The sequence below is a fragment of the Oncorhynchus masou genome, chromosome 1 (genome assembly GCF_036934945.1).
Source record: "Oncorhynchus masou masou isolate Uvic2021 chromosome 1, UVic_Omas_1.1, whole genome shotgun sequence".
In the NCBI taxonomy this organism is placed as follows: domain Eukaryota; kingdom Metazoa; phylum Chordata; class Actinopteri; order Salmoniformes; family Salmonidae; genus Oncorhynchus; species Oncorhynchus masou.
The window spans coordinates 23,166,869-23,237,153 of record NC_088212.1 but is presented as its reverse complement, the minus strand read 5'-3'; the positions used below and the strand labels follow the sequence as shown (position 1 = coordinate 23,237,153).

The 70,285-nt window shown below is 43.3% G+C and overlaps 5 protein-coding genes across 9 annotated transcripts; all 5 read right to left on the bottom strand.

Moving 5' to 3' along the window:
- Positions 1 to 10,658: 10,658 nt before the first annotated feature.
- si:dkey-90l8.3 (LIM domain transcription factor LMO4.1) lies at positions 10,659 to 15,831 on the bottom strand. Its single transcript, XM_064965511.1, has 5 exons — positions 15,518 to 15,831; positions 14,361 to 14,597; positions 13,175 to 13,271; positions 12,555 to 12,713; positions 10,659 to 12,459 (listed from the first exon to the last, which is right to left on the bottom strand). The coding sequence occupies exons 2-5, from the start codon at positions 14,576 to 14,578 to the stop codon at positions 12,451 to 12,453; spliced, it is 483 nt and encodes a 160-aa protein (XP_064821583.1). The 5' UTR covers positions 14,579 to 14,597; positions 15,518 to 15,831; the 3' UTR covers positions 10,659 to 12,450.
- A 2,543-nt stretch (positions 15,832 to 18,374) lies between these two features.
- Positions 18,375 to 22,160, bottom strand: LOC135539557 (CCN family member 1-like). Its single transcript, XM_064965497.1, has 5 exons — positions 21,415 to 22,160; positions 20,899 to 21,112; positions 20,315 to 20,680; positions 19,953 to 20,155; positions 18,375 to 19,710 (listed from the first exon to the last, which is right to left on the bottom strand). Exons 1-5 carry the CDS (start codon positions 21,484 to 21,486, stop codon positions 19,408 to 19,410), a joined length of 1,158 nt encoding a protein of 385 aa, XP_064821569.1. The 5' UTR covers positions 21,487 to 22,160; the 3' UTR covers positions 18,375 to 19,407.
- Positions 22,161 to 28,376: 6,216 nt separating this feature from the next.
- On the bottom strand, positions 28,377 to 33,168 carry LOC135539536 (uncharacterized). Of its 3 annotated transcripts, none has more exons than XM_064965477.1 (11): positions 33,039 to 33,168; positions 32,541 to 32,738; positions 32,228 to 32,402; positions 32,016 to 32,088; positions 31,715 to 31,833; positions 31,500 to 31,566; positions 31,002 to 31,367; positions 30,092 to 30,278; positions 29,708 to 29,871; positions 29,493 to 29,598; positions 28,377 to 29,320 (listed from the first exon to the last, which is right to left on the bottom strand). In XM_064965477.1, the coding sequence occupies exons 2-11, from the start codon at positions 32,695 to 32,697 to the stop codon at positions 29,226 to 29,228; spliced, it is 1,509 nt and encodes a 502-aa protein (XP_064821549.1). In that variant the 5' UTR covers positions 32,698 to 32,738; positions 33,039 to 33,168; the 3' UTR covers positions 28,377 to 29,225. The 3 variants fall into 3 exon arrangements, with proteins under 3 accessions (XP_064821549.1, XP_064821542.1, XP_064821558.1); XM_064965470.1 differs by having other exon boundaries at positions 32,541 to 32,700; XM_064965486.1 differs by lacking the exon at positions 31,500 to 31,566 and having other exon boundaries at positions 31,002 to 31,362; positions 32,541 to 32,700.
- A 326-nt stretch (positions 33,169 to 33,494) lies between these two features.
- On the bottom strand, positions 33,495 to 47,151 carry fkbp15b (FKBP prolyl isomerase family member 15b). Of its 3 annotated transcripts, none has more exons than XM_064965451.1 (29): positions 46,911 to 47,151; positions 42,446 to 42,549; positions 42,261 to 42,339; positions 42,068 to 42,137; positions 41,871 to 41,945; positions 41,674 to 41,772; positions 41,439 to 41,588; positions 41,247 to 41,315; positions 40,981 to 41,124; positions 40,723 to 40,874; positions 40,577 to 40,625; positions 40,333 to 40,449; positions 40,149 to 40,233; positions 39,853 to 39,956; positions 39,483 to 39,665; positions 39,294 to 39,392; positions 39,092 to 39,186; positions 38,854 to 38,956; positions 38,545 to 38,577; positions 37,911 to 38,082; positions 37,671 to 37,807; positions 36,419 to 36,574; positions 36,181 to 36,333; positions 35,876 to 35,968; positions 35,639 to 35,752; positions 35,444 to 35,551; positions 34,754 to 35,331; positions 34,445 to 34,556; positions 33,495 to 34,140 (listed from the first exon to the last, which is right to left on the bottom strand). In XM_064965451.1, exons 1-29 carry the CDS (start codon positions 46,958 to 46,960, stop codon positions 34,066 to 34,068), a joined length of 3,558 nt encoding a protein of 1,185 aa, XP_064821523.1. In that variant the 5' UTR covers positions 46,961 to 47,151; the 3' UTR covers positions 33,495 to 34,065. The 3 variants fall into 3 exon arrangements, with proteins under 3 accessions (XP_064821523.1, XP_064821513.1, XP_064821531.1); XM_064965441.1 differs by having other exon boundaries at positions 39,483 to 39,683; positions 46,911 to 47,150; XM_064965459.1 differs by lacking the exon at positions 38,545 to 38,577 and having other exon boundaries at positions 39,483 to 39,683; positions 46,911 to 47,149.
- A 15,330-nt stretch (positions 47,152 to 62,481) lies between these two features.
- Positions 62,482 to 67,583, bottom strand: fgf17 (fibroblast growth factor 17). Its single transcript, XM_064978622.1, has 5 exons — positions 67,552 to 67,583; positions 67,427 to 67,463; positions 66,484 to 66,661; positions 65,655 to 65,761; positions 62,482 to 63,059 (listed from the first exon to the last, which is right to left on the bottom strand). Exons 1-5 carry the CDS (start codon positions 67,581 to 67,583, stop codon positions 62,769 to 62,771), a joined length of 645 nt encoding a protein of 214 aa, XP_064834694.1. The 3' UTR covers positions 62,482 to 62,768.
- Positions 67,584 to 70,285: the final 2,702 nt, after the last annotated feature.

The window sequence follows — 70,285 nt, the reverse complement described above, 5'->3', positions numbered from 1 at the left end:
ATTTTCTTTATGAATCCCTCTCATGGGACATGTCCACAGCCTGAAGGCATAGGACCTAGGACCTAGGTGTGTGGGGCAAGCTGCATCCATCCACACTCTGATCCAGAAGGGGTCCGACAGTTTGATCTGCTCTGAGGTCATAATAGAAAATGTTGATCAGCAAGCTGTGCAAACACACAGAACCCGATTAGGCTTTGGGGATTTTGAGATTGGAGGTCTGTGGATGCTGCCAACAGGTCTGGACCTGTTGGAGTGGAACAAGTCAAATGTGAGTCTAAACTGAGCAAAGGGTAAAGGGTTATTACAATGTTGTGATACGTTAATGTCCCTTTATTTTAGGAGATTATGGAATTGTTGCATGATTGTATTGAATGTTTATCTAATGGAGGGCATTAAGAGGTATTCTGTTGAGTTGTTGATGTTATACTGATCCAGTTTGTGTTTTTGTTATTGCAAACACAGGACATACAAAGACCCGGTAAACATAAGACATAGTCTTTCCACTGCTGCTGTTGCTGACTTTTTTGTGGTGACGGAACTGTGAGCTAGAAGGGGGACGAGGAGGGGGACTGGTCAGAGGGAGACATTATCCTGTTGCCTCACTGAACTCCAAATCAAACCAGATGGACTCATTTATGGCCAATTAGCTCCAGTATTGTGAGTGAAGTCTGACTCACCTAACACAATTAGACCTTTTATCTTTATTCAGAGGAAAGCCAACAGCTGTAAAGCTAGATATGTTTTGGTGGGGATTTAACCACACCCCCCTAAGAGAGTTAGAGTCATGATTGTGAGCATGCTCATGGAGGCAGAAGAAGGGCCTGGAAGACAAATAACTGAAGTTTGAGAACTGGAATAAGCAAGCAGAATATGTGTGGGGTCCGTGGGTGTATGAGCACGGGTAGCCATAGATACAGTGTATTCGGAAGGTATTCAGACCCTTTCCCTTTTACAAATGGTTTGACGTTACAGCCTTATGCTAAAATGGATTCAATTATTATCAATCTACACACAATACCCCATTATTACAACGTGAAAACAGGTCTTTAGAAATGTTTGCTAATTTATAAAAAATAAAAAACAGAAATACCTTATTTACATAAGTATTCTAACCCTGACATTGAGCTCAGATGCATCATGTTTACATTGATCATTCTTGAGATGTTTCCACAACTTTATTGGAGACCACCTGTGGTAAATTCAATTGATTGGATATGATTTGGAAAGGCACACACCTGTCTACCTAAGATCCCACAGTTGACAGTGCGTGTCAGAGAAAAAACCAAGCTATGAGGTCGTAGGAATTTTCCATAGAGTTCCGAGACAGGATTGTGTCGAGGCACAGATCTGGGGAAGGGTACCAAAAAATGTCTGCAGCATTGAAGGTCCCCAAAAACCCAGTGGCCTCCATCATTCTTAAATGGAACAAGTATGGAACCACCATGACTCTTCCTGGAGCTGGCCGCCCGGACAAAATGAGCATTCGGGGGAGAAGGGCCTTGGTCAGGCAGGTGACCAAAAACCTGATAGTCACTCTGACAGAGTTCCAGAGTTCCTCTGTGGAGATGGGAGAAACTTCTAGAAGGATAACCATCTCTGCAGCACTCCACCAATCAGGCCTTTATGGTAGAGTGGCCAGACGGAAGCCACTCCTCAGTAAAAGGCACATGGCAGCCCGCTTGGAGATTGCCAAAAAGCACCTAAAGGACTCTCAGACCATGAGAAGCAAGATCCTCTTGTCTGATGAAACCAAGATTCAAATCTTTGGCCTGAAAGCCAAGCGTCACGTCTGGAGGAAACCTGGCACCATCCCTACGGTGAAGCATGGGGGTGGCAGCGGCATTCTGTGGGGATGTTTTTTTAGCAGCAGTGATTGGGAGACTAGTCAGGCTCGAGGGAAAGATGAACGGAGCAAAGTACAGAGAGATCCTTGATGAAAACATGTGTAACGGATGTGAAACGGCTAGCTAGTCAGCGGTGGTGAGCACTAAATAGCGTTTCAACCGGTGACGTCACTTGCTCTGAGACCTTGAAGTAGTGGTTCCCCTTGCTCTGCAAGGGCCGCGGCTTTTATGGAGTGATGGGTAACGATGCTTCGTGGGTGACTGTTGTTGATGTGTGCAGAGGGTCCCTGGTTCAAGCCCGGGTATGGGCGAGTGGACGGTCTAAAGTTATACTGTTACACATGCTCCAGAGTGCTTAGGACCTCAGACTGGGGTGAATTTTCACCTTCCTACAGGACAACGACCCTAAGCACACAACCAAGACAACACAGGAGTGGCTTCGGGACAAGTCTCTGAATGTCCTTGAGTGGCACAGCCAGAGCCCGGACTTGAACCCATTCGAACATCTCTGGAAAGACCTGAAAATAGATGTGCAGCAATGTTCTCCATCCAAACTGACAGAGCTTATGAGGATCTCCAGAGAAGAATGGGAGAAACTCCCTAAATACAGGTGTGTCAAGCTTGCAGCATGATACAATGATGCAATCGTTGCCAGAAGTTCTTCAACAAAGTACTGAGTAAAGGGTCTGAATACTTACGTAAATGTGATATGTTGAGGGGGGGAAACAATTGAATCAATTTTAGAAAAAAAGCTGTAACTTAACAAAAGTTGTAAAAGGCAATGGGTCTGAATACTTTCCAAACACACTGTAACTGAGCTGATTAACTGTTTGAAATGGGGTTTACAGAGTGTGCAGTTTGAATTCGGGATATTGGGGAAAGGGTCAAATGTATCGATTGGGTTGAATGTACGTATAAATGTGGGATTATAAAAGGAAAGACTTGATATGAAAAACCACAAGGAGCCTGCATTTACAATAGTGAGTGGCCCCACACACTCAAAACAAGGGTTGGTCTGGCGTTGGATATCCCATTGCTAAATGCTTCCACTGTGGAGACAGAGGGATTGGTGGGAGTGTTTTGTTGTTGAGTGCAGTTGATGAGAGCGATTGAGTCCTGCATTGAGTCCTCTTTCATACCGCTCTCTCTCTCTCTCCTCTCATCACTCTCTCTGTCACTTACTCTGCCTTTGCTTGACTCCTTTCGTGATGGTCCACTTCACTTAGCCCATAAACAACGCCCCCATCCCCCTCCACACCTTCACATCTCTCCCCCCAATGAACACAAACCGGGCTCTGCTGCCTTTCCACCTCCAAGTCATACTGGACCGTTTGCCAGCACAATTATAATTAGTTGAGGAGCTGCAGCATAGCAAGACATTTGCCTAATAGGTCTTCATCCGAGCCATGTGTGAGTTCTGTAAGAACGTTATAGAGACTGTTAAAATGATCACTTATTCAAACAAAGTGGGATTTTATCCTGAGTATGATTTCCGCTATGTTCTAGACAGAGTTGTCTAAATTGAGCTATCAGAGTAAAATATCTGGGCAGAATGTGAGACAGAGACAGAGACATATGATATTACCAAGCTAAAACATGCAGTTTGCGGAATGTGCACATGTAGTGGCTGTCTCACAAGCTGAGCATATCAGTACAGACAAATGTTGGTTACTGCAGTATTGGACATTACCTCCTCATGGTGGGGATGTTTGAAAGGAATTTAGGAGGGGACCTTTCAGTCCCATGGGTATCAGCCACCAACCACGGCTGAGCTTCATGTGAGTGCCTCTCAATGAAACTGCCTTTAATTGTCCCTGCATTGTTTATCAACACTGCCAATCCCAAGTAGAGCGGAAAGACAGACCAATTTTCCCATTACTATGGGAGCAGAAAATGGAGGGGAGCCGAGGAGACTGGAGAGTCCTGCCTCTCATGAGAGCACTGCAGATGACTTCATCTCCAAATTCAAAAACACATACAGGAGGTATGGGGTGAGGGGTGCTCACATACAGTGCCTTGCGAAAGTATTCGGCCCCCTTGAACTTTGCGACCTTTTGCGACTGCTGTTCACAAATGCTCTCCATCCAACCTCACTGAGCTCGAGCTGTTTTGCAAGGATGAATGGGAAAAATTTCAGTCTCTCGATGTACAAAACTGATAGAGACATACCCCAAGCGACTTACAGCTGTAATCGCAGCAAAAGGTGGCGCTACAAAGTATTAACTTAAGGGGGCTGAATAATTTTGCACGCCCAATTTTTCAGTTTTTGATTTGTTAAAAAAGTTTGAAATATCCAATAAATGTCGTTCCACTTCATGATTGTGTCCCGCTTGTTGTTGATTCTTAACAAAAAAATAGAGTTTTATATCTTTATGTTTGAAGCCTGAAATGTGGCAAAAGATCGCAAAGTTCAAGGGGGCCGAATACTTTCGCAAGGCACTGTATATACCAGAGGAGGCTAGTAGGAGGATCTATAGAAGGAAGGGCTCATTGTAATGGCTGGAATGGAATCAATGTGTTTGATGTGTTTGGTACCCTTCCATTGATTTCATTCCAGCAATTAAAATGAGCCTGTCCTCCTATAACTCCTCCCACCAGCCTCCTCTGATATACACATATATTCACTCTCTTACACACACATACACCAACAACATGCAATCAAATACCTTTTAACCTCCTTAAAAGCTAATGGGAAGGGGTTGGTTCTCCACTACATTGGGATTGAGATTAATTTCTTTATGTGAAGGAATGTTTATTTAGACTATCAGATGCAATGACAGGGAACTATGGATTAGAATGTGTGTGTGTGTGTGTGTGTGTGTGTGTGTGTGTGTGTGTGTGTGTGTGTGTGTGTGTGTGTGTGTGTGTGTGTGTGTGTGAGAGAGAGAGAGAGAGAGGAGAGACTGCCCTGACTTACGGCTCCATGCGGCTTATCAGAGTTACTCATTGACTTACACAATTATAGAACACACAATCACAAATATCATTAGCCACCGAGAACATTTTGTATTTTGGGGAACAATCGAGTCAACTTAATCGCCTTAATAGCTCGTATTGATGTCAAGCCCAATGAAGTACAGCACAATCCACAAAGCTCAAAGACTCTTGTCTGTAACATACTAATTCCATACACATTGTGCAAACAATTCACACAAATTGGTCTCATTTTCAGATATGCTTATCCCTCTCTCTCTGCAGTCACTGAGGTCATGAACAGTAGAGAATAAGCAAATAGACTGTGAGAATAGAAACCAAGATAGTAGAGTGACTGTTGGAGTGAAGTGACAGATCTCTTATCTTCTGCAACCTCGCTAAACCTTGACTGTGAATAGAAAGTTCAGTTCGACAACACTTTGGTACGGCTCACACAGAAACACTGAGATGACAAACCACAAACTGACTTCATTAGTGGAGTGGAGAAACGTGTGGTTTGACTTGTTTGCCTTGAGCGTGTGACACACACACATCCCATCCCACCCACCCACCCACGCACGCACGCACGCACGCACGCACGCACGCACACACACACACACACACACACACACACACACACACACACACACACACACACACGACACACTACCATGGCCCCCTATTATCTGTGTGAGCGCTGATATGGTGTAGAGGTGCCCCATGGTTCAGTGAGGTGGGTCTCCATGGGTGTTGGCTGGGGAGAACTCTGCCCTTGGCCCTTCGCTGGCATTTCAAATGTGGGAAGGTAACATGGAGCAGGGCACTCAGGCTCTGCTTATCATCCCAGAGACCAAGGCACAGACTCTCAGTAGAGCCATGGGGAGTTGGCTTTCTGCCCTACTGCACTAGCATGAAGCATCACCACCCTGATTCAAGAAGACCTTTCCCCCAGCTGTTTGGCTGGGGCCTCTGCCAGTGTCACACACTCATAGGAAAACCACAGTCCCTTGCACACTATGAGGTGCAGACTGGCCCCTAAATCAGGTCAGCACATCTCTAACCCCCGTCTGAAATGATATCTCTCTCTGAAATGCCAGAGCACCCGACCACACAGTGACATTTCAGCTGCTGCGCCACTTCTGATCGACATCACCCTCTCCTGCTTATGTACAATACGTGACTTCAGCTCAGACAAACCTTCATGCACTGACTAAAGTGGAAGCGTGTAATGGTAGAATGACACTACAGATGTAGAATCTTAATTTGCCCAATGGAATAGTAGAGGTCAAGCCCCATAGACTGGGAAAGCAGGGGTCCAACACCATAGGCCGGGATAGCAGAGGTTCAACACAATAGGCCGGGGTAGCAAGGGTCCAACCCCATATGCAGGGATAAAAGGGGTCCAGCCCCATGGGCCGGGATAGAAGGGGTCCAGCACCATGGGCCGGGATAGAAGGGGTCCAGCCCCATGGGCCGGGATAGAAGGGGTCCAGCCCCATGGGCCGGGATAGAAGGGGTCCAGCCCCATGGGCCGGGATAGAAGGGGTCCAGCCCCATGGGCCGGGATAGAAGGGGTCCAGCCCCATAGGCTGGGATAGAAGGGGTCCAGCCCCATGGGCCGGGATAGAAGGGGTCCAGCCCCATGGGCCGGGATAGAAGGGGTTCAGCCCCATGGGCCGGGATAGAAGGGGTCCAGCCCCATGGGCCGGGATAGATGGGGTCCAGCCCCATGGGCCGGGATAGAAGGGGTCCAGCCCCATAGGCCTGGAAGTCCGGGACCATACTGAGTTCAGTCCCAAAGTGGCAGTGCTCAAACTGTCAGAGCTCCCCTGGAAGGCTGGCTCTCTTATTTTAAGGACTTCAATTAGAAAGCTTGGCTGGGATGGTGTGAGTTAACTTTAATGGACAATTAGGGATAGTGTGCCTTGAAAGCATGCCCTCTTGAGGAGTGGGAGAAGGCCATTCATTACACATGGCTGCAAATCTAGAGCACAGTGTGCTGCTGGTGATGTAGAGAAGAATATCACATCTGTGAGCTATTATCAAAGACTACAGTGATACTGTATGATTGACACTCTAGACAACAATGGAAAAACTCAAACTTTAAGGTGGTGAATGTGAGGCCAAGGGAGTCAACCCAACCACGCCACCAGAACACATTTTAGTGTTCAAAACTCAAACTGAACTATATACACTCAGTTCCTTGGGGATGCACATAGAGTGACGAGGGAGAATGATATACGATCTCAGTCATTCTTCTAAATTGGACAAATGTCCTTTAATGAGGCCCACTCGTCTGAGCTGTGAAAGACCTCCACAATAGGGTTGAATAGAGTTGAGACCAGCATTGTGTGTGTGTGTGTGTGTGTGTGTGTGTGTGTGTGTGTGTGTGTGTGTGTGTGTGTGTGTGTGTGTGTGTGTGTGTGTGTGTGTGTGTGTGTGTGTGTGTGTGTGTGTGTGTGTGTGTGTGTGTGAGAGAGAGAGAGAATGAGGGAGAGAGAGCGAGATTGAGAGGGAGAGAACAAGAGAACAAGGGGGAGAGAGAGAGAGAACGAGGGAGAGAGAATGAGGGGGAAAGAGAGATGACGAGGGGAGAGAGAGAGAACGAGGGGAATGGAACAAGGGAGAGAGAGAGAACGAGGGAGAGAGAATGAGGGGGAAAGAGAGAGAACGAGGGGGAAAGAACAAGGGAGAGAGAGAGAGAGAGAGAGAACGAGGGAGAGAGAATTAGGGAGGAGAGAGAGAGAGAACGAGGGAGAGAGAATGAGGGAGAGAGAAAGAGAGAAAACAAGGGAGAGAGAATGAGGGAGAGAGAGAACGAGGGAGAGAGAGAAAGAGAACAAGGGAGAGAGTGAAAGAGAGAGAGAGAACGAGGGAGAGAGAGTGAGGGAGAGAGAGAACATGTTGCATCTGCTCCTCATTAACAGAGCGCTAATGAATGCACGTGTGTTCCACCTGGCTCCAGTGAGAGGGGGTTGGAACACACACTAACTAAACCTGCCGACGAGGCCTTGGCCTTTCACAACATTTCTTCTGAGCAATAATAGAACTTTGTCTCAAGATGTAGAGACTATAGTGCTCTGGAACAAAGTTTTATGAAGTTGCCAGTAGAAGCTGATCTATGGTCATTTTTGGACTTCTCCTCTCACTGGTTAAAATTTGGATTAAGGGAGAGTAAGAGCCTCTGGTGTCCTAAGAGCCTCTGGAGCCTTCCAGTTGGGGACAGGAAGACTAGGGTGGAACTAACTAAATAAGGTCATCACTATTTGTACTGTATGAGAATAGACTCTTAAATTATCCGCATCCCACACGGAGTTCCATTTACAAACAGGTCACAGCTCATCTCAGAGCAGCATCTGTCCCCCGTCTCTCAGGTGAGAATTACGTTACTCCCCCTGGGGGTCTCCAGTCTGTCTTCTTATGTATCGATACAACACCCTGTGGGTTTACCCTAACATGGACCGCACCTGGGATAATCAGCATTTAACCAGAGCGGCTGGAGCTTCAACCATTAGTCAGTATATAGGATTGGAAATAGTGTGTACAGTGTGTTTTGTGACACTGTATGTCAAATCATTGGTATGTTCTGTGCTCCCCCATCCACCCCTCTGTCTCTGCCAACCATGGTAATGACAGCTGAATATATGCCTGCTCTTCGTATTTTCAAATTGGCAGCATTCCGCTTCGCTCAGAACCTTAAGTGGTTGTTCATTTAATATGCAATCGACCCCTGTCAGTCTAAATGCATTTTATTGAAAAGCCTGTTTCCAAGGAAGGAAGTTGCAGGTTGTGAGAGTGAAGAGGAAAGAGAGACAGGAGAGCAGGGTGAACTCATGATCTAAATGTGACAAGAGAGGTGGGAATACAACATATCATGGGTAGTTTTTCAAAGGGACAAACTAGATATGCCAGGTTGGCCCAGAGGGTAGATAGACTTACCTAGGGACTCACATTTTAACATGTGAACCTTATAGTAGAGAGCATGGTAGTTACTGAGCAGAACATGCAGCTATGTTTACCTTATGCTCTTTGAGTCAATAACCCTTTAGGTATGGGGTATAGGGTATGGGGCCTCTGGGGGGGGGCTGGTGTCACTGAGATAGGGGCTGGTGTCACTGTGTTATCCTGGTGTTCAGGGTAGATTCAATTTAAAAGAGTTCGGGGTTATGAGAGGGAGCAAACACAAACATCATCCTGCACAAACATGATAGCACAACCTGCATCATGAACATATACACAATCTCACACACACACACACACACACACACACACACACACACACACACACACACACACACACACACACACACACACACACACACACACACACACACACACACACACACACACACACACACACACACACACACACACACACATATACTCTATCTACAACCTGTTGTTAATATCAGATTTGGTCAAACCTTTGCTTGCACATCCATTCTGTTGTAGACATGTGTGATGGGAGTAAAGTGAGCGTGTTATTGGGGGGGGTGGATTGCAGGCGGTGTTAAGTCAAGCAGGAACCCTCAATGTTGCTAATTTATTTACAGATTTAATTAGATGGATAGCGCCCTCACAGATATAAGAAATAAAGGAGAGATGTTGCCAGCGTTACAGCACTTTAATTATGGTACCAGGCTCCTGATCCCTGCGCACTGCTGTCTGGGGAAGCAGTTAATTAAAATCCTCATTATTTTAATTTTAATTAGTTCCCCCCTCTTTTGTTTCCTTTCACCATATGGCCGTGTACCGTGGTCAAATTAACCTAATTGAGCTAATTAAGCCGATCAGTTTAATTATTCAAAGCGATCTGATTGGGCCAGGAACTGTTCTCCACTCTCTATCTACCTCTCTCTCTCTCTCATTCTTGTGTGAGGCTCTTATTTGTAAAGTCGTTTTTTCTTTGTTATTAAGCCTGTTCACTATTGTTTTAGCAGACAGGACAGTTTTATGGTCGCAAGAAGGATTTTTAGCATAGTTGCAATTCCTTAGGCAACAGTACATACTGTACATACTTGGCTTTTCAATAGATAGGCCTAATTTAACAAATAAAAAACAGATGGTGTTTTTTTACTGGAAACCTGTTACCATGAATGTTATGCATGTATGTAGGCGAACATCACCTCAGCTTGCATGCCTGTCTATCAACACACACGCCCTTTCAGGAGCCTCTGGCTCTGTTCCTGACGGTGACCACATGCACATACCTCTCTGACATACTGTATTCGCACTGGAACACATTTAACAGCAGCCAGACCGCTTGAGCTGAGAGGATTTAAATGGTGTCTGTGTGTCTGTCTCTTCACTCCAGCACATTGTCAGACTGCTTAAACCCTCTCCTTGGCCTCTCGGGAGATCATGAGACATATATGATCTTCCCGCCAGTCCTGCTGGTACAGAGACAATGGATCATCATCATCATACAGCTGGACACATCTTGGATCTGTATCAGAGGAGTGGCTGGGCAGAAGGACACCACTCAGACCCTCTCTTCCTCTTCATACGCTTGTAATAAATATCCTGTCTCATCTCAGTCTCTTCACACAGTGTGAGGCGTAGAAGCGAAGGCAATTACACTCATCTGCATGTGTTAATATAATTAATGATTAATTAGTGAGTATAAACACTTTCCTATAACAGAAGCTAGGCTAGATGGTGAGCCACACACCTGCAACGTCTCTGATTTAAAAAAAACAACGCCTCATGGCACAGAGATTTCTTTAGGAGACCTGCTAATTGGCATCTGAAAATGCTGGGCTAATTAGTGATATGCAGACGACGCTTGATTGGTTTGAATGCAAAGTGTAACTTGTGGAGTGGTGGGCTTGAGATTTGATTTCCTCACTATCTAGATATGAAGATATTTGTAATTGTGATCATTTCCATAAGTTAATGAATTTGCGTGATGCTTTTCAATCAAACGTGGAATACATAATTGATGCAGTATCAGCACCCACCATGACAAGTGGGACTTCTGAAATAGCTAAGCACATTAAGGTGCAATTCTGATGGCTGCCATGCTCCTAGCAAAGGTGTGAAAGTACAGACCTCATTTGAAGCACAGCAGATGCTGTCATCTGATTCACTCAAACTGTATTACTTAAAGCCTTAACCACTCAGATCTACACACCCATGTCTGACTATACAGGCTACAGATTTGTCATATCCAGTTTTACAGTACATCAAACAGACAAATTCAAGGAAGGTCAAGCAAGTTAGCCAATGCAGATCCTAACAGAAATCAAAGCTCATTCTTTTGAACAACCAAGAGCAGCAGAGGGGGATTAGAAAAGCTCTGGCTTGTGTCTTTTAATTGCAACATGGTTAACCATCCAAGCATCAGATTGTTGTTGTGTTTTTTTTCTTTTTCTTCTACACGCTGGCTGGATGCGTAGGAGCCCCTCCCTTTAATTAGGCCGGCTCCCAGATTAGTCTTTAATAAAGTCAGCCACGGGATATGGCCAAAGTTCAGCCTCCCAGGAGCAGGAACTGTAGCAGGCAGCACAGATACACCACTCAAGTTTAATTGCTTCTGTAAATGGTCAGGACTGTAGCCTTCTAATTCCATTCCTCAGGGTAATCAGGCATGCTTTCACCATACAGGGCTGAGGGGAGCTATGCAGCACAAACAGGGAGGAAATGCCACACCAACTGGGTAGTAGTTTACCATGTAATTCCGTAAGACTCGTGTCATGTGACCAACCAACTGCACATAGGCATCAATTACTTCAGTTCAAGTCTTTTAATAGCATTTTTTGTCTCCATCTGATAATTTCACATATTGAACAGGCATCCATAATTCAATTGAATGAAACATTAATTCAGGAAATAGAACTCCACTGGGAAACACACAATAGCATTATAGAAAAATAATGGACATTTATCTTCTTCCTTGACTTCAGCCCAATTCATATGATGGTTTAAACATCACAGAGTAACAGATGTGAGGCCATTGAGAGGAATTCTGAGTTCATTATCTAAGCTATGGGTTATTCTTGACAATAATGATAACCACAGCAATGCCACTATGACAGTGGACTCCACGGAAAAGCTTATTTTGATTTGCTTTATTCTTCCTGGAGAGGGTCCAGGCCATACCCTTAAAACTCATGGCGAGATTTGTCCACAAGCACCAAAGTTCTGGATGTGCACAGAATTGGGGGTCCCTTACTTACAGTACAACATGTAACCTCAGTCCTGAAGTAGTTAATGTGGTCCATATTGTCTTTGATGGGCAGACCAGCACTGTATCACACACGACTCACCATTACAGTGTATTTGTACACTGTCTCAAGCATGGATATGTACAACACATCTGAAGTTGATCCTGCAAGTAAAAATAACCTCCTGGTCAAAGAGACAAGATGGTGGATGGTGATGAGGATCCCAAGTGGCGCAGATGTCTAAGGCACTGCATCTCAGTGCTAGAGGCGTCACTACAGAACCTGGTTCGATCTCGGGGTGTATCACAATCGGCCATGATCGGGAGTCCCATAGGGCGACGCACAATTGTCCCAGCATCGTCTGGGTTAGGCCGTCCTTGTAAAATAAGAATTTCTTCTTAACTGACTTGACTTGTTTAAGAAAAGGTTAAATTAAAAAGGATCCACAACAACAGTATCAGGAGCAGGGATGGAGAGACCTCTGGAGACAAGGGAAGGATGAAGGCCCCACGCACCACTCTAACCACTCAGCACACCTACAGACAAGAGCAGGGGGGAATAGAATGTTCAGTACTGGACAGTAGTGTGTATGAAAGTGTGAAAGGCCTCATGGTCCTGGTCCCTCTCTCACCTTCTGGTCAGGCAGCACAGGGTTACTCTGGAGTGGGGGCAGGTGGCGGCTGAGCAGTGCAGCCTCTGGCCGGTCGTGCTCACAGAAGATGGTGCCGTTGACATAGTGGAAGCGGTCGCCTGGCACCAGTCTGTTTCTACAGGTGGCACAGGTGAAACACTAGGGATAAAAGAGACACAGGCGTTAGAATCCTCATGCCAAGTCCACACCTTACTCTAGTGGGCTCCCGAGTGGCGCAGTGGTCTAAGGCACTGCATCTTAGTGCTAGAGGCAACACTACAGACCCTAGTTTGATTCCAGGCTGTACCACAACCGGCCGTGATTGGGTGGCGCACATTTGGCCTAGCGTCGTCTGGGTTGTAAATAAGAATTTGCTCTTAACTGACTTGCCTAGTTAAATATATATATATATATATATATATATATATTTTTATATATATATTTTTTTTTTTTTTTTTTTTTTTTTGGGGCGTTAGCCAATGCTAAACTCCAACATACAAGGTAACTTTAGGATAGTGTATAAAGCACCTTGTTTCAAGTATACATCTATTGGTTTCACACAAACAACCTGTTACAAATGCACTAACAACAGTGAAACACTTACTGCCAGAGGGTCTTACCTTGAGATGGTACACATTGCCCTGTGCTCTCATAACCATCTCATTGGCCGGGATCGACTGGCCACAGGTGCTGCATGCTCCACTGTGCCCGAACAACCTGCAGAGCCAGATCAACAGAGCCAGATCAGTCTCAGTGCCCTAGCCTGGGAGCTAAAGTCTAGATTCCCCCCCTCCTGTCCTCTCCCCAGAGTCAGATCAGTCTCAGTGCCCTAGCCTGGGAGCTAAAGTCTAGATCCACCCCCTCCTGTCCTCTCCCCAGAGTCAGATCAGTCTCAGTGCCCTAGCCTGGGAGCTAAAGTCTAGATTCTCCCCCTCCTGTCCTCTCCCCAGAGTCAGATCAGTCTCAGTGCCCTAGCCTGGGAGCTAAAGTCTAGATTCTCCCCATCCTGTCCTCTCCCCAGAGTCAGATCAGTCTCAGTGCCCTAGCCTGGGAGCTAAAGTCTAGATCCTCCCCCTCCTGTCCTCTCCCCAGAGTCAGATCAGTCTCAGTGCCCTAGCCTGGGAGCTAAAGTCTAGCCTGGGAGCTAAAGTCTAGATCCTCCCCTCCTGTCCTCTCCCCAGAGTCAGATCAGTCTCAGTGCCCTAGCCTGGGAGCTAAAGTCTAGATCCACCCCCTCCTGTCCTCTCCCCAGAGTCAGATCAGTCTCAGTGCCCTCCCCCTCCTGTCCTCTCCCCAGCAGATCTCTCAGTGCCCTAGCCTGGGAGCTAAAGTCTAGATCCTCCCCCTCCTGTCCTCTCCCCAGAGTCAGATCAGTCTCAGTGCCCTAGCCTGGGAGCTAAAGTCTAGATCCTCCCCCTCCTGTCCTCTCCCCAGAGTCAGATCAGTCTCAGTGCCCTAGCCTGGGAGCTAAAGTCTAGATTCTCCCCATCCTGTCCTCTCCCCAGAGTCAGATCAGTCTCAGTGCCCTAGCTTAGGAGCTAAAGTCTAGATTCTCCCCCTCCTGTCCTCTCCCCAGAGTCAGATCAGTCTCAGTGCCCTAGCCTGGGAGCTAAAGTCTAGATCCTCCCCCTCCTGTCCTCTCCCCAGAGTCAGATCAGTCTCAGTGCCCTAGCCTAGGAGCTAAAGTCTAGATTCTCCCCCTCCTGTCCTCTCCCCAGTCAGATCAGTCTCAGTGCTCTAGCCTGGGAGCTAAAGTCTAGATCCTCCCCCTCCTGTCCTCTCCCCAGAGCCCCATTAGGACCACACCTGATATAGTCGCTCCTACACAGAATCATGCCTCCTTTACTGTAGCAGGTGTTGCCAATGTCGCCTAGCTGTGCGTGGCAGCAGGAGCACTTGAGGCAGCGTGTGTGCCAGTAGCGCTCCATGGAGAAGAGCAGGAAGCGGTCTGCGATGTTCCCCCCGCATCCTGCACACGACCTGGGGGGTGACGCCACACCACCACCCAGCTGACTGTTCACCATGCTGAGCCCTCAGAAGCTCCTGGAAACAAAGACAATGTTGACACTTAAGCTACATGGCAAAGGTAGCAAGCTGTTACAATGACTTCATGGACAATGTAAGCAGGGAGCCTCCAATTATCTACTACTGGAAGGGGTCAGGATATCCAGAAGTCCTAACAGGTGACCATTAAAGCAAGCATGCATGGGCAACATTAATCCAAGTGTTTTAACTAGTATTTAGTCAACATGCTCATGTTTCACTATATCTTCAGAGAAAGGAATTCCCCACAACTTTACTTTCAGGTAAACTGTAAACTGAGGTTTTAATAAATGATGCCCATATTAGGTGGTTGGGTGAAGGATTTTTTTATTCCAAATACCAAGCAGACAAGGTATATCTAGCAAATGTTCATTTGCCTGCATCACAACTCACCAATAATGTAGAAAGTTCAACAAATAATATGTTCACTGGTTGAACAAAATAAGCTACATTATATTAAAAACTGTAACATAGCATTTATAACACGTTGTATGACTTTTAACACCAGTTTAACCTGCCATTTTACCTGTCATTTACAGGTATCAAAATAAAAAACGACTGATTTATATTCCACAAGATAAGGGAGCTGTGCTATCTATTCATGCGGAACACTTTCCTATGTTGAATAAGGTCCTGGTTAGGAATAGCATTTTTTTTATACAGGAAATCATACAGTGAAACACAGAAGTGTCAGTGATGCACGTGCAAGAAAAACAATTGCAGTCACAAAAAAAAGGAGACTCGGAATGAACTTCGAAACATCACACAACAGCGAATCAAGATTAGGTGAAAATAGCCTGTATATAAATGTATATTTCATGGAATTAAAAATAAGTTGTACATTACGGTAAGTAATTTGGTCATCAAAATAGGCTGCTTATTAAAGTATCATAGGCGCATTTAGAAGATAAGATGCTCACCTTGATGTGCTTTCCAGAGAATTCAGACGTGGAGAAGTTGTTGTAAAAAAAGCAAAAACAAAACAATGGACGACAGCGGATAATGTTTCAACTACAGTTAAATCTGACTGTGACAAACTAGCGCTTCTATAATATACATATGCCACAAATAAAGCGACACATTTTCGAAAGATTTAAACAATGTCAAAAAGGAAAAACCGCACGTTATCAAAGATACAATGTAATAAAATTCGTTTTAAAGAGATTGCATGCAACATATTTTTAAGTCAATTACATTGATCATCCGACTCTCAACTATCACTAGAGTCTTTGACAGCTACACTATTAACTGAATTGCGCAAGCGGGTATTTAATTCGCTTCTTGGTGACGTTTTTAACATGCAGTGTGCGCAGCCACTAGACTCTCAGGGGTGGGGTTACTGTCAAAATGATTTATGTGTTTGGAGAGAGCCATTGTACATTTTCTCATTAGATTAAACCAAACTAAACTGTTTCTAAATATGACAATCCATTCCACAATTCATATGTGCAATTAAAACGCATAAACTGTCAATAACCACTTCCACCTTACAATTCATATATTCAGAATCATACAAATTTGGTTTACTAGACATTACCATTTACTTTTAAGAGAAGTTTGGGTGAGATGTGGCAATACATTTATTTGAATATAGTTTATTTGAATAGTTACTATATTTTTGTGTAAGTTAAATTATGTATTTCCGTATCATATATTTTATAGTAAATAAAGAGCTGGGGATCAACAATTAGAAAATAAAACATTTTCAAATAAGACTAAATCCTAGTATTATTATTAGAGTAGGCCAAATACACAGTGGTTAAATTGACCTTGGGTCAAAGGGATAGCCCAGCTCAACCCTGACCCTAACCCTAGCTTCATGTCCACACCCTGGCTCGACCCTAACCCTAGCCATAAGCCTAACCTTAGCTTCCATGTCCTCGCCCAAGCTCAACCTAACCTGCACTGCTTACTAGGGGCCAGTAGAGAACAGTGTTCTCTTGTGTTGTAGGCCTACTGTCTCCTCAACAGTGGGCAATGAACAATGATAACTTCAGTGTACTGGAAAACTGTGCTGCAGAAAATGTCCACCCAGTGTTATTTTTTCCCTATAACTTTTGAATTTTTGAATGTAAAGATATGCTTCAGAGCTATATGGCGGAACAAGTTAAATGTTGTGTTTTACACAATACATATCACAGATTGCAGCACCCAAACTGCTGGAATGTTTATATCTTGGTGAAACTCCTGTTTAGAGTGACATTTCTCTTTGGGAGAATAATTTTTCCAACAATTTTTAATTGACTTATATGACAGTTGTCTTCTGCAGAGGATGCTATGTTTTTTGGGGGGTAGTTTCTTCTGCTCTGGTTAACCTTCCACCCAGGCCCCCACCATACCACTACTTCCCACAGACCCTGTTTATTTCTGACATATTTCCTCTTCCTATGTTACGGCCATGCTGAAACTCAGTTTTCTGTGAGGCTGGACAACACCTGTAACTTCCAGTCTGGTGTCCAGGACAAAGTAAACTCCACCGCAGAAGGAGGCTACAGCCAAAACAATTCACAGGGGAGAGAACTACATTTATACACTGCGTAATGCTCATTTCACCGGATGCTTTGCTTTCATATAATATGTGTTAGTGTAAGTCAACTACAGTACATGACAAAGCTTCTGTTTAATATGGACTGGACCCTTGTAAAAATCCATACCATGATATTATAACCCCATTTTAATACTCTTCCCTTGAACAATCAACTATCACACAGCCTCCTATAACCTCCTCCCCAGACCTCATATTGCCATGGTTTTCACTGAAGTGCAAGAGTGCCTCTTTGACAGCTGTTTTGTCAAACGTTGTCCTTGGACATCAGCTCTAGTGTTCAATAATTCTGAGAACGATGCTATTTCCCTTAATTTACAACACCAAATAGTCCCACTAGACAAACACTAGAGACCATAGTCTTTGGAGAAATGTGGTACAGTCAGAAGGGATACAGCCAATAGGAGGATTGGGGCCTTTATCGAAGACGATGGCAGATAGTACTGCGGTTTCTATGGAGATGATGGAATGCCATGTGTGCTCTGTAGGGGTTTGTCTGTCAGTGGACCAGTGAACAAAATGCAAGGAGAATGTATAGGCTCATAAGAAATCAAACTGTCGAATACCCTTATCTAACCCTATAGTGTATGATTGATGTGTCCAAACCTGAATTTCAAACGGATTACATTGAGCAGGTGAAAAGATGATACATTGAGATGATCTGAATACATTTAACAGTAGGCCCATGCTGTAACAGCCTCAGAGATGCCATTTAGGCAACGAGCACACTGGAAGTCAGTCTGTTCCGAGCCAGACCAGGTCTGTAGACAGTGGTGTGATAGACACAGAAGGAGGTCAGGGTGGAATAGATAGACAAGGAGAGAGATAGGAGACAGAGGAAGGAGGAAGGGGTGTGGAATTTGGGAGGCTGCTGTGATGTTTGTGCTGCAGAGACCAGCCTGTATGTATAAAGACACAAGGGAACATGATCGTGGCTAGAGTACTGACCCCGGCCACACTGGAGACCCAGCCTCTTCTCTCCGGCCCCAGCCCTAACCACAAAACAACAGGCTGGCTTTCAGCACAGCTCCCCTCTCTGGAGTAGTACTCAGCAATAAAGTACCTCTACAAGGTACATGCCAGACTCACCACCTTCTGTGAGCCTGTCCCAACTCAGGAGAGACTTTTGCTTTCCTCACTGTAGCATCTCAGATCAACCACCCGATACTGTCATCTAAATCACCATCAACTAACACACCTCTCTGAGAAACACAAGTAAGACAGAGAGGGGCACATGTTGAATGTTTTTATTCAATTTTTCAGAGTATTATTGATAAGAATTCAAATATTATAGAAATCTTAAATATATCAAATACAATCTTCCCTCCAGTACAAGTCTCTATACTATGAGGCAATAAAAACACACCCCGGAAAATGAGGTGATCTCCATCAATTGCCACTCCACTAAGAGTGAAGTCTGTACACTATACTCTGTCATATGACACAAATACACACATGTAAACACTCTGTTTCTCACCCTTTCATTTTCTCTCACACACATAAACACTGACCTTTACACAATGTAATATACAGTTAATTACAATCATTGATGAATTTGTAGAATGATATCCTGTCCTCTTTCTACCATCGATGTATCAGACAAAACACTTCATGAATGTATGAGATTGCCCATGGTCGTCACTCATCACATCCTTACACATTCACTGGCCTCACTAATTTACACATCTCTATTATGACAAAAAGTGATGTATGTCTTTCACATACATACATATACATTCCTTTTCCCTTGTTCCTCTGTGGTTATAGAGGAACTTGACAATGTTAACAAATACAAATTATAAATAATGAGGGGGAAAAGCAGACAACCAAACTGATTAATTTACAAGTTCAAAATTACATCAAGAAAGTCACATCAGGCCATCCATAGTCTGTTGTGCTCAGTGCTGTCCCTCCCCCTCCCCCAGAACAGTTCTGTGACTGTGTCATCAACAGGGAAGGGACACTGGACCTGGATGTGGAGAGCAGTTGCTCCACATCTCTCATATCAGATAACTTGTGGCAACGTGTCAGGAAGCTTAAAGTGCAAGCGATAGTTCTGCCTGGTTGGATGGAACGGCCACCTAGCTGAGGCTCTCTCTCCCATAGTCTGGCGCTGGTGCAGGAGGGAGAGGCTGGTGTCCAGGAAGGGACTGAAAGGCAGGGCTATCCCTGGGCAGAGGGTGGGTGGAAGATGGGGAGAGGTTAGCATGCAGTAGCCCTGTCTCGTGTGTTGAGGCTAGGGTTGGGCATCCTCCTAAGCCTGCCTCAGTGCCTGAAGTTGTGGATGTCATTGTGCAGGCTGACAGAGGGCCTTGAGGGGGAACTGTGATTGTGGCAGCTCTTCTTGCAGCTGCAGCTCTGGATCCACATGACGTTGCGTGTGAAGCCCTCTCCGTCGGGACATTGGAAGCGCAGGCGGACGGTGCGGGTCAGTGAAGGGGTGCAGCATCGCCCATCCGCACAGAAGCCACAGGTGTGAGGTCGATGGCGGCGTGTTGTGGAGCAGCCAGCAAAGTTGATCCTGATTGGCTCCTGGGGCCGCACTGTACGCTGGCACTTCTTTACCCTCTGGACAGTCAACAAACAGAGTTAGACAACTGAGCAATGTATTCCACAAAAAAAAATATATTACAAAAGTTCTCATAATTAAAAGTGAAATGTTATATGTGCTCTAACGCAATTTCCCACATTAGGTAGTTGTTGTGGAATTGTTTGATTACTTGTTAGATATTACTGCACTGTCGGAATTAGAAGCACAAGCATTTCGCTACACTTGCATTAACATCTGATAATCATGTGTCTCACTTTACCTTGATTGCTGGGGTAAGCGGCAGGTCACATTGGCGGACCTGACAGAGTCGTGTCTCTCTGACCAGCCGACACTCTGCGTTGTTATTGGTCACCCGGCTTGAGATGCCCATCCCGCACGTGGTGGAACATTCCGTCCAATCAGTGGTCTGAGGGAGGCATCTGGCGCTCAGCAACACCTGGGACCTGGGGAGGGACACCAACTCTGTGGAAGAAAAGGACAGAGTCATCAGCAACATGTAGGGTAAGGCTTGGGAAAAACAAACATATAGGGCCGGTTTCTCAGCCTAGTCCTGTACTGAAAAGCCATGACTAGACAATCTGTGCCTGGGAAACTGGCCCTTTGGGTTAGGCTTTACTGTACCTCTAAAGGTGACTCCAGTGCTGGCCTGATAGTGTGGCTGGGCCAGGGCTTGGGCCTGGAGCTGGTTGTTGATGTGGTTTGGGAGGGGTTGTGGGTCAGGTAGGGCTGCCTGTGGATGTTCCTCTGGGTCCTCACTGATGTTATTTTTGTCATCACAGACCCACTCCTCACAGCAGCGGCCCCAGGGCCGTGCCAGCCTTGGCTGGGAGCAGCGCCAGTCGGGCAAGGGTACCTGCTGGGGACAGAGTGGCATGCAGCCCACCACCCCGTCCATGCAGCTGCACTGGTGCTGGCAGCTGGGCTGGAAGTCCTCTCCATGCTGGTAGACACGCCCGTTGAACTCACAGGGCCGGCCCTGGGCCTCCGCTGGGGAGAAACAGAGATATTAGCAGCACTGTGGACTTCATACCCCTATGGTAGTGTGTTACCATGATGCTGAGCATTTGACAACTATCTACTTGGATCAATCTAATGATCAAAATCTTACTACAATTCTGAAAAACCCATACCCAGCTGCTACTCCCATACTGGCCCAACCACCTCATATCTCTCCCACTGATGTTAGGGGTGCTCCTGGTCCTTACCTCGGCACAGGCCTCTCTCTGGGTCTCCCCCAGCCCCCAGGTGGCAGTGCAGGCCCTTAATGTGGTCACAGGGCTGGCTGGGGCTGCAGTCCTGGTTGAACTGCCTGGCACATACCTTACAGCAGCCACAGGCATCTGTCACCCAACTAATGCCCGCTGGGCACGATGGCGGTGAGGGGCCACAGGAGCACTGGGTAGGACAGTCACTCTCCACCTGAGAGAGACAGCGGGGTCAGTGTTAAATATGAGAAAGGGTCGGCACAGCAGCAGTAGGGTGGAGGTGAGGGGAATGCATTCCAGGCTGATTTCTATGACTACTGATACAATAGTATGTTGATCTCAGTGCCTTTATTCATTTTAACAAAATACCAAAAAAGTTCAACAAATATTTTTACATAGAAAAATAAAAAACAGAAATACAACGTAAATATGGTCATGCAAAGTGTAGAGAGAAAGAGTGAATGGGAAATAAATCAAATAAGGGCAGGAAGGTAAGAATGCATCTTTGAAACTCACCATGACAGCAGCACTGGAGAGGAGAACGAACAGTGTGGAGACGGTCCGTCTCAAACTAACCAGAGAAAACATCCCGAAGGTGTAGATTACACTATTTAAATTAGAGATAAAGATTCCGTCCTAGAATAGATACCTAGTGTCTGTGATGATATACTGTCCAGATCCTGCACTTGAGTCCAGAGGAGAGAAGTCTGTCTGTCAGTTCATTTATTCCTTCATCTGTTTGAGTGCACGAAAAGGTACACCAGTCGATAGTGTTTCTTTGTTCTCCTGCAGTGTCTTTTCTCAGCATGGGTCAGCACTGCTCAGCTGGGTTAGCTCCACTTCATATAGAGATTCCCTCTGTGGTGCCTGTACTTATAGACATGGGCAGACCGCCACCTCCCTGTGACATCAGCTCTCCTCTCAAGGAGGAAGAGAAAGTGAATCAAGGGGGGATTGAGTGAGTGGAGTAGGAGAGGAAGAAATTGCACCATTGCTACATTACCATACTGAGAAACCATGGTTATATTACGAAACAACTCTGTAGGCACTTCAGTGCACTGACAGCTTACTATCATATGTCCCTAATGCTATTGAGAAACTACAAGAAAAGATCATTGCTGATGAATCCATAATAAGTAAGCTAAGTGTGGAGTGGCTTCAAATAGTATTTGATTTCTTTGAAATAGGTTGAGCATTTGATTGAGCCTTTCTTTGGCGCCAGATTGGTGTGGTTTGCACTTTTGGGACTATTCCATGGGAGAATCTCAATTGCATATTCCTCATGGCCTCCTTAAAACCCATTGGATGGGAAGCCAGATTTCCCTCCACCCTAACTTTCTCCTCTAATGGGTTTTGAGAAGGAGGCAGGGAGAGGACGGGAGGAGTAGGAGTTTAAATTCTCCCCATCAGTCCCCTTTTGCCTTGAAAGCTCAATCAAGTGCAGCTTAAAGGGCAACCACTTTTTAACCTCATTTTCATTATCTCCATTTTCACAGTACCAGTGTCTACATGTGTGAAAACGATGCATTTCTACATTTAGTAGAAAAAAATCGAACATTTAAAAAGTTCTATCCCATGACGTCATCAAAAGTTACAATTTTGAAAAACACTATGAGATTCGCGGTGACGTGGGGAGCAAGAAAACATCTTCCCTCTGGCTAGAAACTTGTTGCAGGTTTGAAAAATCAACGTTAAAAAAACAACTTTTAACCCTACACTGTGATGTCACAGAGAAGCCTTTATTAGGACCTTTCATCTTATCTTTGTAATCACTGAACATAGAAACATGCCATTTTCCCATATGTAGATACTGGTATGGTGCTGGAGTTAATGAATATGAGGTTTAAAAGTAACACATGTGTCCTTTAATTATTTGTATTTGAATTAAAACAAACACTATTTGAACCCAGGGCTGCAGGGCTGTGGGATTCCCATACTGTCGAGTGACACGGTAGCTACATTCTGGCATATGAGCGGTATTTGACAATGGGGGTCAAGTAAGACTGATGCTGTCAACAGAAAAATACAAGTGCAGGTGTAACGGAAAAAACGAGTGGGGAATCCCACTCTGGCATAGAATCCACTTTAATAGGGGAAGTGGTGATGCAGATAGCAGAGAAAATCCCTGCGTACAACTCCTCTGGCCCCAGCCACCCCATTGAAACGCATTGCCCAGGGCAGGGCACATATCCTGTGTTCCCTCCATCTCTTTCCTAATGGCCACATTCCAGGAAACAAAGGCTCTTCTACAGGTTCCCATGTTTGGTAGGAAAAACGAAACATTCCCATTGTCATACCAGCGGGACATAAAAAGTGTTTTGTTCGAGGGCAGGAAGGCCCTGCATTAGGCCTTGGCTTTCATTGTTATGAAACACAGGAAACGGAATTTAGCACATTTGATGAGGCCACTGAAAACCTGCAGAGCGAGACAGAGAGGAGTGAGTGTGAATATAGCAAGACTCTCACACCACAGGAGAAAGCAAAGAAAATAACTAGGACCTGTTTCTGTGGATCCTTGCTCAATTTTGTCAGACCTGTCCTCACTTAACCCAGTTCACCTTGACAAAACCACAACACAGCTTCTTCTGCAAAAGCAGATCCCCCAAAATTTCAAACGAAATATAAATAATAATGGTTCAGAAAAAACATGTCTTAATCACATATATTTTGTACGTGTCTGAAAATCCAGTCTTTTTGGTCTGAAATTCTCCATTTTATATAGGACATCACACATATTATTACTCAACCAGACCCATGTCATCTCCTCTTAGGTATTGTTCCTGTGAATACACTACACTCCTCTCCACTTAAATTGATAGAATATCTTTTAGCAGCAGAAAGGAAATGTGTAAAAAAAAATGCGCCCCCAAAAGATATGTGGTTAGGTCTATGGGTGGAACTTGCTGTCATGGAGAGAATTACATCAATCTTTCAACATAGACAGCATAGGTATGAAGATGTCTGGTCAAAGTTCCTGTCATATCGTACTGGTCTTATTCTGTATTCTTCTGGGGTTTTGTGTTTGATTGTTTGTTATTTTTCTTAAGTGGTTTTTACATATTGTATTCTTATTGAGACTCTTGAAATGTTTGCTTTATACAGCCAAAATGTACCCTTAACATGTGAATCTCACTACGCTCCTTTGTAAAGACTGCAAAGATATGTTGTGTATGCACTTTACATGCTCTTCATGTGCTCTTTAAATAAAATTCATGTAAAAAAAAAAGTATAATACAAGTATCTTTGAATACAAAACCGCTTCAGAAATTCAAGAATTGCAAGGAATGAACCAAAATGAAAAACCAAATATAAAAACCACCATGGATGTGTTGAGTGTTGAGGCAGCAGGAATCTCAGTGTGGATAAAGATCAGTGGGTGGGAGCAGAGGGGAAACACAGAGAGCAGGTGTTGCTACTAACCTGCCTGCCACTGATGTGAGAACGGAGGAGCACTGTGGAGAGAGAGGAGGAATGGAGGGAGAGAGAGGTGAGCCACAAGCAGCGCCTTACACAAACACCCAGACTACTGGGCTGAAACCACTGGGACACTGGGGATGTTTGAGAGAGAGCACCTTTTTGGGGAGGGAGGGGTGGGAGAAGGAGGGCAGCTGTCTGGATTCCTGGCATTCCTGGCCCACAAAGGCAGGATGTGTGTGCTGGCCGTGGTTTGGCAAGTCCCCCCTGGCCTTCAGCCAGCCATTGTTTGTCAGATTGACAAACATTTCCAAAACAGGGGGGTCAGGAGCCCTGGCGATTTATCAATGCTGTCCCTTTCCAATCTACTCAACCTAGTCTCAATCTACTCAGCCTTGTCTCAATCTACTCCGCCTAGTCTCAATCTACTCAGCCTGGTCTCAATCTACTCAACCTAGTCTCAATCTACTCAGCCTAGTAAATCAGTGTAACTGTGTTTGTGGGTGTGAGTAAGTATTCCATACCGTATCATAGCAAACAGACAGTTTCATCAAGTCAACTTTATCAGACTGGTGTACTGTATAATGAGAGTCCTCTAAAGTACTACAACTATTTTAATCACTAAAAGTAGACAATTGAAAAAAGACACTCGTACATAACTGTCTGACAAGTACTGCATGTGACTTGCATTCTGAGGTACAGTATATAACAGTGACTGTGGGAGCAACGTCACATGTATTTGGGTAAACATCTACCCAGTGTAGAGTCAGCTGTGTACGTGTGATGCACCCTAACCCAGCTCATGACACCCGCTCTATAGGTCAGGCCTCCACTGAATTCCTCACACTAGTGTCCTAAAAACCTTGGCTGGTACACTCACACACTCAATCATCAGTAACCCTTCAAATGGTCCATTCAAAGAGCACTTGTTTGTTTGCTAAATGCCCATAATTGTACATGTATAAGAGAGAATACTGATTATACAACAATTCGTTAAATACGTTACATTTTGTACATTCCTGTAAGGCAGTTGAGCAAGACAGCTGTGAAAAGGATGATGTCAGGGGGCCTGGTCATTGGACGTATGGATCCACGACTGGGGGTAGACATCTGTGCATCTCTCCTCCAGTACGCTCCTCCACGAGGCCCCAGGGCAGAGCATGATAACTAAACTTGTGCTAGCCTAATGCAGGTGTGGCGCTCCTGCACCCATTAAGAGACAAAAGGGCCTCATTTAGGCCTAACTTGATGGCTACCCAAGCAGGAGAGCAGAGGGAACCCGTGGCCTGTGCATTCCTTCACCCAGCCTAATAGGAGTGATGAAAGCAACCAGGAGAAGAAACCCCCTCTGCAGAGCTCTCCACAGCACTGCAACAACCTGTCCATTGTGTGGCTGACTGACATGAGCAGGTGTGCTATAGTCAGGTACAGAGAGACAGGCGCACCTTTTCTGAGAGAGGAGAGGTATGCATGCCCACTGTAATCAGTCAGCCCATGCTGTAACCCAAAACTACTGCAGAATCACCTGATAGTGCGAAGCACACCCACCTACACAAGGTTAGGAGTTTTGGAATAATTGCATGACAGCCAGGCACAATACACATGCAATGCATAGAAAAATAAATAGAATCCCAGGACAGAACTACTAGGCTGTGAGAAGACATTCATTATAAACCATCTACTGGAACTGAGAATCCAGACCACCTACACACAGTCCATTTCAAAAAGAATCCTTCCTTTTACCCAATACACTGTGGCTACTTATAGCCTACATCAATTGAAAATACTTTGATTCTCCTCCCAATCCAAAAATGTAATCAGACAAACAGATTATGGGCCTATGCAACCATACCTACTGACACTGCTTTTTGCTCCAGTGAATCTGAGGGTTATTAAGCTGCACACTGCATATTACACTAAGTACACAAAAAAAAAACCGAACTTGCATTTCAAAGGGACTTTAGTGTGGGAGTTGCTGGTGTAGCTGCCTGACAGAGAGTGTCCTGTTTAGTGGGGAGGCGAGAGGGGGACGGGCTGTGTGGCACCATTACACAGTGGTGCCTATGATTCAGAGGGGAACATTTTATCGCAAAGAGCTGTAAACAGAAAGTTCCAGAGTTATCCAACAGGGATGGTGACACAAACACATAAAGCCTACTGTGACTGAATGGGCCACTAGTCTGGTAATAGCCTAGAAAATGTAACCCATCATACACTTGATATTTCATTCAATCTACAGCTGATGATAAAACAGCTACGTATGTACAGGTAAAGGAGTCAGGCCTACTGGATATTTACACTCCACTATCATAGTTCAGAGCATTAAGCAATACTTTCTTTAAGTAGTTAGATACTTCGTTATCCAGCAGCTTGCAGCAGGCAGTAATATCTAATGACCAATTTTCAGTGTTATGCCACCTAAAAATAGGCCAGTTTGTTTGCTCTGACATTCAACTTACTTGAGGTCATTCCTAATCAATGGCTTCTTTATACCCTGGTGCAGTGGTGTAAAATACTTAAGTAAAAATACTTTGAAGTACTACTTAAGTAGTTGTGTTGGGTATCTGTAATTTACTATTTCACTATTTATATTTTTGACAACTTTTACTTTACTACATTCCTAAAGAAAACAATGTACTTTTTACTCCATACATTTATCCTGACACCCAAAAGTACTCATTACATTTTGCATGGCTAGCAGGACATGAAAATGGTCCAATTCACACACTTATCAAGGGAACATCCCTGATCATTCCTTCTGCCTCTGATCTGGCAGATTCACTAAACACAAATGCTTTATTTGTAAATTATGTCTGAGTGTTGGAGTGTGCCCCATTAAAAAAAAAATCTAAAATGTGCCTTTTTGTTTGCTTAATAATCAATTTGTAATTATTTATACTTTTACTTTTTACTTTTGATAAAGTATATTTTTGCAATTACATTTACTTTTGACACATAAGTACATTTAAAACCAAATACTTTGAGACTTTCACTCAAGTAGTATTTTACTGGGTGACTTTCACTTTTACATGAGTCATTTTCTATTAAGGCATCTTTACTTTTACTCAAGTATGACAATTGGGTACGTTTTCCACCACTGCCCTGGTAAATTGAATCAAAACAGGACCTTTAAAATAGGAAGAAAATACCAAATCAAATCTATACAATAATGAACACGCCGCAGAAAGATGCCTTTCCCTGATAGGAGATGCTCTGGGGTTCAGGGAGTAAGAGAGAAACATGTTGAACACATCACTATTATAACTTGTTCATGTAGTACTTTCTGCTTTTAAAACCTTGCCTTTTACAGAGAGAATTTAAGTAAAAAAGGGCATCAGACAGGTTCAGTTCAGCCAGTTCTTTCCTCAACCCAGCTTTGTTACAGTGAGAGTCCGTGCTTAATAAGTACTGTTACAATGAGGCCCTCATAGGAGGAGCACCTGGCAGAGCAGCAGGAAACCTCTCCTGGGCGTCTACTTCACTAGCAGTAGCACAGCTAGCCTAACCTCCTGCACCAACACTGGACTTCACATCCTCTGCTACATTACAAACCACTGACTGCTGCTGCAGTCATAATTAGGCCAAGGACAGAGAGCGGAAATGAGCGCAGCTGGAGAGTCGAGGGGGTACCATCAACTATTCCATAAACAAACTGACTGAACCATAGCCCTAGCCCTATGATGTGATCTAACCCCAGAGCCCCTTCTTTCAGTTGTCATGGCGAATGTATATATTTGGGCTGCTGGACGGACAGGAGCCACGGTTGTGACAGAGCTCCCAAAATATGTGGAACCAAGTTTATCTTTTGTAGACGATTTTATCATAATAAAAACACATTTTAACTATGTTTTAAAGTGAAATATTTAGAGGTTGGCAATGGCAACTGATCAAAACAGCCAAATTGGGAATTTCCTCGATGACTCTACAGTGACACCTGGTGCCCTCTCATATCCATGAAGGTGGTGGACTCCATTTAAACCCTGTGGTGAGAAGCACCTCCAATCCTGATATGCAAGGCTACCATGAAGCTGACTAATGTCAAATAATCAAATACTGAATCATGACATAACTGAATAAGAATTGTTGATTGTTGAACAAGGATTAGGCAGTATAAATCATGTAAGTTAACATACACTGAGTGGACAAAACATTAAATTAAGAACACCTTCCTAATATTGAGTTACACCCCCGCTTTTGCCCTCAGAACAGCCTCACTTCGTCGGGGCATGGACTCTACAACGTGTCAAAAGCATTTCACAGGTATGCTGGCCCATATTGACTCCAATGCTTCCCACAGTTGTGTCAAGTTGGCTGGATGTCCTTTGGGTGGTGGACCATTCTTGATACACAAAACTGTTGAGTTCTTGACACAAACCGCTGCGCCTAGGACCTACTACCATACCCCGTTCAAAGGCACTTAAATCTTTTATCTTGCCCATTCACCCTCTGAATGGCACACATACACAATCCATTTCTATATTGTCTCAAGGCTTAACAATCATTCTTTAACCTGCCTCATTCCCTTCATTTACACGGATTGAAGTGGATTTAACAAATTACATCAATAAGGAATCATAGCTTCCACCTGGATTCACCTGGCCAGTCTATGACATGGAAAGTGCAAGTGTATGTTTTGTACACTTAGTGTTTATTGTTACGTTACCGTGTTAGGCTATACTTGACATGAAAAAAAAGCAAGCCACCAGATGTATTTATCAAAAGCATAAGGATAGCTCTGGATTAAATATATGAATGTTCACAGGCATGATGAGTACATTTACTCCTGGATCTTAGTCCTGGATCGTTCAGTGTCCGTCTCTTCATATTCAAGGTTAACCATTTCCGTAGGTATCGGAGTTGAAGCTAGAGGGTGGAGGGGATGGCTGGGACCCTGAAGACCTGTGCCCTTTGTCCTAAGAGCTCCTACCTGGCCTCTCTAGGGATCCTAGACCTCCTTCAGCATCTCTCTCTGGACATAAGCCAAATTCATTATCCTCTCCTTGACAGTCTGTAGAATCACATGGAGATTAGGAAGATTATCTGAGAATATATTGCATATATGGACACTTCTGATGTACAAATGTACATACATTTTAAAAAGTAGCAGATGAATGATGATACAATAACAAATATAAACGTTAAAAACTGAGAATCATCCTATAAGGTATTGATATACTCACCACTGTCGTTTGAAGCTGTGTCATGAAGGTACATCATGGAGTTCTGAGGAGCGATGGTGCCCTTGTTGCCTGGATCCACATCACTTAGGTAATCTCCATCTAGGAGCTTAAAAAACATGTCAGATCAGTTTCAAATGCAGGGACAAATTTTGGTTTTGATTGGTTCACACTTAGTGTGTTGGCTAGCTTTGAGAGATGTAGAGTCGAACAATTACTTGGTGCAAGGGGTTTTGACAGCTGAGGTTGGATCTGCTACAGAACTTGAAGGAACTGTTTGACACCAATGAGTTAAGGCACTTGGATATGGAGGCCAGTGGACCACCACCATGGCCACACCACATCCCATCCACACATTCCAGGCAGCGCCACACAGCTGGACCTGCAATGCACACACATCTTCCTCAACAACATTCTTTGCAATCTTTCTCTCTATTGGCATCACACTGAAAAACATATACAAGTTTGTTACAAATGAGCAGTTCTTTGATCACCTTGATCCATTCGAAGCCAAATCTACAAATCTGTAAGTCTCTTTGTGACAGCATGACACAGCGTCCTGGCTTGCATACAATATGCAGCCTAGAGCTCCAGTGTGTTACCTTTGGACAGAGGGCTCCTTGGGTCGTGATGGAGCATGGCCTTTGGGATGGGGTAGAAACCAAAGCCTATCTGGCTGACAGTCATGTCCTCTGGGGGAAATGGCTTCTCTCTGGGTGGAAGGTTGTGCTTCCTCCACAGATAGGTCTGTCTTCTCAGACTATCCCAGTCAATGCCACCCCCACCAGTCTAGAGTAAGAGCCATGAAGGCAGAAGAAAAAGGAAATAGAGCTAAAATAGAGCTAAAAAAAAAAACTCAACCAAAACAACAACATGGGTTGCCAGATTTACCTTATTCAAGTGTAACACTCTACAAAAATATATATATTTTCAACTAAACTAGCGGTTCCTCACTTCATTTCCACCCAACAACAGGACATTACAATAGACAAGTGTTGTCTAAAATAAGTAGCATACATCCCAGACAGTGTATTTGGCAATAATTCAGTTAAGTTTAAACTCTTCATTTATTTATCAACAGCTGAGCAGGAATTTGTTCCAATCTTCCTGGACTAAAGATTGGCTGTTCGAGGAAGTACGTGACTACTGACCACTCCCTACACGAGATGCTGAAAACAGAAAATAAACAGTTATAAAACCAGGCAGAAAAGCTGAGTGTAATAGGAGCTATCGGTGCCTGCATCTCCAGAACCAATGCCCAGTCTCACTCTCCCGTGACTCTCCCTCACTGTGGAGCCAAAGCAGGGTTTTCCCCCTCTCTCAACCACTCAGCAAGCCTGATGAGTATGGATTGAAAGGCAGCAACATGCTTCATGGCTGTTGGTTACATGTAAATTAAACAGCACTGGAGCCAGGCCTTTTAATGATCAGACAGACCAGTCATACTCAGAGCAGAGAATCATTATGTAAAAGGAGAATGCCATGGGACAGTAGTATGATAGTATGTGTGACCTTGCTGTCCAGTTTGTACTTGTATGTTGAGAGGTCCTGCTGGGTGTGTCTTCTCAGTACCCTGTCCCTGACACTGTGGAACACCACAGGTTTGTTCCTGAGGAGGAAAGCACTGGGGATCCTGGGTGCTGGGGGAGGGTGTGGGCTGGTATGAGCCTGGGTCTGGGCCTCCTCCTCCTCCCTCTTAGGGTCAGTGTCTGTGTCCGGCTTGGCCAGGGCAAGGTCTGTTGGGTGGACAGTTTGCTGTGCCACTGGGGAGCTCAACCCATGCTCACTTCTCGGCTTTGACGTCAATGTTGTCAGCTGGAACGGCACCCTCTTCCGCACATTCTTGGACTCTTGGACTTCAATTCTTGGATTTCTGTTCTATAATATACAAGAAAGACTAGTAAATGTAACTGGTTAACGAAATAGGCCTATTCTTTAACACTAATGTAATACAAAGACAAATAACCTGCCACATACAATTTATGAAAGCCGTGTAAATATGGTACTCACAATTTTTGAGGTTTTTAAGGACGGAAGGCAAATGAGCTCCTTGACAGGTACATAGGGAGATTTAGGCCTGTGATCAAAAAAGGCCATTTGCATATCTGCCAAGTTTAACGCCTAAAAAGGTAATAGGCCTACAACATAAAAAGTACAGCACAAGGTGACTGAGAATGATGAAAAATAAAGATACAATCAACATCAAATACAATAAATCAAGTGACCTGTTTGGGGCTTGGCACTGCGGGATGTGTTGGGGATTGGGTACCCACATCACTAGGGAGCCAGAGCCCCATGATGCACTGGAACAGCTGGCCAACTGATTGATCTGAGCTGTGCTGAGCTGCAATAATACCCACAACAAACATTACACTGGATCAACTATACTTCAATTAATATTACTCACCATGGAAAAGTATAGCCTACAAAAACTCCATCTTTGGTTTTCAACAAAGTGTGTAAGACAAAGTCAGTAAGCCTTGCGTCTGACTTTAGGCCTACTGTCTCTGTGTAACTGTGACGAACCTTTACTTCCTTGCGTTGTTTATTATGAGGAATCTGGTCAACAGAGTTTAACCCTGGAACGTGAAGGTCTGTACTGCAAAGAAGAATTAGAGAGTAGGACGACCCCTATGTAAATCCATTGTTTAAACTTCAACTATAAATGATAACTCTGTTCTCTGTTTCAGAATACTGAATGGCAATATACTATATTGACTTATTGGGCTATTACTAACCTTGTGTTATGCTCCCGCTGCTGGACTTGTGACTGGCTGGAGAGAAGAGTTAGAGAGGCATCTGTGGCAAAATTCTCCTTGCTACGCGTCTTGTAAAGCAGCTTCCCTTTAGGGGTCTTTTGGCCCTCAGTCCACTCCGATACATTAACCACACTAAGGGTTGGAAACTCTTCCACTGAACAGCAAGAACAGCACTGTTAATCCACTTTGACATATGGTCCATATGAGACAGCAGCTGCTCAATGCATTTTGCAGTACTGCTGTGTGTTTGAATGAGAGGAGAGAAATTGAATTGCAATACATGACTGCCTACCATCTACAGGGGCTCTGCCCCCATCTGATGTTCTTGGCCTTATGTAGTGTGGGACGCCTTTGGCAATGCGCTGCTCCGACTCCCAGCAGCAAGGATGAGCGCACGTCGCCCAGAAACAGTGTGTCTCATCCAAAACCTCTCTGGCAAGGCTGCCCATGGACTACACCGGAGTGAGAGAATGCAATCATGTAGCTTTTCCTGTAGTACATATACTGTTAGCCATCTAATGTCCATACCAGCATACCACTTAGAATTCATTCCCAATAATAGCTAGCTACATTGGTTCAATCTATGTAGCTAATGTGCTATTGTGAATATTATAACGGAGAAGCACCTGGCCTTGTGATCTGTCTGTTTCTCGTCAATTGGAAGGAAACTACTTTTTTTAAAGAGAAACTTAGTGTACTAGTAGTTAGCTAGCCAGCCATTTCTACAGTAACGTTAACTCTGCAATACTTATTGAGCAGAACCCCCAATCCGAGTGCAACGCATACGTACCTCGTGTAGGGCAACCTAGTTAACGGAATAACTATGCTAGGCTAATTTAGCCAAATCAAAATAAACGTCGCTAGTCAACAACTCTGCTAGCTAGCTACCCAGGAAGAGCCAACTGTCAGAATTTGCGTTGCCAGGCAACGGCGAGACACTTCCATACTAGTCTCCACCTGCTCGTCAGTTTTTACACCAAAACCAATCCTCCGTTGGAGGATGCTCTGCACAGCCTTTCATACCCATTACTATTTTTAGGTATACTTTATATGGTGTTATGGTAAATGTGTCAACACCAAATTATGATCCAGTTTTTTCGATGTATTTTTAAACGTTTTAATTGCAGTAATTATGCTATATTCTAGCAGTATCAGCATTCATTGATTGCATGTCGTTGGTTTGATTATGGATGTCATACCAAAATGATGCAGAAATCTCTCTGGTGCAATATCTTGTGGAAATACAAGAAGAATAAAAAAATATTTTTTATATATGTTTTTTTATTTTCTGGAATGAATCTCAGCAAACATTTTTAAAAATTAGATGTTCTTGAAGCATCAAGCCCTCATTATTAATACACAACAGCCTTGTAACCCTGACAACAAGCAAACAGACATCTTAAATCAAATCAGATAAATGAACATCAAGCTACAGTAGTTAAAATACCCTAGACCATCATTTTAGTCTCGAAGACCCAATGAAAACAACAAATTACAGGGCTAACAGATGGATTGACTTTGATTGCATGGGGGTGATTTCTGGTGGATTTCAGACTTAATTGATCAAAGGTGGCTTTCATGCAACAGCAATCAGGTCAGCCCTACAGATCTCAACATGGCACACAGATCTTTAACCGCAGTGTTCAGGGCAGTCTGACAGGACGTCCTTCTCACTCACATTGTTCAGAGTTCCCTTATCTCAGACAGAGACTGAGTTCACTACATGTTCATCCAGGTATAGTCTCTTCTAGGACAGTGGAAATCATCTCTAGAGGATGGCCTTCAAGACTAATAAGACTTATCACTGCAGTTGTTGCTCAGCCCAGCCAGTCAAGATCTTCATCCTCTTCATCGCCAAACAGAGGGGCTGGGGGAGGTCGCCCCTTCAAGCTCTTAGAAAACATGGGGAAAGTATATCAAATGTGAGTTGTGTTCCGTAATCCTATGCTGACCAACCACAAAAAAAAGTATGAGACTGTTTGGAAATGAATGAAGTAATTCAGAACAAGTTCCTGTCATAGACATTCAACAGCAGAGGAACCTGCCACTGAATTATATCTTGAAACCAGCTTTATGTTACCTGATGTACTATTCAGTAGGCCATGTAACAGACTAACTTTACTGACAAACAAGGGGAACAGAAGCAGTGTGTATAAATCTGAGAGAACTGGTGTGGCTCTACTGATCCTTCCTCACCAGCTCATCATCATCCTCCTCCTCAGTGGGGGGTGGTGGTGGGGGTTTGGTTGGGGCTGTGCTCTGGAAAAATGTCTCCTTTCCATTTTCCTCTCCTACTCCCTCAGTCAGACTGAGAGAATAGAACACACAAGTGAGAATGGACATAGAATAGAGCAAGGAGGGAGAGCAGGGGGGAGATAGAAGGCAGAGAGAGGTGCAGGAATTCATGCATATTAGCAAGGGACAACAGACTTATTATGAACATAGATAAGGCTCAGTTGAATGAGACTGGGTTGTGTAGTTCACTGGTCTCTCTAGAAAACTCACCTTACTTTCCCAGGACTGTCATGCAGAGGGCTTGGTGGAGGTGGGGGCTGGGTTGGAGGACCTGTGGCTTTGGGGCTAGTTATTTCCAGTTCACCCATGGGACCCTCAATAGTCGCACTCACTTTCTTCACCTCTGGGGTAATTACATCACCTTCTAACAGACATCCCTGTCCCATCTCAGAGGGCAGATTCTCCTCAGGGTTTATGTCAGTGGGTTCCGAAGCCTCGGTGGTGTTCTCTCCCAGTGGCTCGGGAGATGTTGGTCGTGGCTGGGTTGAGTGTGATTGCTGCTCTGGTTCTGTGTGGATGTCTGACGCTAGCTCCACCTTAGTCGGCTTCTCGGTCTCTGGTTCTGCCTCCAGACGAGCCCTCTCCTGCACATCTCTGGGGTCTCCCTCCCTCTGCCCAACGGCCTCACTAGGCTGCTCTGACTCTACCCTCTGCTCCTCCTCTCCATTCACATGGACATCCTGTGGTGGTCCCTTCTCTCGAAGCTTCACGTCACTGACCTCCACCACCTCTTCACTCCGTTGGGACGAAGGTCTCTCAGTAACGTTGAGCAGTTGCAACGTAACACTCTGAAGGGTCAAACACCAACATTAATTCACCCAAATCCCTTTCAGTCCATCTCCATTGTGAATAACACAGTAAGATATAAGTCTCGATAATTGTCAAGCAGAGATGCAGTACCTTTATGGTGTTGACGATTATACTGAGCACAGCGCTGCCTGTGTAGGTCTCATGTAGGTCAAACTCCCCTCTCAGAGAGTGGAACACTCCGTTCATCACACGCTTCACCTGCCAGGGCACACAGGGCTAGGATCAAACCATGAAGTACAGGTAAGACAGACACTCAGCTGTGAAACATGTCTGTGTCCTTCTCACCTCCCCTGCAGTGTCCTCTTGGCCCATTTGCTCTGCCAGCCTCCTTTCCAGCTCAGCCACTCGCCCCTCAAGCTTCTGTTTCATAGCTGATGACTGCTCCTCCAGGCCTGAATACTGAAAGAGAGGAGAACGAGAGAAAAGGAGAGAAAGAATGTGGGTGTGAGAGAAAGAGGACTTCATTATGATATGGAGAGAGTTAGCTGCTAATGCTAGACTAACATGTAAACACATCAGTACCTTTTCTTGTAGGACCTGCAGCTTCTCGTCCTGTACCTGCTGCTGTAGCAGGCCCTGCTCCTCTGAGTCCCTGGACTGCTTCAGAGCTGAGAACTGTGAGAATGCGTTAGAACCACTAAACTCTCACAGATTAAGCTACACAAGTAATTTCCCAGCCTTAGAACTTGGAATTCCATTGCTGTATAACAACAGTAACAAATCCCCTTAATACATACTTTTATATTGTGTGGCTAACTCAGGAGTCCAAAGGGGCATCAGGAGAGAGAAAGCTTTGTATACGGTATAATATGGGTTAGGCTGTTGACCTTTTCCTGTAGCTGGGTCAGTCTCTGCTCCAGTGTGTCCCGTTGCTCTACCAGTTCAGCCATCTGACGCCCCTGCTGCTCCTTGGCTGCGGCCAACGCCCGCTCACACTTCCCCTTCCACTCCTCCTCCAGCTCCGCTTGCAGCTGGGCTAGCTGGAACACACACGCAGTCAGCCGCACACGCACAATTACTCTTCACCCTCTCCCCATAGACATATTATTATACCCTGTACAGTACCTGTTCTGAGGCCGCCTGACCAGTGCTGGTCCTGGCCTTGCGGAGCTGTGTCTTTAGACTGTCCATGTCCTGCTGGCTGCTCCTCCTCAGCTCCTCCATCTCCTCATCACACCGCTGCCTCTCCGCCTGCCACTTCCTCTTCCTGTCTGACAGCGTCTAAGAGAAGAAAGATGAAGCTACACTTAGACACCGATCTAATTTCAGTTTTAGGTCCTTTTCCCACGCTATTGGTGAAGGTTATGGTATAGGAGTGAAGAGAACTGCGATCTGTAAGCTGATCCTAGATCTGTGCCTTTTGGCAATTTCTAGCAGAGACGTAAGCGTTGGAGACTAAATCTAAAAATTACGTTTTAATCTCACGTGCACAAGTACATGGTTACGATTTCTGGGCCTTTCTTTCACACTGCCTGATATAGAGGTCCTGGATGGCAGGGAGCTCAGCCCCAGTAATGTACTGGGCTGTCCGCACCACCCTCTATAGCGCCAGGCAATTAAGTGCAGTGCTGTTGCCATACCAAGCAGTGATGCAGCCAGTCAAGATGCTCTCAAGGGTGCAGCTGTAGAACCTTTTTTGAGGATTTGAGGGCCCATGCCAAACCTTTTCAACCTCCCGAGGGGGAAGAGGCGCTGTGCGCGTGGACCATTTGAAGTCCTTAGTGATTTGGACATAGAGGAAATTGAAGCTCTAGACCCGCTCCACTACAGCCCCGTCGATGTGGATGAGGGCATGATTGCCATCTCATTTCCTGTAGTCCACGATCAGCTCCTTGGTCTTACTGACATTGAGGGAGAGGTTGTTGTCCCGGCACCACAGTGCCAGGTCACTGATCTCCTCCCTGTAGGCTGTCTCATCGTCGCCAGTGACCTACCACCGTTGGGTCATCAGAAAATGGAGTGTGGAGTGCAATTGAGACTCCGTCGTCTATGCATCTGTTGGGGAGGTATGCAAGTTGGAGTGTGTCTAGGATGATGGAGTTGATGTGTGCCATAACCTGCCTTTCCAAGCACTTCGTGATGACAGATGTGAGCACTACAGGGTGGTAGTCATTGTGGCATGAAGCCTTAGAGTTCTTGGGAACAGGAATGATGGTGGTCATCTTAAAACATTACAGACTGGGAGAAGGAGAGGTTGGAAATTACCGTGAAGATGCCTGCCAACTGATCTGCGCACATTCTGAAAACACGCCCTGGAATACCATCATGACCAGCGCCCTTGCGAGAAAACAGCCCACAGACACTGTGCCATACTCACTCGTTCCAGACTTTCTTTGTCAATCTTCAGGTCCTGCAACTCCTCCTCCATGTTGTTAACTCTGAGCTCCATCTCTTTGCGTTTCTGCTTCTCTGTACGGTACTGGGCCTGGCCTCGCTCTGACGTCTCCTTTAGCTCTACTCACACCAACATAAACACACTCTCACTGACACCTTTCTAACCAATTTAAAAGAAAAACATTGTGTTTATAGCACATCATTATGTAAGAGTAGTGCAAACCTTCCAGTTGGGTCTCTAAGGAGGAGATGCGTGTGCAGTGTGTGTCACTGTCCTGCAGGGCAGAGGTCAGTTTGCTCTGCAGCTCTGCAGCCCTCTGCTGGTGAGACGTGGCCTCCTGCTGCAGCTGGGACACCCGCGCTGTACACGTAGCCAGCTCCTCTGTCAGACGCACCTGAGCGACAGAGACAAGTACTGTTAGTCAGTGGTGTTGTCGGTCTATACAATACACACTCCAATGTCAGGCTGTGTCCCAATAACCTAAACTAACGTATTTCCTTCACGATCACTAATCTGACTGGAAATAAATCAAGATGTTGGGAACTGTCCGTGTCCAGTCCTTTATCCAGTGGTCATAAAGGAAAGGCGACGAGGAAAGGAGGCCATCTCAGAGTTTTGGGACACAGCCATAGACAGTGCGAGCGGACAGTGGTGATGGTGATTGGCTGGACGTGATGAGTGAGAGACAGAGTTAACATGGAGCATGACAGCATGATCCTGTGGGAAGAAGATGACTGGTGAATTATGATGACTGATGAGGAGGAAAGGGCTGAAGAAAAAAAATGAAAAGTCAGCAAAAAGGGGGACGGGAAGGAGGATGAGTGGAGGAAGGTAGAGCGAGAGCTAACAGGCTCACCTGGCCCAAGCACAGGTCCTGAGGCCGTGCATGCTGGAAAGAGAGAGCAGTCACTACTAAAAGGTCCTGAGAGGAACACAGCAGGACAAATAGCCAGGAGCTTGCAGCAGTCATTCTGTTAGTCTAGTCCCCAGACAAAAACAACACTAATATCCATAAAGCCATGTTAGATACAGTAATAGAGCCGTTAAGTCAAGTGAGAATAATGAGCCCTGGCTGTGAGAGTATAAGAGAAGGTTAGTTCCTCCTTGCAGGGTGATGACAGTATATACAGAAGAAGTACGGTAGGGTGGTGGTACTGTGATCTACCTTATCCTGCTCAGCCTGCAGCACCCGGACCTGGTTGTGTTCACTGGAGGACTTCAGGGAATCATTCCTCTGCTCCATCAGCAGGTTACTCTGCTCCATGTACCTGGACAACAACAAAAGAGACAAGCCTGGCTGGACACGCAGAGAAAATCAACAGCTGTGTCTGAAATTGGTATGTGAATATGGTGCCATTTTAGATCCCCCAATGTTAACTTCTGCATCAATGTCTGTGTCTTACCTCTGGTTCTGGTTGATGAGCTCCCCAATCTTGTGGTTCTGCTCCTCTACACGTGAGCTCTTCTCATAGACATCCTTCTTTAAAGATTCATTTTCCTGTACAGTAAATATAGTGAGATACATTGAGAGAAAAAAAACATGTAGACATTTTACTAAAGTGTTATTAGGGAATTAAATCCCTAACACCCCCAACCAGACTATACCTGAATGATTCTTTGGATGTTGTGCATAATCATGGATGTTTCCATATTAACACTGGGCATAGCCAATGAGTGGCCTCCTTGCCTCTGAAGGTCGTCAACCTGTCAAATTGATGAGAAATGAAAAACTGATGTCATACTGAAGGTGGAAATGTCTGATACAGAAAGAGAAATAATAATAATATTGCTGACCTTTGACGCCAACTGGTCCACTTTATCGGCCACTTTGCCGACAGCCAATCGGATCTCAGTGTTGTGCTGCCGAGCTTCAGTCATGAGGAAGGAAGTGACCTCTCCAGTACCTCCCATGTATGGCACTGTCTGAGTGGGGTAAATCTGGCCCATTTGTTGAAGTTGAGAGGGAGCCATAGAGGACTGTGGGTAGGCATAAGGCTATGAAAAAACATAACAGACTGATTCAATGACGCAACAGAGAATGGAGGAAGATTTGTTAGAAAGGAGGTTAGCCTTTAAGTCAGCTCTGCAGCCAATACAAAATAGCATGGAAATTAGTTTAAATGTTTGACAGTTGAACGATGAAAATGACATTTGTCATTCTCACCTGAAAGGCATGGGCGGAGCCTGGCATCACAGGCTGCGGAGCAGCAGTTGTCATAGCGACAGGCATCAAGGCAGAGGGTGGTGCCCCATGAGGGTAGGAAAGCACTGTAGGAAAAATACACATTATGTACAAACTGAGAAATTACACCCAGGGCATCAACAAACATTGACACACTGAAAAGAAAGTTTTATAGCAAATCAGTCTAAATGAGTCTTAAAAAAACTGATATTAGACAATTTATTGGCCAGCTAAACATGGAGAGTGATGACTCCAGCAGAGGTTATGGGAGAGCTCACCTTGCACTGGAGCTTGGGGAGCAGGGGAGATCTGCACAGGAGAGGGAGCAGCAGGACGCTCCTTCAGTCTGGACACACTGGGGTCCTGAAGGAAGACACTGGTTATATCTAGCATCATTATATCAGCTCATATTCTGTAGGTGCAGCGATGTGAAAATACAATCCCTTGGACCCTCCATCTCACCTCCATCTCAGAGTCACTGGAGTCTGGCTGAGAGGAGGGCCCTGCCATGAAGGGCAACATGGGCTGGCCCATCTTGGCCATGCGAGAGATCAGCTTGGCTTTGGTGGCATCTGGATTCTGGCGCCATGGGAAGATTAAGGAGTAGGTTATACCTCATCAGCCTGATAGGGCTTGGGTTACAAACAAGTCAGCTTTGAACATTTTATATTAAAGTCTAATGTTACTCAGAAGAGAAAGCGCTCACTGTCAACTGTTCACTGATGGAATTCGACTTTGCCCGAAGTAGTGGTTCCCTGAAAACGAGAGGGTGAAAACAATGAAAGAAGGACAAAGACAAGCAATGAGCTGGGAGAGATGGTTATGAGTGTTCAGGAAAGCCTGTACTCTTACCCTGGTCTCCCGGGGCTTGTAGAAGGGGGCTGAGCGGGCCCTGCTGGAAGGTCCGGGCCCAAGTTCTCCATACTGGGGGCAGGTGAGGGGGCAGCAGAGTCCCGAGACCCAGCACTGGCACGGTCAGACACACTGTCCTTTGCCAACTTCAACTGAGGACACAATAGAAGAGCATGAGGAGACAAAGAAACTCATCAAATGCGACTTTTGGCTTAATGTTATCGGACAGTCCCATTTGAGAGATGCTGGACATCCTACCCGTCGTAGCTCTGCCTCAAAGATAAGTGTGCAGTCTGCTGGGACGCAGTTGGCCACTCCTTGGGAGCCGTCTCCCAGACTGGGGGGTATCACCACGAGACGCCGGCCTGACTTCCTCATACCCAGCATGCCCTCCTCCCAGCCCTGGCAATTAGAAAGGAGAGTGAGGAAGCTGTAAGTTCCACATGTCCCTACTATTCTTCTTGAGAACAGAAGCTGCGCCTATACAACCCAATTGACTCACCCATAGGACATCAATGACTCACCTTCATCACTTTTCCAGCGCCAAGTTTCAGTCGTAGTAGCTTGTCTTTGTTCAGGTTGGAGTCAAACACCTGAAACAATAGTTTAATATTACAAGACCACTGCTGTACCACTACATCCCAGGGCAAAGAGGACATACAGCAATGTGCAAAGCGCTGGTCTCTAATGGCACAATAAACAAAGCGATATCTTACCTGTCCGATGGCATGGTTTTGCAGGAGCCATCCTGTGTATGCAACCTCCAGGGAGTCTCCATTCTCAACACCCTGCCCCTCCCCTAGTGTCAGGTCCTGCACCACCACCATATCTAAGGAGGGGGCGCTGTTCACTTTTGCCAAACACACCTAAATCAAAGACAAGTTGCCAATTCAATCACTTTTATATCAGTATTAAATTAATCAAACTCAGAGTCCATCTGCTGTCCTTCACCTCTTTACAAAAGTCCACGGCAGCTTTGTCTGTGTCAAACATCAGGGACCAGTTCTGACGCTGGTCGTCATAAAAAGTGCAGTAGTTGCTGGGCTGAACCTGCAGAAGACAATGGGAAAGAGTAAGAGCTGAGATTCTTTAAGTGAAGCCAACTGGCTCGCTCCTCACTTGCTCAGATTCTTCTGACACAAACTCACTGTGAAGACGAACCCAACATGAATCGTGGCCGCAGTCACTTGTTTCTGTTGACTGGCGTACAGCAAGAGTTTGTACTACGAAAAAACAGACAGGGAACTTTTACGTCATTGTTAGCAAACGTGCATGATGATGAGCATGTTCAAAGAGACAGAAATCATTAACATTTAAAAAAATAAAAGCACATCTCTGCTCACACCTCTTTGGTTGTGTGGTTACCCAGGACTGCAGCTCCAAGCTTTCCTTGTTTCTGATACTGTCCATTAAGACTAAACAAAAAGATGCACCATCAATTATGGAGTAAGTCATGAACTCAAAACAAATGAATGGGTCTTGTCACAGGACCAACAGGGCGGCATTTCAAGTCATTTGTACAGTTTAAAGATACTCACTATTTGAAAGCATGGATAGCTGTAGCCAATAATACTGCAGGAGCACCAGGAGGGCCAGTGGGTTTCTGGGCAGGAGGTCCTGGAAATTAAAACATGCTCTATTGTCAGTAAACAATCTCAGTTTCACCTGGTCATGTTAACCTAACATTGGTCATATTTCCTTCCATTGCTAAAATTGTTTTTACCTGGATTCAAGGTCTTCCTAGGCTGTTTAGGGGCTGTATATTGGAAGGATTCATTCCCCTGACTAGGTGCTTGGTCCAGTCCAAAAAGTGATGCCAGCTTTGCCCTGAAATAACACAGCAGGGATCATCAACTATATTCAGCCACAAGCTGATCTTTGTCTTGGGCGGATGGTCTAGGAGGCGGAGCATACAGTGCATTCAGACCCCGTCACTTTTTACACATTTTATTTTACATTACAACCTTATCCTAAAATGTATAAAAATAGATGTTCCTCAATCTACACAGAATACAGTGTAATGACAAAGCGAACAGGTTTAGAAATGTTTGCATATGTATAAAAAATATATATAATTTCTTTAGTTTTTTAAAATGTATTTACAAACATATTCACACCCTTTGCTAAGAGACTCGAAATTGAACTCAGGTGCATCCTGTTTCCATTGATCATCCTTAAGATGTTTCTACAGCTTGGAGTCCACTTGTGGTAAACTCAATTGATTGGACATGATTTGGAAAGACACACACGTCTATATAAGTTGACAGTGCATGTCAGAGCAAAAACCAAGCCATGCGGTAGAAGGAATTGTCTGTAGAGCTCCGAGACAGGATTGTGTCGAGGCACAGATCTGGGGAAGGATACCAAAACATTTCTACAGCATTGAAGGTCCCCAAGAACACAGTGGCCTCCATTCTTAAATGGAAGAAATTTGAAACCACCAAGACTCTTCCAACTATCTCTGCAGCACTCCACCAATCAGGCCTTTATGGTAGAGTGGACAGACTGAAGCCACTCCTCAGTAAAAGGCACATGACAGCCTGCTTGGAGTTTTCCAAATGGCACCTAAGGAACTCTCAGACCATGAGAAAAAAGATTCTCTGGTATGGTGAAACCAAGACTGAACTCTTTGGCTTGAATGCCAAGCGTCATGTCTCGAGGAAACCAGGCACCGCTCATCACCTGGCCAATACCATCCCTACATTGAAGCATGGTGGTGGCAGCATTATACTGTGGGAATGTTTCAGCGGCAATGACTGGGAGACTAGTCAAGATCAAGGGGAAGTTGAACAGAGCAAAATAAAGAGATCCTTGATGAAAACCTGTTCACCTTCCAACAGGACAACGACCCTAAGCACACAGCCAAGACAATGCAGGAGTGGCTTTGTGAAAAGTCTCTGAATGTCCTTGAGTGGCCCAGCCTGAGCTCGGACTTGAACCTGATCAAACATCTCTGGAGAGACCTGAACATAGCTGTGCAGCGACGCTCCCCATCCAACTTGACAGAGCTTGAGATGATCTGCAGAGAAGAATGGGAGAAACTCCCCAAATACAGGTGTAACCAAGCTTGTAGCGTCATACCCAGAAGACTTGAGGCTGTAAACGCTGCCAAAGGTGCTTCAACAAAGTACTGGGTAAAGGGTCTGAAAATGTGATATTAGTTGTCTAGAAATTTGCAAAAATGTAATTATGGGGTATTGTGTGTTGATGGATTTGTGGAAAAAAAGTTTATTCATTTTAGAATAAGGCTGTAAAATCACAAAATGTGGAACAATTGAAGGGGTCTGAATGCTTTCTGCATGTACTGTAATTACAACTCATTTGTAGACTGCAAATTGACCACAAGAAGCCCAAACAATTTCTAAACTTGCTTACATTTGTATAGAATCACATCTCGTTACAATGTGTGGGAATACTTTGAAACAGATTTCCAAAAGTAAAATCACTTGGAGCTGATTTGCAGTCTCATGTCCAACAAGTAAAAAATAAAATTAACACTCAAAACTTGGGGTACCAAATTATTATTAGCATTATTTATTTTTTTAAATCACCCGCAGGCTGCGAGATGGGGAACCCAGACATAGAGCAAGTGTTATTTCTGTAAGCCCATAATCTGCAGAAGCCCTATTAGTGTACCGTAATGAGGTAGGTCTACTACACTCTCCTAAGTCAAATTCAAAACAGATAAACACATATGTTCTATAGAGACAAAAAACAGCTCATTGGATAAAAAGCTAACGCTATTCTGTCAATTCAGTTGTTGCCATTTCATTGTCAACAATTTTCTTGCTTACCGTTCCTGATTTCAGCTGACAACAAATTGAAGTGAAAAATGTATTTATATTGAGCACAGAGAACAAAAGCCCTATGCCTGGTTTATACAGCCACCACACACTGTATATCAAGCCCCATGCCTGGTTTATACAGCCACCACACACTGTATATCAAGACCCATGCCTGGTTTATACAGCCACCACACACTGTATATCAACCACACACTGTATATCCCCATGCCTGGTTTATACAGTATATCAAGACCCATGCCTGGTTTACAGCACTGTATATCAAGACCCATGCCTGGTTTATACAGCCACCACACACTGTATATCAAGTCCCATGCCTGGTTTATACAGCCACCACACACTGTATATCAAGCCCCATGCCTGGTTTATTAAACAGCCACCACACACTGTATATCAAGACCCATGCCTGGTTTATACAGCCACCACACACTGTATATCAAGACCCATGCCTGGTTTATACAGCCACCACACACTGTATATCAAGCCCCATGCCTGGTTTATTAAACAGCCACCACACACTGTATATCAAGACCCATGCCCACACAACAGAGAAAAGCTGCTCTTATGAGCCCTTTCATCTGAAAAAGACTGAGGATTTCCAAATCCCAAAGCAACTGCATCCAACAAGTGAAAATGCAAAAATTACTTGTTCATGTAAATAAGTCAAGTAGCCCATTTCCACATTTAACAGTTTGTTGAATGAAAGATGAAAACAACCTACATTCACAGTTGTGTTTTATCACAGCAGCTCTTACTACGATATAATAAATCATACACACTAGAATAGCTTACATCATCAGGTATTGCACCATCATCTCTAACGATATGTTGCCATAACTGAAGTGTAAATACATCACAAGAACATTTACATGCTTTCCAGCAGAAGAACCATATCACAAATTCAAACCATGACCTTCCTCAACTGCCACAGACAGACCACAAGCGGCAAATTAATGCTTTGTTCAATATTGAGATGAAAAACATTAGGTTTCATTTGAACTTTTCCCTCCAGAGCAGGGCCATACTGACCCTTGGATCTCCCTCCAAAGGTAGTCATTATCCCTCAGAGCAGAAGACATTGTAGGCACCTGTAGGTCGGGGTCTTTGTTGCTGACGACTGCTGGTGAAGAGTAGCCCGTTTAGCCACTTGTAAGAGACAGGCATGGGCCACAGACAGGCATGGGCCACCCAACAACACACTAAGTTTCAGTGTTGCCACTCTTAGCAATGCCCTCCTCTCCTTTCCCCAATGTCTTGCTCACCAATGCAGTCACACCACCATGGCAGATTTGACACCATATCACTGGAAGAGCTGTGGTGCTCTGGCTACGTCTGCAGTCCAGTTTGCTGAGATGATGTGAAGGAGCAGGCAGCCCTCGCCCTACTGGCCCTAACTAGCAGCATGTGAGAGGAATTAGGAGCCACAGCCCTAGCCTCCCCCTCCTCCACTGCTTTTGGCCCAGACAAGCTTTATTCCTCCAAATCATATTATCTGAATGAACAATGCCCCACTAACCAGGAAATGTTAGAGAGCAAAACAACATGCCCTAGTTGGCAGCTACCCTGCATTGTTCAAGTGACTGAATAGATATGAACTTCAGATGAGACATAGCAGACCTATTAATTCAGCAACTGTGGTACCAAACCTCTTGAACTGAAATCGGGCTCACAGCCAAATGGAAAAACATATTGGGGTGAAATCAAACTACCCAAAACATAGGATATAGCAAATACCGTGACCTGCAACTGAACCAGTTGCATGAGACACCTACTGTACATGCAAATCCAATGCATTACTGTCTATGGGTGAGAGGTGGAGGACAAAGCCTGTCTCAGAACACAGGGCTCTAACTGGGGATGCGCGAAGTGTAAGGCGAGGTTACGCTTTCCTTCGATTTATATTGTGCAAGGTACTAGCTCTAGCTAGACTAGCTCAATTCCGTAAAATCAGATCGTATTGGTCACATACACATGATTAGCAGATGTTATTGCGAGTGTAGCGAAATGCTTGTGCTTCTAGTTCCGACAGTGCAGCAATATCAACAAGTAATCTAACAATGTACCACACTATGTGTGAATGGGCTTGACTACCTCAAATTGTTGTAGTGAATTCAGGGGGTAGTTGGCTACAGTGTCAATCAAAATGATTTCGCAGCTAGCCATTTTCAATAGCATCGGTGCAGTTGTCGTCTGTGGGAGCAGTACCTAGCTAGCTCTGTGAAAATTATAGCCCAACCTACATCAAATCAGGAAGTGTCTAAAAAAAGCAAACAAGCAAGATATCTTAGCATCCATTAGCTACAAAATAAGCACAGCTTCATGTCAAAGAAAAATGGTTTAGCTAGATTGGTATTAGCCAGTTAGCCTGAAAGAAAGCAAACTCACCCTCCAGTAGGCGACAGAAAATCACCATCCTCGTCATCAGCGGCAAACATTTTGAATGTATTTTCTTTCGTGTAGCAATAATTACTTCTCAAATATTATGATTTTCTTGGGTTGATAAATATAATACTTATTGAGAAATAACAACGCTCGGACACCAACTAATCTCTCTTCCTGTTTCTTATGATCATCAGCTGACATATCACCTGATCCATGGTACTGTGAATTGTTCTGCTCCGGGGTAATGGCCTTATTGGAGGAGGTGCCGAGATGGCAGCTTGAACGTACCCTTTTTTTTTACCGAGCTCCGTACCACACTTCAGAAAGATTGTGAAAAAAAACAAGTTTACAGTCATTACTATTTTTATTTGTTCAAGATATAAGACTTTTACTGTTACTTAAATAATAATTGGATTATTTATTTCGGCATGTCTATACAAAGTCGTGACAAAAATAGAAAGGAAGAAGTTTGCCGTTCTATTGCTAATCAACAAGAGACAAACGTGCTTATGGACAACTGCCATAACCACGCTTGGCCTATGGATAATATCATGCTTTCGAATGCTGTTGAAGATGACGAATTCCCCTCTTTACCGGTTACTCAGTGCAAACCTCCACCCTCCAAAAAAAACAACATGAACTCTGACATAGTGGCCACCCTCTCCTTACTCATCAACCCCAGGTCTGACGCCATTGAGAAAAGGTTGGCACGAACACCATGGTTATCGAAGGCTTGAAAAAGACTAGAGTTTGATTGTGGTGAAATCAAGGATGTGAAAACCAGAGTGGCATAAGTTGAAAAAAGTGTGGAAAAGAACAACAATGTCTACCATAGACGTCTCACTGATCTGGAACAATGCACAAGAGGATGGAACCTGAGACTCTACGGCTTGCCAGATGTGGAGAATGAAGATGTGCGAGGAGAGGCTATCCGCATCTGCAGAGAATAACAAAGTTGGTGATACCATCGACGTTGTGCATCGCCTCGGCAAGAAGCAACAGCGAAACGATTCAAGACCAAGAGGTATCATCATCATCCTCTTCACTGCCAGAGTCTACAGGGATGCTGTCTAGAAAGCTGCTAGGAAGAACGCCTTCCTTCAGAGCCATGGTATGCGTTTCGCCGAGCATCTCAGCCCGGAGGACAAAGAAAGAAGGAACAAGTTGTGGCCAACGATCAAGATAGCACGAAGTGAGGGAAAGGATGCTTACTTCGTCGGAGAACGAGGCTTCATCAACGGTTCAGAAATCCATATTCCTCCCTAAAATCTCACCAGAAGGAACAGGTTGATGGTTTCAGCCATGGTATTCTCATTTTCCTTATGTTGTTTACCTAACAAGCATCGGGTGGCTATTTTTCAGGAATACTCAGGTACTTCAATTTATTAGTTTGTTCTTGTATGACCGGAAGTCCTATTTTGTTTACAAACTTACGAAGATTGAAAGCTGTATTTATTTTTTATGTATACAATAACTAAGATACTGTTTTAAAGGGCATACAGGTCTGCTCTGACTTTACACGGTTATTGTTCTATTTAGTTATTAATACTAATCCCCCCCCAAAAAAAAAGGTTTTAGGAACATGTATATGAAAACAGTTTTTATTCATTTTTTTGTGTTCAGTTTTCATATGCACATAAAATAGTAGGTACCCTTTTATTTAAATAATTTGTATTTGATTTCTCAGAATAGTCTCTCTTACTACAAGAACCCTTGGTTTGGTTTTGAACATAATTTTCAGTTGAGATGAATTTCAAAGCCGGATAACGTCAAGCTCAAAGTTTATGCAATGAGCTATTTTCACTTTAAATTGACTTAAATGGTGCAGATCTCAGTTCCTTATCGTTTATGTTCACTGCTCCTACTTCTTTGACTCATCCTACTACAGTTTATACTTTTATATAATATTTGTTGTTTTGTCTTTGTCTATAGTTTCTCTTAATGCTAGGGGGTTACGAAACAGTGTGAAGCGTAAGGCCTTCTTTTTATTTGCTAAACAATTTTGAACAGATTTTTGCTTTTTTTAAGAGTCTCACTCAATTTCGGCTGATGCCAACTTCTGGAGGTCACAGTGGGGCAACGATATTTGGCTTTCCCATGGATCTGAACACTCTGTTGGTGTCACTACAATGAAAAATACCTTTGGTGGTAATATTCTACACTCGGAATGTGACCCCTTTGGTCACTTTATTTGTCTTGTGATCAGTTACAATGACATTACACTAATTTCTGTAAACTTCTACGGGTACAACACCAAACATGATAATGATGAGTTACTTGAATCTATAGAGAAACATATATTTAATTGGTTATCTAAATTTCCCAATTCGTTATTATTGATAGGAGGGGACTTTAACATTACTATAGATAATTCAACTGATAGATGGCCCCCAGGTAGACCAACCAATCAGAATTTGGGTTTAATACTTTTTATGGAAAAGTTTGATCTTACTGATATATGGAGTGAGAGGTTTCCTGCTGAAAGATCAATCACTTGGAGTAACAAAACAGGTTCAAGACAATCCGGAATAGATTTTTGGCTTATATCCAAATGTATTGATAGTGAGTGTGTTACTACAAATATTTGTACTATTCCCCTCACAGACCATAGGGCCATTTACATTGATATCAAAATATTTACCCCTGATATTAACCTTGGTAGAGCATCCTACTGGAAGCTAAATAGCTCATTATTAAATAATGATATAGTTAAATTTGAGGTTAAAGATCTGCTCTCACACTTTTGTGAAAAGGCTTGTGAAGAAAAATATTATTGCAAGAACTGGGAGCTCTTTAAATTTGAGGTGTCCGAATACCTTAGAAAATATGGTAGTAATCTTGCTAAGACCAGAAGAGCTGAGGACGAAAAGATGATCATTAAGATAACTTCCCTTTCTCAGAGGTCCCCAGCCGGCCTCTCGGGGGAGGAGAAGATCGAACTCATTGAGTTACAAAATAAACTGGATAATATATATAAATTAAAAGCAGAAGGAGCCTTTATTAGATCTAGGAAAAAATGGATTGAGGAGGGAGAACAGAATTCATCCTACTTCTTTAGACTTGAGAAATTTCACTCTAAAAATAACACTATCCAGAAGTTAAACATTGATGGTGTTATTACAGATGACCAAAAATTAATCGCTAAATACTGTAGCAATTTTTACAGAAAATTGTATAGCTCTACGTATTGTCAGGAATCCACAGATATGTGTTTTAACTCACTGAATAATGTTCAGTCTATCAGTGATATAGAATCTAAACAGTGTGATGAACCCATCAAAGTTGAAGAGAATATAGAGTCTATCAAACATCTAAAGAACAATAAATCACCAGGCGTTGATGGAATTACATCAGAATTTTACAAATAATTTTCTGAAGTAGCTCCCTTCCTATTTGAATTATTTTTTAGAGAATATTAAAAACAATGTTCTCCCTCCTACAATGAATCAGGGGTTAATAACACTGATACCTAAGCCTAAAAAAGAAGTACTGTTCGTCGATAACTGGCGTCCAATCTGTCTTCTTAATAATGACTATAAGATATTAGCCTCACTACTTGCAAAAATAATTAAAGAAGTCCTGGATGCAATCATTGATGAAACACAGTCTGGCTTCATGAGGAACAGACATATTTCTAACAATGTCAGACTAGTATTAGACAAATCTAATTTTATTTGTCACATACACATGATTAGCAGATGTTAATGAGAGTGTAGCGAAATGCTTGTGCTTCTAGTTCCAACAATGCAGTAATAACCAACGAGTAATCTAACCTAACAATTCCACAACTACTACCTTATACACACAAGTGTAAAGGGATAAAGAATATGTACATAAAGATATATGAATGAGTGATGGTACAGAATGGCATAGGCAAGATGCAGTAGATGGTATAGAGTACATAAATACATATGAGATGAGTAATGTAGGGTATATAAACATAAAGTGGCATAGTTTAAAGTGGCTAGTGATACATGTATTACATAAAGATGGCAAGATGCAGTAGATTACATAGAGTACAGTATATACCTATACATATGAGATGAGTAATGTAGGGTATGTAAACATTATATTAAGTGGCATTGTTTAAAGTGGCTAGTGATACATTTTTACATCAATTTCCATCAATTCCCATTATTAAAGTGGCTGGAGTTGAGTTGGAATGTTGGCAGCAGCCACTCAATGTTAGTGGTGGCTGTTTAACAGTCTGATGGCCTTGAGATAGAAGCTGCTCGGTCCCTGCTTTGATGCACCTGTACTGACCTCGCCTTCTGGATGATAGCGGGATGAACAGGAAGTGGCTCAGGTGGTTGTTGTCCTTGATGATCTTTATGGCCTTCCTGTGACATCGGGTGGTGTAGGTGTCCTGGAGTGCAGGTAGTTTGCCCCCGGTGATGCGTTGTGCAGACCTCACTACCCTCTGGAGAGCCTTACGGTTGTGGGCGGAGTAGTTGCCGTACCAGGCGGTGATACAGCCCGACAGGATGCTCTCGATTGTGCATCTGTAGAAGTTTGTGAGTGCTTTTGGTAACGAGACAAATTTCTTCAGCCTCCTGAGGTTGAAGAGGCGCTGCTGCGTCTTCTTCACAACGCTGTCTGTGTGGGTGGACCAATTCAGTTTGTCTGTGATGTGTACGCCGAGGAACTTAAAACTTACTACCCTCTCCACGACTGTCCCGTCGATGTGGATAGGGGGGTGCTCCCTCTGCTGTTTCCTGAAGTCCATAATCATCTCCTTTGTTTTGTTGATGTTGAGTGTGAGGTTATTTTCCTGACACCACACTCCAAGGGCCCTCACCTCCTCCCTGTAGGCTGTCTCGTCTTTGTTGGTTATCAAGCCTACCACTGTAGTGTCATCCGCAAACTTGATGATTGAGTTACAGGAGAGGGCTCAGAACACACCCTTGTGGGGACCCAGTGTTGAGGATCAGCGGGGTGAGGATGTTGTTACCTACCCTCACCACCTGGGGGCGGCCCGTCAGGAAGTCCAGTACCCAGTTGCACAGGGCGGGGTCGAGACCCAGGGTCTAGAGCTTGATGACGAGTTTAGAGGGTACTATGGTGTTAAATGCTGAGCTGTAGTCGATGAACAGCATTCTCACATAGGTATTCCTCTTGTCCAGATGGGTTAGGGCAGTGTGGTTGCGATTGCGCGTGCTGTGAACCTATTGGGGCGGTAAGCAAATTAGAGTGGGTCTAGGGTGTCAGGTAGGGGACATACTTGACTACTCAGACCTAATAACTGAGGATAGCTTCATATTATTTTTTTATAAAGCATTTGACACAGTAGAGCATCAGTTTCTCTTCCACTCCCTTGAGAGACATGGCTTTGGGGATTTTTTCTGTAAGGCCATTAAGACTCTCTATGCAAATGGTAACAGCTCAATCAAATTGAAATATGGCACCTCACCTAGATTTGAGTTAAAGAGAGGAATTAGGCAAGGTTGTCCTATCTCCGTACCTGTTTTTATTAATCACCCAACTTCTTGCAAATTCTTTAAATAATAGTCCTGTACAAGGTATTTCCGCAGCTGGTAAAGAAATGATTATAAGCCAGCTGGCTGATGATACTACACTTTTTCTGAAAGACGCTAACCAAATTCCCATATCGATCAATATGATACAATCCTTTTCCAAAGCGTCTGGTCTATATCTTAACGTTAATAAATGTGAACTCATAGCTGTCAAAGATTGTGACACCTTCATATTATGGTATTCCAGTAAAAGAAGAACTTCCATATTTAGGCATAACTGTTACAAAGGATCAAAAGGCTTACTAAATTTTAACCCTCTTATTAAAAATACCCAGAAGAAGCTAAATCAATGGCTACAGAGGGACTTATCTTTAAAAGGAAGAGTCCTAATAACCAAGGCTGTAGGTATCTCTAGACTAACATATGGTGCTCTATCTTTATATCTTGACAGTAAAATAAGCAAGGAGATAGACCAGATGCTTTTCAACTTTCTGTGGAGAAACCATACCCATTACATTAGGAAAACTGTTGTAATGAACACTTATGAGAATGGTGGACTGAATTTTCTGGACTTTACTACTTTAAATAATACTTTTAAAATCAATTGGATAAAACAATTCCTAAGAAGACCCACTTCTATCTGGAATTTTATTCCTCATCATGTCTTCTCTACTTTTGGTGGCCTTAACTTCATGCTGTTTTGCAATTATAATATTGGCAAAATTCCAGTGAAACTTTCTGCTTTTCATCGGCAGGTTTTCTTGTCATGGTCCTTAATTTATAAACAGATTTTTTCTCCACACAGATATTATATATGGAATAATCGGGATATATTGTATAAAAATACTTCTTTGTTTTTAGAATATTGGTTCCGAAATAATATCCTATTGGTGAGCCAACTGGTAAATGCAGAGGGTCTTTTACTCAGTTATAAGGAATTCTTATCACTTTACAAGGTCCCTGTAATACCTTATGTCATGCCTTATTGGAATGAATTTATTGATACTTTCTGTTGGAAAAAAGTTTGGATGTTGCCACACACTAGTTAACCAAATTAAGGAAGATTCCTTTGAAATTATTCATAAATATTATCTTGCCAACCACTATATGAAGAAGTTTAAGGAAAACAAACATCAGAGATGTACTGCTTGGATTCTTTACATACGATAGAAATAAGCTGAAACATTTACATAATTAATTTCATTCTTTTGGCCAAATTTCATATACACAAATGTAAATTTACAAACAAAAAAAAACCACTTTCTTACCCTACAAAAAGAAATTGAACTGTATTTTAAGACAGTTATATACTCTACTAACAAAAAAGCTGTTAGAATTGTAAGTGTATGTATGTCTCTTAGATTTACATTACATTTACATTTCTTGTCTAATTGTAATGTGATATTGTACCCCCTAGCTCGATTGTCCATTGTTTATAATCTATATATACTTGTGTTACCTCATGTGCTTTCTGTATTGATTTGTTGTTAATAAAAAAATGGCCTCATTTCCCGTTTACTACATAATGTAAATAACGCGTTGCACTCTGGGATCATTAGAGGGTCAACCCCTACATCTAATTCAAAATGTAAACAAAGCAATTCAACATGTTTGCGCTAACAAATCAAGTAAAAAGACGTGAAGGGAGCCACCCTTCCAACACCAGTTATAGAAGATAATGACGTCTCATACGTTGGCTACAATGTAGAGGGTTTTCGGCGTCGAAAATCGATTATAAGAAATGTTTAACTTGTTAGTAACAAGGTTAGCTAGTCGATTATACTGGTAGCGTAGCTAACTAGCGTTGTCTATCTGATTTCACCGTTGCTAACTTTACCAATGGAAGGTTGTCCAACACAATTCAACAAATGGAGCATTAAGTGATTATGTTTTATACCCAAGTCCAATGGTATAGACTTTCAAAATAAACACAAGCCATGGTAGACATGATACTCTTCTTCTATGGTATTGTAACGACCCTGGGTTTATAAGCGCGGATATCGACTGCCGCGGAGCATGCTTTTGCGGCACAGTGGATAGCGCGCTGGACTTCGGGCTATAGAAGGTCGAGGGTTCGAAACCTGCTCCCTGACTGTTTCATTACAGTATATTGGCGATCGCCAACTACTGTGCGGGATGGAAACAGGATTCCCAAAAAGGATTCCCAAATGTACCAAATAATAAATAGACTAAACTAAATCAAACGAATCTGATCCCTACACAGGCTCAATGGGGAACCTGGGAGGGCGGGTCTTTTTGCGCCAGTACCCCTAGCAAGTCTTCAGGTGTAAAATCCTTAAGTCCCCATACCTTTTCTGGCACAGCCACAATAATGTCCAGTTTGTTAGACTTACAGTTAATAAATGTGGTAATGAATGCCACAGAATCCACCCTTTTAACACACAGGGTATCTCTTGACTGGCAGCAAACATTTTCTTCAGGCTGTGGTGCGTCCACGACCATATCTTCACTAGCATCACTTATTTTTGTCACCTCCACATTGGAGATTCGATTGTTAGAACGGTCAATCCCCACCACAATTTCAGCACAGTCATCCTACACACAGTTCTTCAATATACTCTGTCCGTCTGCACACACTTGAAAAATGTACACATCCTTTACAATTTTTGCACTGCAATGGTTTGGGTTGAAAGCTCTTATAGTGCATCTTACATAACCAAGCTTCACATGCAGGACTGGCAGACTTACTTATTTTTCTCCATTCACCCATCGGGTCAGACGCCAGGCATCAACAACACCAGGAATTTTGTTCAGGTATTCAACCTGAACATCTGTCGTCACCCCTTAGACCAGTGCTCTACTCCGAAGTTCAAAACCCAAAACTTCTGTTGTTCGGATTCTTTTGAGGTGCACTGCAATCTTCCTCTGTTTTTCAGAAATACACTTAATCAAAATAAGACCAGTCCTGGTCAATCTGACAGACCCCTCTTTTCCCAGCACATAACAGTACTTCAATATTTTCTACACTGGTTTCCCACAAATGCATCCTTACTCAACAAACGCATCCCAACAAGAAGCGATTAATTATCATTCATACACGTATCCTCACTCCAATTTTAGACAATTTCCAAAACAAATTTCCAAACAAAATTGTAGACATGCACCAGGCTGGGAAGACTGAATCTGCAATAGGTAAGCAGCTTGGTTTGAAGAAATCAACTGTGGGAGCAAATATTAGGAAATGGAAGACATACAAGACCACTGATAATCTCCCTCGATCTGGGGCTCCACGCAAGATCTCACCCCGTGGGGTCAAAATGATCACAAAAACGGTGAGCAAAAATCCCAGAACCACACGGGGGGACCTAGTGAATGACCTGCAGAGAGCTGGGACCAAAGAAACAAAGCCTACCATCACTAACACACTACGCCGCCAGGGACTCAAATCCTGCAGTGCCAGACGTGTCCCCCTGCTTAAGCCAGTACATGTCCAGGCCCGTCTGAAGTTTGCTAGAGAGCATTTGGATGATCCAGAAGAAGATTGGGAGAATGTCATATGGTCAGATGAAACCAAAATAGAACTTTTTGGTAAAAACTCAACTCGTCATGTTTGGAGGACAAAGAATGCTGAGTTGCATCCAAAGAACACCATACCTACTGTGAAGCATGGGGGTGGAAACATCATGCTTTGGGGCTGTTTTTCTGCAAAGGGACCAGGTCGACTGATCCGTGTAAAGGAAAGAATGAATGGGGCCATGTATCGTGAGATTTTGAGTGAAAACCTCCTTCCATCAGCAAGGGCATTGAAGATGAAACGTGGCTGGGTCTTTCAGCATGACAATGATCCCAAACACACCACCCGGGCAACAAAGGAGTGGCTTCGTAAGAAGCATTTCAAGGTCCTGGAGTGGCCTAGCCAGTCTCCAGATCTCAACCCCATAGAAAATCTTTGGAGGGAGTTGAAAGTCCGTGTTGCCCAGCAACAGCCCCAAAACATCACTGCTCTAGAGGAGATCTGCATGGAGGAATGGGCCAAAATACCAGCAACAGTGTGTGAAAACCTTGTGAAGACTTACAGAAAACATTTGACCTCTGTCATTGCCACCAAAGGGTATATAATAAAGTATACTTAATACTTATTTTCCACCATAATTTTCAAATAAATTCATTAAAAATCCTACAATGTGATTTTTTGGATTTATTTTCTCATTTTGTCTGTCATAGTTGAAGTGTACCTATGATGAAAATTACAGGCCTCTCTCATCTTTTTAAGTGGGAGAACTTGCACAATTGGTGGCTGACTAAATACTTTTTTGCCCCACTGTAATAGTTTTTTTGTTGTTGCTGGCGTTCTATAGGAACTACAACTTGTACCACACAGGACTGTTCTGCTAGCAGAGACAGGAATATGTTCTGGGATTCATCGAATGGCATTGAGGAGCAAACCACCTCAGTCATCGGCTTCATCAATAAGTGCATCGACTACGTCGTTCCCACAGTGACCGTACGTATATATTCCAACCAGAAGCTATGGATTACAGGCAGCATCCGCATCGAGCTAAAGGCTAGAGCTAACTCTTTCAAGGAGTGGGACACTAATCCTGACGCTTATAAAAATCTCGCTATGCCCTCAGACGAACCGTCAAACAAACAAAGTGTCAATACGGGATTAAGATTGAATCCTACTACACCGGCTCTGACGCTCATCGGATGTGGCAGAGCTTGACAACTATTCCGGACTACAAAGGGAAACCCAGATGCGAGCTGCTCAGTTACGCGAGCCTACCAGACGAGCTAAATGCCTTTCATGCTCGCTTCGAGGCAAGTAACACTGAAGCATGCACAAGAGCACCAGCTGTTCTGTACGACTGTGCGATAACGCTCTCGGCAGCCAATCTGAGCAAGACCTTTATACAGGTCAACATTCACAAGGCTACAGGGCCAGATGGATTACCAGGACATGTACTCAAAGCATGCACGGACCAACTGGCAAGTGTCTTCGATGACATTTTCAACCTCTCCCTGTCTGAGTCTGTAATACCTACATGTTTCAAGCAGACCAAAATAGTCCCTGTGCCCAAGGAAGTGAAGGTAACCTGCCTAAATGATTACCGCCCCGTATCACTCACGTCAATAGCTATGAAGTGCTTTGAAAGGCTGGTCATGTCTCACATCAACAGCATCCTCCCGGATACCCTAGACCCACTCCAATTTGCATACCGCCCCAACAGATCCACAGATGACCCAATATCAATCGCACTCCACATTGCCCTTTCCCACCTGGACATTGAAACTCAGTTTTTCACAATTCCTGACATTTTGTGGTGGCAGGGTAGCCTAGTGGTTAGAGCGCTGGACTAGTAACCGGAAGGTTGCAATTTCAAACCCCCAAGCCGACAAGGTACAATTCTGTCGTTCTGCCCCTGAACAGGCAGTTAACCCACTGTTCCTAGGCCGTCATTGAAAATAAGAATTTGTTCTTAACTGACTTGCCTGGTTAAATAAAGGTAAAATAAATAAATAATCATAGTAAAAAAATCCCTGTTTTAGGTCAGTTCGGATCACCAATTTATTTTAAGAATGTGAAATGTCAGAATAATAGTAAAGAGAATGATTTATTTCAGCTTTCATCACATTACCAGTGGGTCAGAAGTTTACATACACTCAATTAGTATTTGGTAGCATTGCCTTTCAATTGATTAACTTGGGTCCAATGTTTTGGGTAGCCTTCCACAAGCTTCCCACAAGTTGAGTGAATTTTGGCACATTCCTCCTGACAGAGCTGGTGTAACTGAGTCAGGCATGCTCGCACATGCTTTTTCAGTTCTGCCCACAACTTGTCTATAGGTTTGAGGTCAAGGCATTGTGATGGCCACTCCAATACCTTGACTTTGTTGTCCATAAGCCATTTTGCCACAACTTTGGAAGTATGCTTGGGGTCATTGTCCATTTGGAAGACCCATTTGCGACCAAGCTTTAACTTCCTGACAGATGTCTTGAGATGTTGCTTCAATATATCCACAGTTTTCCTTCCTCATGATGCCATCTATTTTGTGAAGTGCAACAGTCCCTCCTGCAGCAAAGCACCCCCACAACATGATGCTGCCATCCCCGTGCTTCACGGTTGGGATGGTGTTCTTCGGCTTGCAAGCCTCCCCCTTTTTCCTCCAAACATAACAATGGTCATTATGGCCAAACAGTTATATTTTTGTTTCATCAGACCAGAGGACATTTCTCCAAAAAGTACGCTCTTCGTCCCATGTGCAGTTGCAAACCGTAGTCTGGCTTTTTTATGGCGGTTTTGGAGCAGTGGCTTCTTTCTTGCTGAGCGGCCTTTCAGGTAATGTCGATATAGGACTCGTTTTACTGTGGATATAGATACTTTTGTACCTGTTTCCTCCAGCATCTTCACAAGGTCCTTCGCTATTGTTCTGGGATATATTTGCACTTTTCGCACCAAAATACGTTCATCTCTAGGAGACAGAACGCGTCTCCTTCCTGTGCGGTATGACAGCTGCATGGTCCCATGGTGTTAATACTTGCGTACTATTGTTTGGACAGATGAACGTGGTACCTTCAGGCATTTGGAAATTGCTCCCAAGGATGAACCAGACTTGTGGAGGTCTACAATTTTTTTTTTTAGGTCTCGGCTGGTTTCTTATGATTTTCCCATGATGTCAAGCAAAGAGGCACTGAGTTTGAAGGTTGGCCTTGAAATACATCCACAGGTACATCTCCAATTGACTCATATGATGTCAATTAGCCTATCAGAAGCTTCTATAGCCATGACATCATTTTCTGGAATTTTCCAAGCTGTTTAAAGGCACAGTCAACTTAGTGTATGTAAACTTCTGACCCACTGAAATTGTGATACAGTGAATTATAAGTTAAATGATCTGTATGTCAACAATTGTTGGAAAAATTATTTGTGTCATGCACAAGGTAGATGTCTTAACCGACTTGCCAAAACTATAGTTTGTTAACAAGAAATTTGTGGAGTGGTTGAAAAACGAGACAAGTGTATGTAAAATTCTGACTTCAAATGTATGTGAGAATTCTGTTCAATGACTACAGCTCAGCGTTCAACACCATAGTTCTCACAAAGCTCATCACTAAGCTAAGGACCCTGGGTCTTAACACTTCGTTCTGCAACTAGATGCTGGACTTCCTGACGAGCCGCCCCCCAGGTGGGAAGAGTAGGCAACAACATGTCTGCCTTGCTGATCCTCAACACGGGGGCCCTTCAGGGTTATGTACTTAGTCCCATCCTGTACTACCTGTTCACCCATGACTGCGTGGCCAAACACGACTCCAACACCATCATGAAGTTTGCTGACGACACAACAGTGGTAGGCCTGATTAACAACAACGATGAGACAGCCTATAGGGTGGAGGTCAGAGACCTGGAAGTGTGGTGCCAGGACAACAACCTCTCCCTCCATGTGAGCAAGACAAAGGAGCTGATTGTGTACTACAGGAAAAGGTGGGCCAAACAGGCCCCCATTCTCATCGGGTAGGGCTGTAGTGGAACAGGTTGAGAGGTTCAAGTTCCTTGGTGTCCCATATCACCAACAAATTAACATGGTCCAAACACACCAAGACAGTTGTGAAGATGGCATGACAACACCCTTTCCCCCTCAGGAGACTGAAAATATTTGGCATTGGTCCCCAGATCCTCAAAAAGGTCTACAGCTACACCATCGAGAGCATCCTGACTGCTTGCATCCCTACCTGGTATGGCAACTGCTCGACATCTGACCGTAAGGCGCTACAGAGGGTAGTTCATTCTGCCCGGGACGTCACTGGGGCCAAGCTTCCTGCCATCCAGGACATATATACTAGGCGGTATCAGAGGAAAGGCCAAGAAAATGACAGAGACTCCATTCACCCAAGATAGACTGTTTTCTCTGCTACCACACGGCAGGAGTTATCGGAGCGCCAAGTCTAGGACCAAAACGCTCCTCAACAGCTTCTACCCTCAAGCCATAAGACTGCTGAACAATTAACCAAATGGCCACCAGACTATTTTAAATTGATACCCCCCCATTTGTTTTGTACACTGCTGCTACTCACTGTTTATTATCTATCCATAGTCAATTCACCCCTACCAACATTTACAAATTACCTTGACTAACAGGTACCCCCGCACATTGACTTGTCCTCCACTAATTTACGCAGATCGCCCTTGTGTGGCAATGTTTGTAAATACAGAAAGGGGTATATTGAGAAACTCTTTACGGTCATGTTTCCGTTTGTCACACGGTTGTAGCATTTCTAACACAGCGAGTGCAAGTCCAGGGTCAGTTTATTCTGATGGGGTTATTGGGCTTATCCTACCAGAAAACCTGAAGCAAACAAAAATGACTTGATCAGCCCAATGGGGCACAATTACCGTTGCAGTATACAATGATAACCACTAGAGAGAACTGTTACTCCACTTCAATCATCCTAGTATTAGCAGAAGAAAAACATTTAAAAAAGACAGACCAGGTGAAAGCTATGATCCCTTATTGATGTCACTTGTTAAATCCACTTCAATCAGTATAGATGAATGGGAAGAGACAAGTTAAAGAAGGATTTTTAGCCTTGACAATTGAGACATGTATTGTGTATGTGTGCCTTTCAAAGGGTGAATGAGCAAGACAAAAGTGCTTTTTAACGGGGTATGGTAGTAGGTGCCAGGCACACAGGTCAAGAATACACTGTTTCCCGTGTGTATCAAGACAGGTCCACCACCCAGAGGACATCCAGCCAACTTGACACAACTGTGGGAAGCAATGGAGTCAATATGGGACAGTATCCCTGTAGAATGCTTTCAACACCTTGTAGAGTCCATGTCCCCAACGAATTGAGGCTGTTCTGTGAGGGGGCTTCCAAGTCAATATTAGGAATGTGCTCCTAATGTCTGGTACACTCAGTGTATACCACTAGTTAGGGGGGGGGGCACTGCAATTAGGATACCTACTCCATTGAGTTACCTTTGGATGTGTCAGCAGGCTAATTTATTTTAGCACTATTATGAAAGGATGTGGGGAAAATGTCCCTATAAAAGCATTACACAAACCACAGTTTTGGAAATGGATGCTCTTATCTGGCTTTTAATGATGATTGAATAAAAGACAGATGTCAGGGATGAATGGATCAGCACCTTCAGTGGGGTCATTCAGATTGTGGCTTTCATAGGACTACATTAACAAATGGTTTTCCTAAAAAAGAATCTGTCATCAGGTTGAAAATAGATCAAATGAATATTAAATAAACATAAGACCACATCTCTTGCTATTAATGATAATGAATTGTAATATCCATGTCTTACTTCCTTGCCAAGTTCATTACAAGTGATAATCTCCACAATATAATTGGCCTATTCCTTGATAAAGGGCTTAGTGGCTATATCATTTTTGATCTGTCATAACAGTGCCATAAATCCATTTTGATTGATAATTTGGAATCATGACAAGTTCATCCTACACAGAAAATTAATGGCGTTAGGAGTTGGTTTGATTGGTGTTGTTGAATGAAGCATTTACGTAATTGTACAAAACAGTAGGGCTAAGCAACAGAATTAATAGCATGGAATTGAATAAGTATAATCAGTACATGTCTCACTTTGATAGTAAGGGAATTATTTCATATTTCTGACTATAAGTACAGTAGCTAGGCTACATATTGGTAGGTGGATGATTTAAAGCACGTGTCAAACTCATTCCACAGAGGGCAGAGTGTCTGCAGATTTTCGCTTCACCCTTGTACTTGATTGATGAATTAAGGTCACTAATTAGTAAGGAACTCTCCTCACCTGGTTTTCTAGGTCTTAATTAAAAGGAAAAAACAAAATCCCGCAGACACTCGGCACTCCATGGAATGAGTTTGACACCCCTGATTTAAAGAATCATACCTGAGCAATAAATCATGTTTTGGCATAGCAGTTTGTTAGAATGGCATGCCACTTGGCTACAGATTTTTATACTGGATACATTTTCTTTATGCACTGATTGTACACACTGATCTGTGAAACAAGAACATTACTACTTCCTGTACATTTCTGAAGAGCTTTTCTTAACTTAGAAATCAATTTCAGCACTAGTACGAAGAAAGCAGTCATATCAAATGAGAGACATGATCTAAAGGTCAAATGTTGCATTTGTCACGCTTAAGTTTTGTGATAACCAAGCTGAACATGTTTATTAATGTACCTATCCAATGCCCACTCTGTCATGGGACCAATCAAAAAGCAAAAGAAAACACATACATACACACTGTCATATTAAATATATACATAAATCTCAATTACTCTCTTACATGATTTACATGGGATCAACAAAATTACTTTAGACTTTTTCGCATTTTAAGTATCTTCACATATTAAAAACATACAAAAATAAAATTTAAAATTTTCCTCAATAATAGTCCAATTTGTTCTGTACTAGGCAGCAGTCTGTGATTTCCTGTTCCGTTTCGCTCGACGGGTGGGTGGAAAACTGATAAACTCAAATTGTTTGATTCTGTCCATGTTGGGGAAAGGTAGTGGGCCCTTGTGTAGCCTCTTGATGAAATGGACCTCTCTCTGGTTCTCCCTCGTCTTGGAGGCTTTGATGGGCCTCCCTTTCCTGGTGAAAGCCACATACCAACCCTCATACTTGGCATTCTGGAAGGCAGTGTAATTGTTCTCCAGAACAATCTCTGTGAAGATACAATCCCTGCTTCTGCCATCAGGCTGTTGAAAGGATGAGAGAGAGGAAAGACTAAGTCAAATCCAAGTTTATAGGCACATACACAGTTTAGCACCACTACTAGAAGGCATATTAAAAACAACATCTGATTTGGCTACTTACAGTATTTCCCTCTGAACTACACTGCTATCTATTAATTTCCACGCTCCAAACAAAATTGAATATTTCAATATTGTAATGAAACACAAAACAGACTAATAACAATTACAAACAATGGGTACAAGACAAGCCAAATAGTAGCCTACATGACAAGGTCAAACCCATTGTATCATTTTGAGACAGTTTCGTTAAAACTACAATGAAGATACCACATACTGTATCAGTACAGCCAATAACTAAGAGTAAACTAGGAATAGTGAAGAATATATTTAAAATTAGGTACGAATTATTAGCAGCATATCCAAACCACACAACCATAACTATATTGTAGGTGTTGTGAGAAGTATTAGCAAACTATTCCTTTCTAACCTAAGGTTTTCAAAAGAGAGGAACCACTAGAACGCTACACCCTTTCTCTACATTGATTTATTCACTAAATTAAACCAGATCTTTTAAAATGATGATGACAGATGAAAATGATGATGCGAGATGAAACCCTTTATTTCTCATGGCAAGCAGACAACACTGAATACATATTTTATTTTTCCATTCAAGAAGTGGAGGGTTGACTCCTGACCAACCACCAAATGGAGTGAGGAGAGTTTCTCCCATGCCTTGAAACTGTAATGCTACATGAAATACAAGCTGGGTTGTCTCTCTGTCACCGACCCTATCCAGGCTAATGAATGACATTACAAATAAGTACCATTATAACACAATATAAGTCACGTATATCTCATATTTTTCTTACTTTTTAACTCTGCATTGTGGGAAAGAGCACAAAAGCAAGCATTTCACGGTAGTCTACTACACCTGTTGTATTTGGCGCATGTGACAACTCGTCAGTCTGTTCTTGTTCTGAAAAAAGAAAGGCTATTCCATGCGAGAAATTGCCAAGAAACGGAAGATTTCATACAACGCTGTGTACTACTCCCTTCACAGTACAGGTGGGGAAAAACGCTCCGGGATGCTGTCCTTCTCGGCAGAGTTTGTCTGTCCTGTGTCTGTGTTCTTTTGCCCATCTAAATATTTTTTATTTATTGGTCATTCTGAGATATGGCTTTTTCTTTGCAACTCTGCCTAGAAGGCCAGCATCCCGGAGTCGCCTCTTCACTGTTGACGTTGAGACTGGTGTTTTGCGGATACTATTTAATGAGGCTACCAATTGAGGACTTGTGAAGCATCTGTTTCTCAAACTAGACATACTTGTTCTCTTGCTCAGTTTTGCACCAGGGCCTCCCACTCCTCTTTCTATTCTGGTTAGAGCCAGTTTGCGCTGTTCTGTGAAGGGAGTAGTACACAGCGTTGTACGAGATCTTCAGTTTCTTGGCAATTTCTCGCATGGAATAGCCTTCATTTCTCAGAACAAGAAAAGACTGATGAGTTTCAGAAGAAAGTTATTTATTTCTGGTCAATTTGAGCCTGTAATCGAACCGACAAATGCTGATGCTCCAGATACTCAACTAGTCTAAAGAAAGCCAGTTTTATTGCTTCTTTAATCAGGACAACCATTTTCAGCTGTGCTAACATAATCGCAAAAATGATTTTCTAATGATCAATTAGCCTTTTAAAATTATAAACTTGGATTAGCTAACACAGCGTGCCATTGGTTACTGATAATTGGCCTCTGTTCACATATTCCATTAAAAATCAGCCGTTTCCAGCTACAATAGTCATTTACAACATTAACAATGTCTACACTGTTTTTCTGATCACATTTGTTTATATCCCTGTTAGTGAGCATTTATCCTTTGCCAAGATAATCCATCCAACTGAAAAGCATGGTATATCAAGAAGCTGATTAAACAGCATTATCATTATACAAGTGCACCTTGTGCTGGGGGACAATTAAAGGCCACTCTAAAATGTTCAGTTTTGTCACACAATATTATGCCACAGATGTCTCAAGTTTTGAGGGAGTGTGCAATTGGCATGCTGACTGAAGGAATGTCCACCAGAGCTGTTGCCAGAGAATTTTAGATTAATTTCTTGACCATAAGCTGCCTCCAACGTTAGTTTAGAGAATTTGGCAGTACGTCCAACCGGCCTCACAACTGCAAACCACGTGTAACCTTGCCAGCCCAGGGCCTCCACATCCGGCTTTATTCACCTGACCGTCTGAGACCCGCCACCCGGACAGCTGATGAAACTGAGGAGTATTTCTGTCCGTAATAAAGCCCTTTTGTGGGGAAAACTCATTCTGATTGGCTGGGCCTGGCTCCCCAGTGGGTGGGCCTATGCCCTCCCAAACCCACCCATGGCTGCGCCCCTGCCCAATTGTGATATCCATAGATTTGGATCTAATGAGTTTATTTCAATTTATTTCAATTGACTGATTTCCTAACTGTAAGTCAGTAAACTTTTTGAAATTGTTGCCTGTTGCGTTTATATTTTTGTTCATTATACATAATGAACAAACTAGGAAACAAGCACGCTGGAATTCTTACAACTTTGAAAGTGATATGGATTTGATATCATACCTTTCCAACCAGTTTCCCCTTCCGGTTCATACAGAGGTAGCGTCCACTCTCTGCACCTTTGATCCGAACCCGACTGCCAAAGGTGTCAGTCTCTACAAAGAGACGTGCTACAACATCCACACAAATATCCACATGAAAATGATGTGATAAATCCACTAGGCATATGTAAATGCACTACATAACAAGTGTCTTTTGGACACTCTCTATATCATATACAAAAGAAATATGGAAGTGGAATAATACAAACCTGTATAAAGGCAAAAATAAACTGTCTGCCATCTATTGGCCTACAAAAAAAAGAATATGCAAAAGGAGATCCTAAAATAAACTGACATTCACTGGAGAGAGACCATCACAACAGGCTATGTGAGATATTATGTGTTTCAGGTTTGAGACATTGCCAGGATTAATTAAGTGTTATCATAAAGCATGTTTGAAGACAAAAGTAATGGAAGTGGAAAACAACAAATCCCAATTGCAGTTGTCCTATGGGTCAATTGATTCACCCCCTGGTTAATTAGGGTTAACAACTGGCAAGTGTATTGGACCAGGACAAAAGACTTGGCGTGATTCGCCAGACAAGGGTTTAGATACAGTAGGCAGACTAAATGAACATACAGCCCCACAGAGGGTCGGGCCAGCAATAGGTGGGCAAGTAGCCTAGGCTAGCCCTGCACACCTCTTCATAGAGACAGACAGCTCATTACAAATGCAGTCCTCATTTAAAAAACTATTAACAAGCCTTTAGCCTTGTATGCATGGGTCTGACTGGTTGAAAACAGATACTTTGCCCAAATGCAGTTACCATTGTGTCATGGGAACAACTTACCGTAATTGTTGCCGTCCTCAGCAGTAGCGGCGACCCTCTTGCCCTGTATCTGGACGTGCTTCCCGCTGGTCCGGCTGTATAGTTGATAAACCCTGACCTGTCGCCGGCTAAGCTGGTCCGTCATTGCGCCCTGCTCCATCACATACTGGTTAAAATTAGGAGACGGGTGATTCTCCCCCTTTTTATGCAAAAGGAAAAATAAAATCACATATAGAATTTTCTTCTAACCTCTATTTTTTTCTAAAAATAAACCAACCACCGCCCGAGGAGAGCCTCACTGAATAACTCAATCCAAACAATAAAACATCCGAATGTGTAAATTATTTGGTTAAACAAAAGCCAATCATATCAAATACTGTGGTATCACAAAATATTGTGTGACATTAGCCATGTTAAGTGCATTCAGAAGCAAGAGGCCCACTTGAAAATAACAAGCGAGCACTTTAAATGATATTTATCATCAGCCAAAAACTGGATGAATCAATGTTGTTTACCCGTTACTTCAACCCACAAAAAGCAATGTGATGACGTTGAATCAACGTGGAAAACGAAATGGATTTGCCTCAAGTATTCAACATGAGGGCATTTCGTCTTTTTTTCACCCTATTTTTAATCTAAGTAACATGGTATGTTGGTTGATTTCACGTCACCTAAACCAAATGTTAATCAAAAGTAGACGTTGAACTACTGACGTCTGTGCCCAGTTTTTTTAAATTTAAGAACAAATTCTTATTTACAATGACGGCCTAGGAACAGTGGACTAAGTGCCTTGTTCAGGGGCAGAACGACAGATTGGTATTTTGACAGCTCGGGGACTCGATCTAGCAACCTTTTGGTTATTGGGCCAATGGCCAAAACACTAGACTACCTGCTCCCCAAACTGTCTATACAATCTGCGAGGAATCAATCTGCAATCTGTGAGGAACTATGGAAGAGGGTTTACCTGAGCATGGCACCACAACACGAAGAAATGAAAAGATCTGCAAAATAAAATCACAATAAATAAAACATTATCACTAACATTGCAATATGTTTTGATAAGAATGTTTCAAACGGTAGTCTTCTTACATGTAAATACAGCGCTGATTTATTCCATACATTCTTTCATCCAATCGCAAATGTTTTCCTTCACAGAGAGCAAGTAGCCTAATATTCCCAACGGATCCAAAATAATCCAAGAGTTCCCTCGCATCCGCTTGACCTGTCCACTCCGTGTCTCTTGTTAGTTTATGAGTTTTATTCCATTCACACACCAACTTTCAGATGTGAAACACCTTCTTCATAAATTCATATGAGAAACACATCATGGTACGCATATGGGGGAAATCATATACTCCAGTTACTGCATGTGTGTTGAAATGTGAGTCTTCCTGAGAGTATCCAAAAAGTCTGCAACCAAGAGAGTCACCGAGATCCATCATACATTTTAGAGTCAAACTTCCAAAATCCACATGAAAAACTATTAGCTATTGCCATTTGGATGTTTATTTCAAGGGAAGAAAAGTGTCACCCATAGGCACTGTATCGCAATGTAGCCCCAAGTAATTACACGTTTAAAAAGCCCTCTGACTCAGCGCGTCTTGGCCTCTTGCTGGGCAGTGGTTAAATGTTGAAAGGCAGGTCCCTCCCACGAGTTGAGAGTTGGAGGTTTTGTATTGTGGGTGGGCAGGGCACAGTTGACTGTAAAGTCGAAAATATTGGGGCAAAAGGTTTTGTAGCTCCCTGGTGCAGATGGTAATGGATGCACTTTGGGTATGTTTTACGCACAATATTGCGCATATTATAAGCCTACGCAATTAACAACAAATGAACCAACATGCAGTATGCATATCAGCATGAACTTCGTATGTTTGTTTAATTTTATGAAAATACACAAGATATAAAAAAACTGATTGGGTTACAAGAAAAGTTTTAATTTAACCCTACATCTTGTTTTTCATCTCTCTCTCGTGACGGATATAAAATGAGTTTTTATCAACTATGTTATAATGCATTTAGATCATAATTAATCACTGTATTCATAAGTGAGTAGCTTAATGCCACTTGAAGAGGTGTGGCAATGATGTGCCAAATACTCCATCGCTTTTACGTTCTTGCTCGTTGAGCAGTTTACTGCTCACACGTTCAGCTAATGTGTAAAACAAATCATTTTAACAATAGGCTGTTTCGTCATGATGCAACGGTAGTTTGGTGAGATAAGCCAATGTGTAGTAGCCTAATCAACGTCACTAATTGATGACTAACTGATGTTAACAGGATTCTTATTTTTCGCTGGTTAAACTGGCATTCATTGAATTAAGGTTTATTTTTGTCTAGGCCTTCACCAGTGTCAAAGTCGTCATCGAGGTTATGGTGATGTCTCTGAGAGACTTTGATATTTTCACAATTTATGGTTTCAGTGCAATACATGAGTTGTAATTAATGTTATATAAAATTATATTAGAATTTCTTTATTTCTTTAGTTACACTGATATCCAATACAGCACATTAACTACAAATATTCTTATACCGAGCAGCACAGATTGCAAGAGACAGTTTCACAATTGGAAAACCTTGCACTGTTATAGTTTAAATAACAGTCTCTACCATTAAAGGGTACATTCAAACAGAACATTGTGTAATGTGGGCTCTGTGCAAGAATTTAGCAAGTCCCAGTGTTTACATCGTCCACCGCTCACATCACTGGCCCTCTGTTCAGCCAGAAGTTAAGCATCTCTGACAAGTTGTAGCAACAGCAGTTAAGCATCTCTGACAACTCATCCTGCTGAATGTGTGACAGGCAATGGTAGCCACTGACAGACTTCATAGCAGTTGATTCCACTTGTTAATGTCACTTCTTAAAAGTGGTCAGTCAGTCCATCCATCAAGTTGCGTTGGTCAAGCTGTAGTCTCTGACATAATCCAACAACAAACAATGTTTTTTTTGTGTAAAAAACAACAACAACAAAAACAAAGTTTCAGACAACCAAGGTAACATTCATGATAGTAACGAAACATTCTCCAAACACATTTGTATGTATACATATAGATGCATATACAGCAATACAAAAATAAACCACAATTTCTTATGCAGCAGTAATAGACACCACATCACCTGGAAAATCTATTTGCTTCTTCAAAGAATGTTTGTCAGGCATCTGTTGATATTTGATCCTGTCTTCAGCTTAGTCTTCTTGTAAAATTCAAATATACACGTTTTAAAGAATCTGACAGGTGTGGCATATCAAGAAGCTAATTAAACAGTGTGATCATTACACAGGTGCACCTTGTGCCGGGGACAATTAAAACCCACCACTACCACCACTAGTCCACCACACTCATTGACCTTTCACGCATAAAATGCACATTTTTGGTTGCTCATCACAAGTAGTTTTGGAGACATTGCCATCCTTAATGTTTCATGTCTCCAGTATTTTCTATTTATATGCTAGTATAGTGGGTGATGAATATGACTGTGGTTCAAAAGGGTTATTACATACTGCTATACGTAGAAACACGGCAGCGTGGGATGTTTAGCTCTTGTGACTAGACTCCAATTTTAGGAGCTAAGTAGCAGAAATTTGGGGAGTGGCTGAAGGGAGAGAGAGCTTTTGCAGTAGCTCGCCTCATCACTGTGGAATTCATCTCCAGCAGGCTGCCTTGCTCTGGTGTCAGCAATATTTTTGGGGAGTGGGATGTATAACGAAAAAAAGAGAAGTGGTTTCATGAAATGCCGCTCGTCTACCCCCCCCCCCCCCTCCCAACCCACACCCCCACTTCAGTTTACAAAGTGACGGTGAGATCTGAGGCCTTGCAACCTGAT

Coding starts and splice junctions, on each gene's coding strand:
- LOC135539536 (XM_064965477.1), bottom strand. CDS start 32,697: ATGGGCAGCCTTGCCAGAGAGGTTTTGGATGAGACACACTGTTTCTGG. Junction 32,089..32,227: donor CAGCGGGAGCATAACACAAG/GTTAGTAATAGC, acceptor TCTTCTTTGCAG/TACAGACCTTCACGTTCCAG. Junction 29,599..29,707: donor GTCAAAACCCCTTGCACCAA/GTAATTGTTCGA, acceptor ATGTTTTTTAAG/CTCCTAGATGGAGATTACCT.
- si:dkey-90l8.3 (XM_064965511.1), bottom strand. CDS start 14,578: ATGGTGAACAGTCAGCTGGGTGGTGGTGTGGCGTCACCCCCCAGGTCG. Junction 13,272..14,360: donor TGTAGGAGCGACTATATCAG/GTGTGGTCCTAA, acceptor CTGGCTCTGCAG/GTTGTTCGGGCACAGTGGAG. Junction 12,714..13,174: donor GCAATGTGTACCATCTCAAG/GTAAGACCCTCT, acceptor TTTTATCCCTAG/TGTTTCACCTGTGCCACCTG.
- LOC135539557 (XM_064965497.1), bottom strand. CDS start 21,486: ATGTTTTCTCTGGTTAGTTTGAGACGGACCGTCTCCACACTGTTCGTT. Junction 20,681..20,898: donor AGAGAGAGGCCTGTGCCGAG/GTAAGGACCAGG, acceptor GTTTCTCCCCAG/CGGAGGCCCAGGGCCGGCCC. Junction 20,156..20,314: donor CACTGGAGTCACCTTTAGAG/GTACAGTAAAGC, acceptor TTTCTTCCACAG/AGTTGGTGTCCCTCCCCAGG.
- fgf17 (XM_064978622.1), bottom strand. CDS start 67,583: ATGTATGGAATAAATCAGCGCTGTATTTACAT. Junction 66,662..67,426: donor TGTTGTGGTGCCATGCTCAG/GTAAACCCTCTT, acceptor TTGCATAAAAAG/GGGGAGAATCACCCGTCTCC. Junction 65,762..66,483: donor TGAGGACGGCAACAATTACG/GTAAGTTGTTCC, acceptor TGGATGTTGTAG/CACGTCTCTTTGTAGAGACT.
- fkbp15b (XM_064965441.1), bottom strand. CDS start 46,960: ATGTTTGCCGCTGATGACGAGGATGGTGATTTTCTGTCGCCTACTGGA. Junction 41,589..41,673: donor CCGTGGACTTTTGTAAAGAG/GTGAAGGACAGC, acceptor TCTTTGATTTAG/GTGTGTTTGGCAAAAGTGAA. Junction 35,753..35,875: donor TGCAGGTCCTACAAGAAAAG/GTACTGATGTGT, acceptor CCTCTCTTTCAG/TATTCAGGCCTGGAGGAGCA.